This window comes from Bidens hawaiensis, unplaced genomic scaffold (genome assembly GCF_021521415.1).
Source record: "Bidens hawaiensis isolate Kalapana, Puna unplaced genomic scaffold, B.hawaiensis_p1.1 tig00013876_1, whole genome shotgun sequence".
NCBI lineage: Eukaryota > Viridiplantae > Streptophyta > Magnoliopsida > Asterales > Asteraceae > Bidens > Bidens hawaiensis.
The window spans coordinates 64,223-125,170 of NW_027492189.1; the positions used below are offsets into that span (position 1 = coordinate 64,223).

Here is a 60,948-nt window from a genome sequence, read left to right on the forward strand (position 1 = left end):
ACATCGTCTTTCCTTCCGCACCCTTTTGACACCCGTCTCGCTGACACCGCCTACCGCAACCATGCCCGATACAAAACCCCGTCGTGCCTCGTGCTCCCTTAATGCACCCGTTAAACTGGCAACTTTTCACCGTATATAGTAATCGGTAAGGTGAAAAGGCTACCAAAAAAAATAATACTTCAGAGCTAGACTCTCAATGTTATCATTAAAAGGCTACCAAACAACCCTTATATATTCGCTTTCGTTTTAGCGACCCTGGCTCGGAATTAAACGAACCCGAACCACCTTGAGTTATCGGTTTCGGCAATGAGTTTGAACTCAAACCAGCATGAGTTACCGAATTTTGCAATGGGGGCAAAGTAGGTGATTTCCCTTGAGTCGAGTTTGAACTCGAACCACCATGAGTTACCGAGTTTGGCAAAGTAGTCGGTTTCCATCGGGACAACATCGAGTTTGAACTCGAACTGCCACGAGTCACCGAGTTTTGCAATGGGGGGCAATGCAGGTGATTTCCATCAGGGCAACATTGAGTTTGAACTCGAACTACCACGAGTTACCGACTTTGGCAACGGGGGCAATGTAGGCGATTTCCATAGAGACGGCATTGCGTTTGAACTTGAACTGCCAGGAGTTATCGAGTTTGGCAATGGGGGCAAAGTAGTCGATTTTCATAGAGACGATAATGAGTTTGAACTCGAACCCCCAGGAGTTACCGAATTTTGCAATGGGGGCAATGTAGGTGATTCCCATAGGGAAAACATCGGGTTCGAACTCGAACTTCCACGAGTTACCGAATTTGGCATTGTGGTGAAAGTAGGCAATGTCCATCGAGACATCATCGGGTTCGAACTCAACCCGCCATGAGTTACCGAATTATGCAATGGGGGCGTAGTAGGTACTTTACAACGACACAACATTGGGTTCGAACTCAACCAGCCACGAGTTACCGAATTATGCGATGGGGGCAAATTCGGTGACTTACAACGACACGAAGTCGGGTTCGAACTCAAACCGCCACGAGTTACCGAATTACGCAACGGTGACAACGTCGATTTTTTAAATCGACACGCCGTCGGGCTCAAACTCGAACCGCCAAGAGTTACCGAATTGTGCAACGGGGACGAAGTCGATTTTTTAAATCGACTCGACGTCGGGTTCGAACTCGAACCACCATAAGTTACCGAATTATGCGATGGGGGCAAATTCGGTAATTTACATCGACACGTCGTCGGGTTCGAACCAGAATTGCTTTGAGTTCCCGAATTCGGCAATGAGGGCAAACTTGGTTTTTTACATCGACACCATGTTTGGTTCGAACTCGATCCACCACGAGTTACCAAATTCGCCGATGGGGGCGAAATAGGTAATTTACTTCGATACGGTGTCATGTTCGAACTCGATCCACCACGGGTTCCCAAATTCGGAAACGAGGGCAAAATGGGTAATTTACTTCGAGACAACGTCGGGTTCGAACTAGATCCACCACGGGTTTCCGAATTCGGCAACGGGGGCAAAATAGGTAATTCACTTTGAGACGACGTCGGGTTGGAAACCGAACCACCATTAGTTACCGAATTCGGCAATGAGGGCGAAATAGGTAATTTACTTCGATACGACGTCGGGTTCGAACTCGATCCACCATGAGTTACCAAATTCGGCAACGGGGCCAAATTAGGTAATTCACAGCGAGCCAACGAACCCGACCCCACATGAGTTACCGAATTCGCCACTGGGGGCGAATTCGGTAATTTCAGCTGGGACGAATATCCCACCAACGCCATCGGTTTTCGACTAACATTATCGGAGTTACTCGAACCCGGGGCGTATCCGAGGCTTAACTCGAGGTCTACATTGGTTTGGGCTGGGATGCTCAAACTAAGTTCAAGATTGGGTGATGAATGATCAGCATTCTCTTCGATTTCGATATCAGGAAACACGGAGTTAACCGAAGAATTCAACCCGAGAGACAATGACAATGATGATTCATCTATACTCTGTTTTCCTCTGTTTTCATTAACAACTTTTGAAGCTATGTTTGAATGGATGTTACTCATTTTGATTGAATTGCACCAATTCCCTGTTATATCATAAGAACATAATTAGACATATATATATATATATATATAATTATATAGATACAGAGTAACTGAATACCTGAAGAAGCAAAGTTATGAATAAAATGGGAGTGTATGGAAATATTGTTAATAATAATAATAATAATAATAATAATAATAATAATAATAATATTTGTAATGATGTTTTTGAATGAGGTTTATTGTGTTTGGGTTCACACTATTTATAAGGTGTCAATGGTTACCAAGGGGTAAGTATGGGAAGTATTGCAATGTTAAGTGTCTAGGTGTGGCTTGTGGTTAAATATTTATGAATGTGTGACACTAATCTTCGCTAGCTTCGTTACACGTGTGTTTTCGTATTATGATTATGACGTTTTGCGAATAGCTGTTAGACGGTGAGAAGTGTAAGAGGTGTAAAGTCGAGTGAATGCGTGCCGGTGGAAGGTGATGAATTAATTTGAATGAAAGATAGTATCTATTGTATTTTGTTATTATGATTCAGAAAGCAGATATCTGTTAGACGATGATAAGTGTCACAGTTATGAATTTGAGTAAATGCATGCCGGTAGAAAGTAATGAATTAATTTGCATAAAAGATAGTCTATGACTCTATGTTGTGTTTTGTTATTATGACTCGGAGAATAGATATCTGTAAGACGGTGATGAGTGTTAGAGTTATGAATTTGTGTAAATGGATTCCGGTAGAAAATAATGAATTAATTTGCATGAAAGATAGTCTCTATTGTGTTTTGTTATTATGACTCAGCCTTAGCAGAAGATAGCAGTTAGATGGCGATAAATAGAGTTATGAATTCGAGTAAATACAAGCTGGCAGAAAGTAATGAATTAATTTGCATGTAAAAAGTGTCGCGTTGTTTTCTCTCTTGTATGTATACTTTGCATTCGTCATTGTAATTAGTAGCTGATAATCATCATATTATATTGTTTTGTTTGATTGTAATAGTTATATCTTGTGAGAGAGAACAAAGTATTCTTAAGCTAAGAAGGAGCTCATTATCTATGTAATCGAGTTTAGTGTGAAGATTATGTTATTTAAGTGATTGTTATTAAAGAACACTAGCTTAGATCACAAGTTCACAACATAAGGAGGTTGCAATCTCATGCTAAAAAACTTGTGTTTCGTACATGTGATAATTCATTTCCGTTTTTCCTATTTGCGATCTTAAATGTTTATTCACCTAAAAATATACAACACACGTTAATGCAAAGAACTGAAAAAGCATACGTGTTTTATAGCTTAAAAACATAAAACTGACTTTCTAAAATATTAATTTGACGAAAATTCTACTAGGAAACACAATAAGACCTAGGTTTGGAAGTATTGGAATAATAGTTTCTTATTTTGAAACCATCACTTTAATCTTACTCGCATAATCCGATCATAGACAGATTGTGCACATTTTGTAACCTAATTTGTGCGGTCTTAGTAACTCATTTAATGAGATACTTAGCCTAAAACATGATAAATTCATGACGTTAAAGAAATCATGTTTTAGCACGTAAAAATCACTAATACATGTTGACAACAAATACGCTACGAATATGAGTTATCATCAAACCAAGGTCCACCATATATTAAAAAACGTGTCAAAGTTGTTCTCTAAACTCTCACTACGTTCATGGACAACTTCTTATGACGTCATACCGAAGTCCTATTGTAGTTATGGACAAACATCACTTGTTATAAATTTATAATTAGCGGCCACTGTTAGTCTTGAAATTTTTCATTATTAAGTTTCACATGCCTTATGTGCAAACTAACACAATCTTAAAAGTTATGCTATTAACAATTATGACCTTGTCCTTAAGGGATATGATGTGGTGGTAAGGTGTCCGGTGTTCCCGCTCTGTTCTAGGGGTCTAGAGTTTATAGAAGTAAATTAGTTGTCTGAAAACAAAAATAACTATGACCCATCAATTACATCATTGACAGAACGAGCATTATACATAAATCAATTTAAGATTTTTACACTATATAAATATAATATTGGCACACATCAATGAATAGTCCTAAGTTGACTTGCTATGACTATTGGAAATAGATGTTCAAGTAACGACATTTGACTAGCACCGATAGTTAGATATGATCCAAAGATTCACGCCATTAGCAACAAATGTATAGACTGCCTAAGAGTTAAACAAGTCTAAACGAAATGAAAGGAGGTATTGATTATTTTATAAATAATTAACCATTAGATAAGATACAAAGAATTATTTATTTGGGATATAACTATCATTTGAAAAGATTCAAAGAGTTATGGTGGTTTAGCACTAACCAATCATACACTCTGCTACATCATTTTTTCTTCAACTATCTTGGACTATAATGGTGCACCAAAAACTATCCTAAAAAAATTATTTTTTTAAGTTAAAACAACACAAACATTTCAAATTACTTTGTTTTTTCTCTCAATGGACCTCCGTTAATAAACACTTAACAACATTAACTTTTTTTTTCAAATTTCAAACCGATGTTTTAGGGCTTTTGATCGAATGAAATATACGGTCGACTAATGTAAAACTTATCTCTAAACGATAATCTAAACGACGAAACAATGTTTCAATTCGGGTGGTTGAATTTCCAATATAAAAAAATCTAGTCAATTACTTTGTTTCGATATAAGTTTTACATTAGTCGGCTCGTATATTTCTTCTGATCAAAATCCCAAAATATCCGTTTGAAATTCGGAAAAACACTTAATGGCGTTAAATGTTTTTAACGGAGGTCCATTAAGAGAAAAATAGTCGAAAGGTTGAACCATCGACATGGACTTTTAAAAGTGAAATTATTATCGGTCAATGTAAAAAAGTGAAATTCTTTATTTCCCATTTCCCTTTAGGAAATAAATAAAAGTCAAAAGTTAATTATTATTTCTAAAATAATAAAAGTTGAATGTATTAATTGTAAATTACAATTACAATTAATTAATTAAACAAATAAATAAGATTTTAGAAGTCTTATACTAACAAATAACAATCTTATATAAAAATTGGATTTATATATACAAAAATTAAATGCTTTAACTTATTTTTTTTGAAAAAGTTGTTTTAAATTTGAATTTGATTTTAATTCAAAAATTGAATCATTTGACTAATTAAAACCTAGATTAATATGTTAAAAATTATGAGAGAATATATTTATAAAATAAAAAAATCTTGTATTTGATTTGGACTTATATATTTCACTATATATATATGGGTGTTAGGGTTTTCACCCGGCACGCCAATTGTTATAGAACAACTAACCCTAACACCCATATTAAACTGTTGTTGTCTCCACCTTCTTGCATCGTCGCCGACTTGAGCCGATTTTGTTTGCGATCAAGGAGGAGAAAACCAAACAAAGTTTGAGTTCGTCTCGCATGGTGATTTGTGTACTTTCTAGCCATCAAGTTGTTGTATCGCAAGTTTCAATTTGGTACATTCTACAGAATCTGAAAGGTACTGTCACACCCCGGCTTAGGGCCTAGGCGTATGACCAATAGTTGGTACCTGTTTTGTAAATACATCAGAGTTGCGGTTTATTTTAGCGGAAGACTTTGGTTTGAATAGAATATTAATTATTTGAAAACATCTCGGATAATAAATATCCGAGTGTTTTGATTATAAAGTTTGTTGAAATACTGTTTGCAATATTTTAATAATTGAAAACTGAGCCATCATTACCTTGCGAGCGTCTATCATCATGAATGATTATATTCCTTGCTACCTGTGCTAATATGTTTTCCTGAAATGTGGGGAAAAATACGTCAGCTATATGATGGTGAACACGTATGACTCGATAAAATATTTTGACTGACAGTTACAATACAATGATAGTTTTCTTTACACTCAGCAGATGCTCGCTCACATCTGGGATTTGTACCACTCCCCTACACACACACATTTGTTCCCCCGAGCTACATGTGCATAGTCCCTACAAGGAGAACTTCGTTATGACCGTTAGCCCGCGGCCTACCTGGCCATTGATTGATGGACTGAACAGTTATGTTTGGATCCAGACACATGTGTACTCGGTCTGAGTTGCTTTTATTTTCTATATTGTATTATAACGTTTTAGAGATCTCATAATCTCATGTAGACATTGATTGACTCGTTAAGACGAACACCCGTTCGTCTCTATCGAGTATAAATATGTTTTGACTGATTGAAAAGGTTAACGTATTCACCTGTGATTGTCTGTTCTGAATGATTGGTGATCTCGTTCGAAACCTTGACTGGTTGATTGATTGTGAATGTTTTGAATGATGTTAAGCTATGATTGTAAGCTTAACCTTGACTGTGAATGAACGATTGATTGATTGATTGACCTATATACAAATAGGTTCGTATGAATGTTTTGAATGATGGTAAGCTATGATTGTAAGCTTAACCTTGAAATCGTTTATCATTGATTGTGATTGAAAACACTTGGTTTTATGTGACGTTTTATGTAGCGTATCATAACAGAGGTTACCATGTTGGATAAGTTTCTCCAGGAAAGTAACGGGTCCCTCAGTTGGTTGGGATTTATGCGAATACTTCCCTTAGGCAAGAAACAGACTACTAATGGTATTCCCCCGACACGCCCGTCAAAACATTTGTTTGTTTAACATTACTTCATCACGAAGTAATGTTTTATGAAAACATGATTGTGATTGAATGTTTGTAAAATACGATCAAGGTTAAAGGCCACAGCCTCGATTGATAGTCTAAGCTATAATTTAAATAACTTAAACATAACCCCTACCTTAATTCCGGAGCTTAGATAGCTAATAAGAAAAAGGCAGGACTTGATCTACTCGCTTATGTGATTGCTAGCTTGATTCTTACTTCGTTTCTTGCACGAGAATCGAGAAAACAGCACGTCGGCTTGCTATGGCAACGGGGCACGTTTACCGAGGTTATGTGTGTATAAAGAAAGTGTGTTTTGGGATGGAATGAGCTGAACTCGTAGCTGCCCCTTTTATAGGTGATTTTGGATCCCATCGCGATGGGTCCTTGTGTTGCCTATCGCGTAGCGCGATGGGCCACGTCATCACCGCCTTACCAGCGTGTGACACGTGGCCTGTCATTTTGCGCCACGTGTCATCCGCTGCTGACGCGTGTCCAGTGATTCAGCAACCCCATTCGCGATACGCGATGGGTTGCTTTTGTCTTTCTATCGCGTAGCGCGATAGGAGGAAACTTCTAGAAATTGCATAAAGTGCAAAGTGCGCCATCAAAGCGTCACATTGCGCCCATCGCCCAACGCCCTTCGCCCGAGCCCGAGCGCGTGCGCGTCGGGTGCTTCGCACCCTCTGCTAGGACCACTGGGTGCATGCTAGGCATATAAGAATATTATTATGGAAAATCTCTTCCTTATAAAGAGCTTCCATTTCTTCATCACTTTCCATGTGGGATGGGTTTTAATTTCCTTATTTATACCATGTGGAATGCTTCCACTTTCTTACATCTTTCAATGTGGGATGGAATTTCCTTATTCCATATCCTTAACATAAGATGACTTTATTCAAGGAATATTTTATTTCCTTAAAGAATGATCTTATTTTCTTTAAATTTTCCCAACACTTATTTTAGGCAATTTTTATCCTACAACTTTACTTAGTTGTCAATTTGGATCGAAATTTTGGGGATGTTACATGTACGTGATTCTATCTTAACTATGGTTGTATTTGTTTTTATCGTATTCGCATCAAGACTCCTGGAGAGCATTATTGACGTAAGAATGGTTCGTATACAAAGTTTCATAAAACTCGTGCACGAATTCAACAAATGACCATGTGTGAGTTTGTGCAATCAAACAAACACAAAAACATATGTCAAGGGCCAACAATGGGTAAAAAACCCGGTTTTGAATCCGACCCAGAACCGTTTCGTATACGATTTGACCCGCATGTATGAACCGTTTTTCGGTTCCTCAGAAAAATCATACCCGAAATCATACCCTGTAAGAACAAATATATGGATATATATATTTATATATGACCATCATTATCATTTATATAATATTTAGATCAAAATATTAAATTATACATTATAATTATATTAGCTAGGTAATTGTTGATGGACCAAATTAACATTTCTTGCTAATCAAGGTTTCCCCTTGAGTGTATATAAATATAAATATATGGAGAGATTAATTAACATCACACATGACATAATCCTAAAATTGACACAAAATTCGTCACACTCTCTCCCTCTATATTATTCGGTTTCTCAAGAACCCTAATTCTCATCACTAATATACATCCTAAAGGGGAACTCAACCAAGCTGACTATCATGTCGTCTGGATCTTTCTCATCAGCCGTGGTTTCTCTCTCTGCTGTGACATGTATGTTTTGGTTGCAGGTTTATCATAATATTCATGTTTTCTATTATATACATGAAGAACTGATCAACATACCCGACCCGAACCCGCCAGAACCGGTTCCACCTCTACCCGATCAAAACTTGATCAAAACCCGATAAAAACCCGGTCAAATACCTGATCATACCCGAAACCTACTCCTACCTGAATCGGTTCTTGGCTTTTGTTGACTGTACATGCAATTCCAGTTTATGAAAATACTTGATTTGTGAAACTCTATTAAATTTCATACACATTGGTCAATATGCCCAAATTGATTTCTATAACCTATTATGGGTTTATGTAACCAAAACGAACCCGTAAAAACACACCAACCAGTCTCAGTTTCCATAGATTTTTAAAAAAATTGGAACAATTTATGCATGGCTCGGGTTAGACCGAATAATGATGGGGAATTAGATTTAAAAGACTGAATAACCTTTGGTACACTACAAAATATTAAAAGTTAAGGTTACTTTAATCGAACCAACCTTTACTCTAGCTCGAATAGCTTACAAACCAAGTTACCTTTGCTACCCTCGAGCCTAATTCAAACAATTTTTGTTTCTTTGTGAGCTTCGAACTATTAGCTATTAAACGACTCCTAACTATGTATGAGATTCGTATCGCATCAAAAATTCTCAATTACACATAATACAACTGAAACCATATACTGAATACTGTACCGATTAGTACCACCAATACCATTAAAAATACCAAAACAAAAAACATAAAAATCAAACGACAGCGACACCATAAATATAAAAAACCGTGTACCAATACCAAACATTACCCATCTCTAATCCTGACCCAACCCAACCCGATCCAACCCATAATCTAGGTTAAGAAAACACAAACCATAGTTAGATTCAATACCTTCCTACTATAAATACTCTTTATAGGTGAAGAAACACTAATCGACCCCGGGCAGATTACGGATAATCTGGGGGTTAAATAGATGTTTCCCACGAGGGGTTAGATCCGGCGAAGATGGTTCTTCTGATAACCTGCAAAACAGACACCGTGAGCTCGTCACTGAGAAGGGGGGGTACCTCCTTGTGACCACCCTCCGGCGTGAGAATCAGACTAGATTGCTCTTGAATATAAGTGTATATTAAGAGAATGACTAGAGCAGATATCAGGTAATATATCAAGATATGAGATATGAGATAAGATGATACCATTCCAAGGTGTTGGAGTATTTATAGCCGAAGGTAGGTTTCCAAGAAGGTACAGCCGGCTGAATAGTATTCCTGTTCTGCCAACTGTGGGCTACGCACATGCCATGCTGGTGGTTGGTGGGTAGGCAGCGGCTGATAGTGACCAGGCCGGCTGTGTACTATTCCTGTTCCACCCACTGCAGGCTATGCACATCCTCCGACAGGTTGGTGAGTAGGCAGCGGCTGATAGTGACATACAGTACAAGAGCGTGCTGCTCGTCATACTGTTGTCAGTGAGCTGTCGTATCTTTGGTCAGATCTTTTGTCCATACCTCGTCAGGTACAGTACAAAAGATCCTCCAGTATCGTACGGACTGGCTCATTTGGGCGGGAGTTTTCCCGGCTTTGTGCGGGAGTGTTCCGGGCTTGCTCATCTCCTCTTCAGGTGACATTACTGAATTATTTAAGAGTTAAGTGCCTTGTGCGTGTAGCCTTGCTGCGCGGGTAGCCTTCCCTGATGGCTAGTATCAGTTGCTGCGGGAACAGGCGGAGTACGTCGACCATTGGGAGGCTTTTCCTGCGGGAACAGCTTGCGTACTGCGCGTAAGGACGTCACGTCTCTGAGCATGGTGGGTCCTGCGGGTCCAGTTGGTTTCTGCGCAGACGTCTCTCTTCAAGGTGAGTGCGAGTTTAGCCTTTGCGCAGACGTCCCTATTGCAGGTGAGTCTTGCGGGTTCAACTGCGCAGACGTCTCTCTTTGAGGTGAGTCTTGCGGGTCCAACTGGGCTCTGCTGGGACCTACCTCTTCAAGTCCCCCCAGTCCAATGTTCTTCTCATGAATTGCTAATAAGTGAGGTGAACTTTTGGACTTAAGCAAAGGGTTTTGAAAAGGGTTTAGTTTTAAGGTTTTCCATGGGGATTCTTCTCGCGGAAGTCCTAATGTCACGCAGAAATTCCCGACTTTTCTGCCTGATCTTTGGGTATGATGCGGGTAGGTCTATAACCTCCTCGCAAGTCAGGAGCGTTGAGTTCCACTTGTATAGATTCTCCATGAGGTTTTGGTAGTTTTGAACATAGTGATCAATTATGTTAAACAACCAATTCCATCTTGGAGCTTCACACAATCTAGTTCTCGACGTTCCCGCTATGCGGGGATGTTATTCCCGTTTCCGCAAGCATGGCCCAGAAGATCCTTCTTGGTTTCATTTCCCTGCGGAGTGCTAGGTATGTGAAGGGTTTTGCCTTGACACTGTACCCGCACTCGTCTTATAGTTACTTTACTTCCAAGGTATTCCTGGCTTCAATTCCCTGCGGGTGCTAAGTATGTGAAGGGTTTTGCCTTGACACTGTACCCGCACCCGTCTTATAGTTACTTGGTTGCCGAGGTATTCTTGGCTTCAATTCCCTGCAGGTGCTAAGTATGTGAAGGGTTTTGCCTTAACACTGTACTCGCACCTGTCTTATAGTTACTTGGTTGCCAAGGTAAGGGGTATAGTCCCGCTTACTTTTGAATCTTTTTGAAATTTGAAGAGTTGGTGAAAGGATAAGAACAGTCAAAACTGCTGAAACGTCGTCTGATGGTTTCTTCTGACAGTGTCAGGACGTGCAGGAAGTTATGACGACGTGACAGTATATGGTCATTCCAGACGCTTTTTCAGGCGCATGGGCGCGAGTTTTCGGGCGCGTGGCCGCGAAGTTTACGGCACACGTCCTATCAACAGCTGTTGCCAGCTTGCTTTTTCCACGTGTCATAGTTTAATTGCACCAGCGTTTTCCTCTCTCTTCCGCATTAAATTCATCGCATTCATTGCGATGAGTATATAAAGGGAGGAGAGGTTGCATCTCAACTCACAGTTTCACCTCTCTTCTTCTTCTAAACGATTTCCGGCGAATACTCTAACTTTTCTGTCGAGCATTCTCCTGAAATCGTTGCCTTTCGTCCTTCCAGAATGTCTTCTTCCTATGATGTTGAGGCTACTGCCGAGGAGTCTGACGTGTTCGTCGAGAATCCGTCGTCCACTTCTGATAAGGACGATAAGAGTACTGCTGGCGAGTGCCAGTGTGCTCTTCCCGTCGGCCAGTATCAGTATATCGTCAGGAAGTTCATGCTCGAGCCTTTCGAGCCTGAGTTTCCTGAGCCACACCAGACGGTGTATGATGCCCCCAAGGGCAAAATAGGGGTGTATGCTGCATTCTTCATCTATGGGAATCTCAGGTTCCCATTGACGAAGTTTGTATACCGTGTTCTAGAGAGACACGGTGTGCACCTGACGGAGGTACACCCAATGGCGATCGCAAAGATCCGCCATTTTGAATGGGTGTGCCTCATTCTGGGCGTGGAGCCCCATGTCGACCGTCTGATGACCTTCTATTCTTGGAGGTGCATCCAGGGGTGGTATACCTTGGTCAATCGGATCAAGGGTCTGAAGATTTGCGCAACCGAGCGCAGTCTTCGGTCTTGGAAGCGGGAGTTCTTCTATATCTCCGCTCGCGTCGTCCCGATAGCGATGACGTTTAAGAACGAGAGAGCTCTCCCGAATCTTCACGCCTCCAACTATGAGGAGGCGGAATGGTTCGCCAAGATTTCTCGGATCCAGTCTCCGGTTTACCGCTTTGCGGAGTCCGGTATGGTGATGCTCGGGATGAGCCGGGTGTGGAAGAATGTTGGGGCGGAGGCGCCGCAGATTCACATCGTCCTTGAATACGGTTTGAAATCTATCCCTTACGGTATGCTTCACATCTTTTTGCTGATTTAGGGTTTTTCCGCTAAACTGTTTTTTCTTTTTTCAGAGGGAAACGATTTGCAATCGCTTCTGTACCCGCGGGAAGCTGATGGTCCCGCTCGGATGGGTACTCGTGCTCTCGATGAGAACGAGTTGCCCATCCTGGAGCAAACGAGGGATCGGTTTGTGGAGGTTTACCCGCCATGCCACCCGATTCTGAGCGCCACGCGGCCAGGTAAGGCGTTATTTAACCCTCGACCTCTCAATGCTGAAACCTCTGCTGGAATTCCTCTAATTCTATCATCTTCTGATGAGGAATCCGCAGACGGTCCTTTCTTGACGCGGAAGAAGAAGGCTGCTGGCGGAAAGGGCAAGGCGAAGGTTGCCTCCACCGCCTATCAGGGGAACCGGTCAAACTCGGAGACCGAGAGCGAGGAGGCGGCGGGGAACCCAGGTGGTGTTGAGACCACTGCTCCGGAGGCTGAGACGACTGTCACCTCCGAGCAGCCCAGGACAACGACGGTGACCGGTATGAAGAGGCCGGCTCCATCGGGTTCGTCCCCGCCCGTTCGCACCTTCAAGCTCAAAAGGACCCGTAAGTACAAACTTCCTTTACTTTTAACTTCATATCTTTCCGCCATTATACTTATATATCTTCTTTGTGCAGGCGTGGATGCTACCGCATTCCAGGGTGGAGCGGGGAGGAGCACCTCCGGACCCATGACGGTAGGCTTGGTCAACCTACCTGAGGCGATGACCCAGGCGGAGGCGATGACCCAGGCGACTGCGCCTGCTTCAGTTGGTTCAGTTGCTCACCCAGTTGAGCCAACTGTTCCAACTGTGACGACATCTCCGCCGGCTGTCAGTGCCATATTCACTGATTCCTTCACTGGCCGGCGGTGAGTGTTTCTGTGGATTCTTCCGCAGCCGCGGCCACGGTTGTGAGTTCACCTCTGGTGAGTTCACCTCCGTTGGTTTCCACCGCAGCGGCTTCGACCGTGCCTCCCGCGCCGGCAACTATCTCGCCCCCGGCCGGTTCAGCAGGTATGTTTGGGGCTTCAAGCCAATCTGTGCCTCCTTCCCATCTGTCTGACCTCTTGGATGGATATCCGTTAGGTTTAGGTGATGGGTTCAACGGCTACCGGCCTGTTGTCGACCCTACAGGTGCGTAGGGTGAACCACGGGATACGGCCACGATTCACGCCCACACAAATACTACTGGTATTATTATTATTATTATTATTATTATTCTCTCTCTCTCAACACTTTATTATTCTCTCTTAACATTATTATTCTCTGAAACTGATTTACGCTTTACGCTTTCATCATCAACACATATTTAGATATTCACATTATTAAAGGTAACCCACCCTAGATTTATTTATTTATTTATTTTACCTTATTATTATTATTATTATTATTATTCCCGCCATAAATAAAATAAAAAAACCCAAATACTTTTATAGATTCATTTTTATAACTTATTATTTTCTTAATATTCATTTTTCTTTTGTTCTTTTACTGTTGGAAATCGAACCAAAACCGAACCGATCTTAAACCGATTATATAGAAACTGGTTTTAATTTTTTACACCGAAACGACGAAACCGGTTAACCGAACTGAAACCTATCAAAACCCAACCGAAATCGACCATAAACCGATTTTAACTTTTGTTGACCAAATCGATTTGGGTTTTAAATATATATTATTAATATTATTATCTGACATTTGTTAGGGTTTTGTTTTGTTTTCAATCAATGGCAGGATTGTTCAATCAAATCCAACAACTAGGGTTTAACACATTATTATTATTATTATTATTATTATTATTATTATTATTATTATTATTATTATTATTAAAGTTTGATGGATCTGAACTTGGATATAGAGAGGTTGTTAATGGATGTTGATATTATTGGGGAAAACAATAATATTAATAATAATAAAAAAAATTACAACATTTGTGTTGGTGAGAACCATGGTGTTAGTGACTCGTGTATCGGTATCGAAGACGAGAGGCATTTGGTTAGGAAGAGGAAGAAGGAGTGTTGCTTGCCTATGCTGGATTGGTTGAAACGAGTTGCGAGTGATCCGTGTGATCCGGTTATTGGGTCGGTGCCCGAGAGTTGGAAGTGGAAGGGGTATGGAAATGATCATGTTTGGAAACAGGTTTTGTCGGCGAAAGAAGCGGTGCGGGTGAAGGTTAATGGTCATTTGAATGCCAAACAGGTAGTTTTGGATTCGGTTTGAATTTATTGTTTGTGTTAAATGCTAATGTCACGCGTTTTGGTTTGATATTGTTTTTAGATTTATGTGATTTGTATTTATGTATGTCACATTTAGGGGTGCAAATGAGCCGAGTTGCTCGCGAGCTACTCGAGATCGGCTCGTTAAAAAGCTCGATCGAGCCCGAGCCCGAGCTCGAGCCTAAATATAGGCTCGCTTAATTAACGAGCCTGAGCTTTACTTATCGAGCCCGAGCCGGCTCGCGAGCCTAAACGAGCCTGCCATTTATATAATTTTTTTAAATATAATAAATATAGTTTATGAAAAAATAAAGAAAAATTACTAAATAATATATATTCTTTTATACATAAAATTATAATAGAAAAAAATATATAAAATAATTATAATTATACAAAAAAATAATTGATAAATAGTAAACGAGCTGAGCTCGAGCTTCAATATCCATTCACGAGCCGAGCTCGAGCTTTGAAAATAGAGCTCGAAACGAGCCAAGCTCGAGCTCGGGCTTTGTGTAAGTTAAACAAGCCGAGATCGAGCCTAGTCGAGCCTGGGCTCGGCTCTGCTCGTTTGCACCCCTAGACTCACATTGTACTTTGTTCAATTTGCTTAATTGCATTAGTGGTGACTTCTAGCATGAGTTTTTTAAACTTTGAAGTTACAGTTGAATAGTTTTACGGTTTTACTTAGTCGTATTGGTTAGTAGGGTATTGTTAGGATCTCGGTTATGCAAACACACACACATATTTAAGTTGTAGAAAGTAAACGAACACGAGACACTAGGATTTACGTGGTTCGGTTTAAGTTGACCTATGTCTACGGGCTGCAACGTGGAATTTATTATTGCTGTATGTTCTCGACATTCGTGATATGCATAAGGGTTCCTAGCTTAGAAAACTAGAACGGGCTTAAATAAGAGAATAAGGGCCGACCCATAAGCCTCCCTTGTCTTTGACCTCTGTTAACTCGTTAAGTCAATAGTCTTCATTAAACCGAGCTCTAAATTCATAATGGCCTTCACAAACCCAACAAGTATTAGTGGGACCCGCGAGTTTCTAGTGACGGGTTTTCATGGTTATCACGAATTGATTAAATATTTATATAATAATTGATATGGTTTGAGTTTGTTATATTGAAGTTTTCTGTGTATATTTGTATGCGATTTAAATTTCAAATGTTTGTTTATAAATAAATGGTTTCCTGTTTTTGGTTATGCAAATACACACATAATTAAAATGCAGAAAGTGAACGAGCACGAGACAGTGGTTCGGTCTAAGCTGACCTACGTTCACGGACTACAATTTGGAATTTGTTTTTGCTTTATGCTGTCAACACTCGTGATGAGTTATTAAAATTACAATATAGGACTCTAGCTTAGATAACAAGAAAACTAGAACGGGCTTAAATAAAAGAGAATAAGGGCCGACCCATAAGCTTCCTTTGTATTCGATCTCCATAAGTCAATAGTCTTCACTAAACCGACCCCAAAACTCAGAACGGGCCTTCACAGACCAACAGGTATTAGTAGTACCCGTGAGTTTTCTAGTGACGGTTTTCATGATTATTGATAAATGAATAGGAATAATAATAAATATGATTTGAGTTTGTTGTATTCAAATTCTTGTTGTATATTTATATGTGATTTAGCTTTTAAATATTTATAAAGAGAAATGGTTTCCTGTTTTGCAGAAGAAGCAAAAGATGCATCCGGATATGTACAACGACCGAGCCAAGAAATCAAACACGAGAACCAGCCAGAGGCTGGTTTCTGTAGGAGAGAATCTGTCAACAATTCTGTCCAGAAAACCCGAGGTTCTAGAATATACCGAGCTATTATCACCCGGGAGCAATGCAGGAGAAAAAGATTTTTTATGGGCCTGCACTTATAGGAAAAAACGAATCCCACAGGGCCGGGCTTTTCAAGCAGAAGTACCAAAATGGACCGGTGAGACTCAAGAAAGTGAAACCAGATGGCTCGGCGCCCGTGTGTGGCCACTAGAAGCAACAGAAACCCGAGCCAGTTTGATTGAAAGAGAACCAATTGGAAAAGGAAGACGGGACTCGTGTGGGTGCCAGGTCATCGGTTCTGTAGAATGCGTTAGATTCCACGTTGCAGAGAAAAGATCCCGGTTGAAGCTCGAACTGGGGTCCAGTTTTGTTAAATGGAGATTCGATATGATGGGAGAAGACGTATCACATGACTGGACCGAAAAGGAAGAAACGAAGTTTGCGAGTGTGATAAAGTCAAACCCGGGGTCTTCGGGTAGGAGTTTTTGGGATGCGCTTGTAACAAATTTCAAGAACAAAACGACGCGTGAACTTGTGAGCTATTATTTTAACGTCTACCTTTTGGGGCGTAGGGCCCACCAGAATCGGGCTGACCCGAGTAATGTTGATAGTGATGATGATGAGCTTGAGAAAGTAAACAAGTCTGAAGAGTCCATATTATGCTCTCCAAAGGTGCATTTGAAATATACAGATTACTTTTGATGATAATGTGAAAATTGAGGGGCACATTTTTAAGTTTTTATGTTTATGAGGGGTGTAAAGTGGTAAAGAGGCATAGCATAGGTTGTGAGTGCTTGCATGATTTTGGTACATTTGTTGAGATGTAAACACCATTGGTTTGTTGTTTTACAATTTTGGTTATACTATGTGAAATATGAATGATATTAAGATGATTTTGATTTAAGTTTGATAGAATTGTGAATGGTGATAAGTAGGGGTGACGATTCTTGACACGATATGAACCCGTCAAGAAAAAAAGTTTTTGGGTTGACCCATATAGATAAACGGTCGGTCAAGTTTTAATAACTAAGTCAAAACAACTAGGTTATTTGTGTGTGGGTATCAAAGGGTTTGTAGCGTACTGTCAGGTTTGTGGACATGGTGTACCTCTCAACGTGGTTAAGAATATTAGTCTGATTTTGGACGATATGTAGATTTAGAAGTAGATTTAAAGTGTATATTAGTTAGCGAGTGAAATGCGGTTTCGTTCATGTGGTTTATCCAAATATGTGGTTTTAGTTCTATAATTTTAAATTTATGATTTTCGTCCATGTGGTTTTATTTCAGTTGCAATTAAACCCGAATTCATTAACCTCGTTAAGTCTGATCGTTAAACTCATCAGCGTGCGCTTCAAGTGAGGGGCAGTTTTGTTCTTTTCCCCCAAGTACAACCCAGCCCCTCACATGAGGGTGCTTGCGAATTAGAATTGTGGTTTATTTGAGAAAAATGACAAAATCGCCCCTCACGTGAGGGGCACGCTGATGAATTTAACAACCACACTTAATAGGTTTAGTGAATTCAGGTTTAATTGTAAGTGAAATGAAACCACAAGGATGAAAATCGCAAATTTAAAACTATTATACTAAATCGCATATTTAGACAAAACACAAGGACGAAAGGCATAGTTTACTCTTAGTTAGCGGTCCAAAAAACAAACCGGACTTATGTGTTGTTCATTAAACACTAATAATGATCTAATCTTAGCAATTAGCCATTTATCAACACAACATGGGCCCAAATAAAAGCCCAATAACATGGACAACATTACATGTTCATTCATCTCCATAAACCAAAAGCAATTCCCACAGTTTACATTACCAACATCAACACTACTACTTAAGTTAACAACTGATCATACCAAATAACAAGTTACACCCGGCCCGAAACATTTACATATGACTCGGCCGTCTCTTCCCTGCTTCCGTTCGCAACTTTTTAACCGGGTTAGCCCAGCCCATTCCACCTCCACTCCCGCTTCCTTGCTGGGGAGACTGATTATTATTATTGTTATTATTATTAGACCACCCTTGTTGACTTTGACTCAACCGAGTTTGACCCGGGCTTTTGATTTCCCGACCAACACTAGTCCCTGTCCCTGGTTTCACCACTGATTTCTCCCTATCTTTCCGTTTCTTCTTGCAAATTACAAGCTCACCCGGATGGGGGTCATCTTGCGAGTCAGTTGGCTCACGTGCATTGTTACTCCCGAACCGCGTTTCTCTTTGGCTTGTGGGACCCGACCCACGTGGGTGTGATGACCTAGATGGAGGAGTGTCCACCTCGAGTACCTGTTTCTGTCGCTTGGGTTGACCTAAAGATGGGGCCGGTGTGACTCTTGGAGACGAGCCCGATGCTGATGCTGAAGCAGCCACTGAGCTGGTAAAAGTGAGTGCGCTTCTCGCCTCTCGAAAGTCGGTGTCGGGAAACGCTATTTTTAAGATATCGAAAAATAAGTCATGGACTTTTCTAGCTTCAGACCTCACCTGTTAATCGAAATGAATAGTTAAGACTTAAGAGTATTAATAATTATCTTTACATAACCGACATATAGCAGTAATAAAATCTTAACAAAAAAAAGGCGTACCTCGTGTGAGAATCCAAAATACTGCATTCCGCCTTTCAACATAGCCTGCACATCAACAATCAAGTCTGGAACTGTATTGTAGTCGAGTCGGTCAACACGAAGTTCAATTTTATGCAAATCAAGAATATTATTATTTCCATGACTTTCTTTTCTCTTCCATAGATCGGTTAGCAATGGAATAATTTGTTGCCCTTCTTTTTCAATTCTCCTTTGAATCTTGGTTATTACATTCTTGCACTGCAAGCAAGAAACATACAAACATTTACAAAACAACATATTAATTCCACAAACATATAAAAAGACATGCATACCCTTCTTTGGATGGCCTCAGACATCTTGGCCCCACCTTGATCAGGGGTAACTTTTGCAGGGGCAGGTATAGGATTTCCTCTGGTTGGTCTCGTTACAACATCAACATTCGCCTTATTTGAGTTTTTCTTAGGTGGCGGTGTTTTTTTGGTCGTGTGTGAAGAATGCGTTTGATCAATAACCACTTTTTGTTCGGGTTCGGTTTTCACATTTATTTTTTTACGGTCGGGTTGGTATGGTACATGAGAAGGACCACTATGTACGAGATTTGGTTTTTCTGGTTTTGGTCTAAGACGAATGCTTCGTTTGCGTTTTATTTTCGGTTGTAAAACCTGCTCGTCTTCAACTTCATCGTGATCATGGGTCCCACTACTCGATTGCTTGATTTCCTGATGCGAATTTCCAGAAAATGCAATCTCCCCATCTTCTAGCTCATCATGCTAGTTTAATATGTTACAAAACAAGAAATTAGATTTTACAAGTAACATTATTCATAAAAGTTTATACAAGTAAATTACATAAGTGGTCCCTATGGTTTGGGGCAAAATATGGATTTGGTTCCTATAGACAACATTGTTTGGTTTTGGTCCCTGGGTCAGGTAAGATTACAATTTTGCCCTTTCAAAATAACTACTTAATTCCTTGACTACTATAACTTTTTTTTTAAAATTACAACTCTAACCCCTGTTTATTATTATAATAATTATTATTATTGTTGTTGACATTATTATTACTATTATTAAATACAAAAATCTTTCTTTATTTAAGTAATCAATAAATATTGAAGTCTATTATTCCATGTCGTTGTGCTTACAGTAGTAGCTCGATTAAAACACTTAACCTACTGTTTGTTTAAACCATCACAATCATTTTATCAACTTAATTAAATGCATAACACACAATAATATAATACAATTAGCAAATTACATCATAAATACAAATTCATAATACAATTTGAATAACTCTAGTATTCAAATATTACCGATATTTATATCATTTTTATCATTAACACAAAATATAATTATATAAATATAGCATGCTCTTCAATATTTCAATAACCTATTTTACACTATAGTTTTTTATATAAGATCATTGATTTTTAGTAGTGGTGACTCAGAAATTCAATCCATTTACCTAAAAACGGGTTGATTCATGTTATTATAATTTGAGCGAAAAAAGAACACATACCCGCCTTCTTGAACGAGAACCAGGTCTAGACTCGAGTGCAGAAAGTGACCCGAATTTCTGAGAAGAAATAGAGGGGGTTGCAACCGGCATCAATTTTCGACTACCTGATGACGAACCCGAAGAACCCTCTTCTTTAAGGTTTATAGCACCAGGCCCACGAGTGTATTCATACCGATTATTAGAAACCGGAATCTCGTCTTCTGATTGGGCCTTATCGGTTCCCGGTGTTTCATTAGCATCACCCGTTTCATCTTCTTCAGCTGCTTCAGCTTCTTCAGATGTAGCTTCAGAAAATTCCTCAATATCATCATCCAGCTCAGCATAATTTGGAAACTTCTTGTCTTTAGAACGCCCCCTTCTTCTGTCAGTAACAAGGTTGTCGATGGTTTCGTTAAATATCATATGTTTCGGCGGTTTTTTGGATAAACGGGCCACGGTTGCGTTTACTTCACGAGTACCGGCCCGAAGCCACTTGGGAACTTGATCGTATCGAGTCATTTCGTCGGCCCAGTCAAACTCTTCATCCATTTGGTCAAAGAGCTCGACTTCTTCTTCACTTCTAGCTATCATTCGGTTAACCTCTTGTAATGATGGCACATCGTGAACGGTTTCTTGGTACCTAATTCAAACATAAATAATTAAAATATAGGACATAATAATATCAATTTTACCTAATTTAATCATTATTTTAATATAGTACCTTTCTTCATCACGTAACAATGACTCCAAAGTTGAACGCCTTTCTTCATGTGTTGTTCTTTGATCAAACCTCCCAGCATTAATAACCTCATCCGCCATATCAATTTTATATTGTTGAATATTATTCCTAATTAAGCTCTCAATAGATCCAATATAACGGTCTTTTCCCGCCATATCATCATCAGAATCAACCCGACCACCATTCTTAAAATTATCCTCTTTTTCATGGCTTGAAATTTTATCAACCACTGCTTCCATGTATATGACTTTGACTTCTCGTGTTTGACCAATTCGGTGAGCCCGAGCCACCGCTTGCTCTTCATTTTTCGGGTTGGGGTCAGGGTCATAAATGATAACTGTGTCGGCTGTTTGAAGATTCAGACCCCGTCCTGCAGCCCGAATGCTAAGCAAGAAGATAAAGCAATCGGTGTCGGGACTGTTAAAGTCAACTATAGCTGATTCACGGTCTTCTAAACTTGTTGTACCGTCAATTCTTCTGTAAACAAGTCTTCGCCACTGTAGATATTCTTCTAAAATATCCAAAAGTTTTGTCATTGTACTGAAAAGAAGGACCCGATGACCAGTGCATTGAAGTTTGACCAAAATTCTATCAAGAATCCATAACTTTCCACATGACCGAACAAGAAAGTCTTTAGAAATATCATTGAAATATGGGTAATTAAGCAATGGATGATTGCACGTTTTTCTAAGTTCCATACATTTGTTATTTAGCGGTTTATATGTTTTAATTTGGTGCATCGGGTTCTTCTCAGCCTTACGCTTCTCATCTTCAGGGTCAACCCGAATAGTACCCGTGGATTTGATCCAATCGTATACAGCACCCTGAAATGCTGACATTTTACAACGCAAAATGATGGAAATCTGCAATAATGAAGATTAAGTATCAGATCACAGACATTGAGTTAGATGAAACACTTGAAAGAAACTATTCAGAAAGTCAAATACTTCGATCATCTTTTTAACAATTTTGACCATTTTCTTTTTTTCTTATTATTGTCTTCCTGGATTTGATAATTATATAAAAATATAAAAGATGATGTGACTTTTTTGACAAATATAATTTAGAATGTCATCCTTTGCGAGGCACTTCAACCATTTTACCCTTTATTAATCTTTCTTTTATTTCATCTGATCCGTTTTGACCCATTTCTTTTTTCTTATTGTCTTCTTTTTTTTTTCCTGAATTTGATAACTAATTAAAAAAACCCACTTTTTGACCTGGTCTTTTTTTATAATTGTCTTTTTTCCTGAATTTGATAATCAACCAAATATATAAAAAGTGACTTTTTTCGGAAAAAGAAAGTTGTATACCTTGAGTGACACTTAAAAGTGTTGGCATGTTTCTTTTTATCTATTTTTTTTAACTGAACCATTTTTAACCCGTTTCTTTTTCATCAATAAATAACCATAATTCCCTTTTTTAATCTCAAAGCATACCTTTGGAGGAAGTGAACCTTCAACATCTTCCACACGACGTCTGAGCATAAAAGGTTCCAAAATTTGATGAAGTCGGTGTATGATAATAACTTTTTTCTCAGTTTCTAACCAATCATCTTCACCACTTTGGGCCACTTCTTTTGCAAATGGTTTTGAGAACCAATCATGAAAAGCTTTTCGATTATCAAATACTTCAGGAAGTAGTAAGTTTAACAACGACCAAAGTTCCTTCAGATCATTCTGCACAACACAAACATAGCTAAGATAATAGTTTTATATATCATATTTGGTAATTAAATATAATATTTATTTACAAAGCTTAAACCTGCAAGGGGGTCCCAGTAAGGAGCAGGCGTCTTTGACAACGGTATCTGTCAAGAGCACGAGCTAAAACCGATTCCCGGTCCTTCATTCTTTGTGCTTCATCAATAACAATGTATTTCCAATCGATTCTTGAAAGCTTTGAACGGTCATACATAATAAATTCATAGGTTGTGACAAGAACATTGAATTTCATGTGACAGACCTCCTAAATTAACAAAATAATAAGCAAAGTCATCAACATGTCACACCAATAAAACTTGGAAAAAGAAAAAATAAAGAAAAGGCCAAAACTTTACTTGAGAGAACAACTTGGTCCGTTGATCCTTGTTACCGACATAGTAAATACATGATACATTCGGCAACCAATTATGTAACTCACTCTGTTTAAACAAAGTTGGACGGTTAAAATTAAAAGAATAATAACATATAAAAGCTCATCAAAACACAATGAAATGCAACCAATAACAAACCTTCCAATTCACCAAAACGGCATTTGGAACAATGATAAGATGTGGACCGTAATTGCTTTTAAACTCCATCAAATAAGCAATCAATGCCATAACCTGTAAGAAAACAAACCAGAAACATGTTGATCGATTAATGTAAAAAAATGGACGTTTTGTGACTAGTAGAGGTTTTTATTAGTTAGCACAAAATCATAAACTACATGATTTTCACAACTTTTACATGAAATAATTTTAATTTATCCAAAAAAACAAAACATTTACCTGCACGGTTTTCCCAAGACCCATTTCATCAGCTAATATTCCATTTAATTTATTATTGTACAATGAAAGCATCCATTGTAAGCCAACCTGAAAGATTGAATCAAATGATTATGATACAATATCCCAATATGTTATGTAATAAAATTTTACAAGGACATAAGCCACGTGGAATCTATGTGTTTAATATATATGACCCAAAATTCATTAATGCATAATGAGATAAAAAATCTTACAAGTTGATAATCTCGTAAAGTTCCACATCTTAACATTGAGGGTTGCCTTATGACCCTTTCATTCACAGCATGTGCAAGAGTATAATACCTGTTGATAACCATGAAGAACAAAAGAAGTAAGAAAACATCATCAGGTGATAGATTAAAGATTTTCAAATTTGGGAGTGTTTTGATACGTGTTTTTGAAGTGATTATTGCAATTTCAGAAAGAAGAAACAGATAATCAGTTTACTTAAACCAAGGTAAATGTAGGTGACTTTACTTAATAAATTGATCTTGTTTCAACATTTTCCAAACGCCTAACATTGGACATCCCAAAAGGTTATTACAAACTTTAAACTTTCCTATTCTTGTTAATTCCTATAAAAATTAAAAAAAGATATCATGTATTTACTTGCTAACAGATGAGCTGTCTTGAGGCGCATTCATTTCAGAGAAACGATTTCTTATCATAACTTCTTCTCTCGCACAAGAAGCTGCAGCTCTCACTTCTTCTTCGGATAGACCCTTTACAAAATACAAACACATACAAAATATTAAACAAAAGATCATAATACATTTATGCTGATAAATGCATATATGTGTGTGTGTATTCAGCGGAACAGACTATCATAAAGAAAGAGTACCTGAGCGCGTGCAGCAGCAGCTGCAGCATTAGCAGCCTCTTCAACTTCCTGTTGGTTCTTTGCAGCAGTTATTTTACCTCCAAGTTTTTGAAGATACTCTTCCGTTTGTGATAAAAATGAAGAAAGAACCTCATATCTTTCAGCAGCTTCAGCTGGCATACTAGTTTGTTGTTCTAACAGTATCTCTCTATATCTTTCCACATCATTATTCTTCAAAGCTTCCATTCTTTTACTCCTATCATCATCTTTCCTCTTTGAAAATTCCCTCAACATCTTTTCATGATATTTAGCAACACCTCTATTCCTTTGAGTCCTTGCATCCCTAATGGCCCAATGACATTCTAGAAGCTTCTTACGCCACTGAAATATCTGTTTCAGTTGTTTATCACGAACCGCCCTTTGAGCAGCTTGTACTTGCCTGTTGAGATCCATCCTTTGGCGTTCACATAACCGAATAAACTTCCTATACGGCCTATCAGGCATTGCCATTATATCTTGTTGTTGTTGATCAACTTCATCTCTGACTCGTTTTTGTAAATCATGAAGTTTTAATTTTTTTTCTTCAATTTGTAATCTTAGAACAAGATCAGGTCTTATTCTTCTTCTTTCAAGATTTACAGCTAGTAAAGTGTTGATCTTTTCGATGTTTTCCTTTCGTTTTTTGTTAATTACTTCCACGCCCTCATCGGCGATTAGATCTTTCAAGTCATATGCGAGTGCAAGATTGTTGTTGTTATTGATCATCATGCTTGACCCGAAAGCATCATGCTTTCGGGTAAAGAATGGGAAGTCAAACAACGGGCCATGGTACTTTTTCGGGCCGGGATCTTTCGTCTGAGGTGGATTTCCACCTTGTAAAGGTCTTTTAGACTGAACATTTTGAACATTTTCGGGGACAGTAACAGATTCTGAAACGACCGATTTGCCCTTGTCAGTTGGACGGTCGTTAACATTAGAAGTTTTTTGAACCCCAAGTTCGACTTCTTGTTCTTGTTTAGCAGGAAGAACAGGTGGGGTTTCCTTCTGTGTTGATGTTGTACCTTGTGCATTAACTGTTGCTGCCGTCTCCTCGGGCCCTTCTCTTTTTATACTGTTCATTCCACTTGTAAAGGCTGCAGCTTGAAGATCTTTATCATTGGACTCCAATCGTCTCATTTGGTCATCAGGTTGACTTTGACTTTTCACATTAACAGGTCCAGCATTAGCAGTTGACGGTTGAATTTGTGCGTCAAGTGGCGGCGGGGCAATAGCTTGGATTAGTTCATTCGGTAGTGTTTTTTCCCCTTTCTGCCATCAAAGTATATCAACAAATTCGCACAAAACAAACAAATAGATACCCTATAATAGTGATTTTACTTTTCAAACAAAGTTCTTGCCTTTTTTTAGTAAACCCATCGTTCTTGTGAAAAGACAAAAATACCCTTGTAGCATGCACTACCTTAACAACTTTCTTTTGAACAAAGGTGTAAAATACTATTTTTAAAATGTTTTTATATTTTTGCATTTACATTTCCATAATGATGGTTTATAAAAGAGGTCAAGTCACTAGAATATACACACACAAGTATACAATTAACAGATACCTTTATACGTCTAAAAGCTAAAATTTGTGCTTTAAGAACATGCAGTTGTTGTTTTGTAAAAGCCGAAGGTAACTTTTGTTGTGAAGAAGGTCGATTCATCTGCTGCATGGAACCCTGACTCGTGTTCATTGATGGCTGTGGTTGATGCATTGATGGCACCCCACTGCTGACTGGAGCAGGCTGCCTAGGTGGAAGCTGTTGACCATGATCCGGACCCTGAACCTGACTTTGACCAACTTGACCAGGACCAGAACTATTGACTAACAATGGGCTTGAAGTTGAACCAAGATGGCCTGGGGGGATATTTGGACGTGGTTTGATGGACCCCGCATCAGTTGATGAGTTCCCCCTTGGAGAATTATCATTTGTCATCTTGGTTTCGTTTGCCTTCTGCATTCTCGCTTGCATAAGCGGGATTAATTGTGCAACCAAATGAGAATTTTGCGGAAGTCTTAAATCGATGTTGCGTTCAAGAGCCAAAGCTTGCATGGCCTGCAGTTGAGCTGCCATTGTCATGTTTTGAGGAGCTTGTGGGGCCGACATAGGCCGTATGTTATTATTACCCTGCATTAATTGACCAAGTGATGTCGGCGTGACAAACTGTTTCTGGTTTTGACCTTGACTTTGACCTTGACCTTGATCAGAATCTTGCATTTTTGGATCTTTTGAAGAAGGAACCACTGTTCCCATTCTTACTTGTTGAGGCTGCATTCCTAGGCCCGATTTCTGTTGGTCTTGGAAAGCATATTGAGAGTAAGCCTGATGAACGGGGTTCGCCATGTTTTGATCAAAACCCGGATTCCGGTTTTGCCCCTGCATTTGGGCAATATTACCTCCCATGACTCCTTGCATATTTCCAGATTGATAAGCTAACATGGCTTCTCTTGCTTCAGGGTTTCTAAGTAATTGCTGTTGTAAAGTCTGTATATCATCACACATTTCAGACTTTAAACCCAATTCATGTAATCATATCCCAAATAATACACACACACGCACACTAAATAATATAAAAGATTAATTTTTTGCCACGACACTCTCTAGTGTCACACATAACAAACTTTAAACCCGATTCATGTAATCATATCCCAAATAAAAAAAGTATATCCTACATAATAAATGAGTAAATTTTTTTGCCACGTGTCACTATGTGATTCATCCTCTCTCTTTTTTTCCGTCTCTCTCTCCTACTAATTTTACATATTTCTTTAATTTTTTTTATATTTTTTTTGTTTTCCTTCCCTCTCTCCTATTAAATTATAATGATTTCTATAATTATTTTTACAAAACATTTTTTACTTTAAAAAAAAAGTTAAGTATGTTCATAAAACATATTTATAAACTGAACATTTTCATTATTTAACCTGTTTAATATGAATTACTTCAGGGGTGTTTGGGATTCCTTATTTTAACTTCTTATTCTTATAAGACCAGACGTAGTGGGCGCTATACCCACCCAAAAAGCCCTCATAGCGCCCGCCGCTTGGGCACACCGCCCCCGAGGCGCTTTGGGCTGGCTTTGGGTTGGGAGCGTTTCCTACAAAGCGCCTCCTCCAATATTCATCCAACCAATCAGGATTTTTCCCACAAACTCCAACCAATCAAATCTTTTATTTTTATTAAAAATAGAAAAAAAAACATTAATTGGGTAATGACTGAAGGGGCTCCTCCATACACTACATCATTTTGTTGTAAAAAGCCCCTATGTTGACGTGGCGCCACATGGTGCAAAAACCCCCCGTATGGCTCCATCCACTACAGATGGTCTAACTTTTTCCCAAAAGTTAATAACTCACAATATTGTGACTTATTAACTTATCACCTCACAATAAGTCGCAATACCAAACGCCTTTTAATTAAAAGCATGTTCGGGTTTGGGTTTGAGTTTGAAAACACCTTATTGGCTTTCAAAAAGCCAATAAGTTAAAAGGCGTTTGTCCATTACAAAAGTTCTTTTTATTTTTGCTTTTTGAAAGGGTCAAAAAAATGTATTCTAAAAGCCCCAAATCCTAGCTTTTCAAAATGGCTTTTTGAAAAAGCCAATAAGCTGTTTTCAAACTCAATCCCAAACATGCTCTAAATTTTCCAAAAGTTAATAAATTATCACTTATAAGTACCCCAAAATAAGGCAATAAGCAATCCCAAAACCCCCTTCATTTTCATGATAAGCATTTACATATTTATAAATCATATCGTTTTTATTATCCAGCCGATGCAAAAATAATAATAATAATAATAATAATAATAATAATAATTCAGAACTATCCTACACTAAACCAATAAATTTCGTCACAATTAACTCTAAATTCCAAAAAGTCTATACCTTTGTGACCAACTGAATAATGACACTATATTACAGATAACAAAATCAGTCAAAATCAAACAGCTAAAACATAAACCATATGACAACAAGTCAACAATACACACAATAAATACAAATTCAGCTCAAAATTCACAAAATTCAAAACAAAACCCTAACCTGTCTCTGCTGCATTGGATCAAACCCCAAATTGGGAGCCGAAACAGCCGACGACGAAGACGAAGGCGATGCGGATGCGGACGGCGGTCCCGGACCGATACTCCGCCCATGGCCGCCACCGGACTGCATCCGGACAACCTCTAATTGAGTCTACAACAATTTACAGCAAATTTCCTAAATTAAACCCTAATTCATTTGATTCAACTCAACGATCTTCAATTGCAACTGATTTTTGCCCAAATTCAGCAGTAATTTGGTGGAATTGAGAAATTAGGGTTTCAATTGGCTTCTAAATCAACACTGTGTGAGTGACTCTGTTTCTCTCTCACCTATAACTGTGTGTGTGTGTGTGATTGAAGTGAACACAACAGTGTAGTTGTAGTTGAAGTTGATCATAATAATAATAATAATAATAATAATATGTAACAACACTTGAAAGTGAGTAAGTACTTGAAGTGATATTTGTAAGGTGTTTTGGTTGAAGGAAATGGGTTCGGGTTGACCTGATTGGGAAAACGTTGAGGTTAAAGTTGAATAAAAGTTAGCGTGAACTTAACGCTGGAGATATGGTTGGTGTAACGTGGCAGATATGACGTGGTAAGACGTGATTGGTTGTGACGGTGGGTGTTTACGTGGCGCGGCAGGATAGCTGATTGTGTTGTTTTATTTATTTTTCTGGACGTGAACTTGTTTAGGAACGGGTTAAATATTACGTTATGTATTGAAATAAAAATTTACAAATGTTGATGAAAGTGTTAATTAATGCATGAATGATTCTTTACATGTTTGGAATAATAATCCATAGAAGTCTTTATTAATGCATAACATAAACATAGTTATAACTTGTTAGGAAACAAATTTAAACATGTCTTAACTAGGTTAACATGTTTAAGACAAATTTAAACATATTAAACTCAAACTCAAACATTTTAATATCTATGTCATGTTGTGTTAACAAACCCGGATCATAAATTGTTGATTGTAGTGGAGACAAAAGTCATAAAATATCATTTTAAGCAACTCAAATTATTCATTTTTCATTTCTCATATCAATATTTTCAAGCATGAGGGAGATCGGGACCCACAATCTAAAAGTATGTTAAAAATTACTGATTTATCTCAATGTAAATTTAATATTGGAAAAATGCAACAATAAGATGCTTATATAGTGTATCAATGTTTTGTAATCATGTAGTAAATTATATTCAACTTCCATGACTTTATGCAGTATTTTATATGGTATATCAAAGTTTTGTAATAATGACACAAATTTTATATTTATCAAATTTTGTACCTTTTAAGTAGTTAATAATTGATAGTTAGTATACATTTAATATAATATAAACAAAATAAGAAGGTAGATGATATCCATTATCCGCCATTTTAATGCTATCACTATACAGAGTTAGTTTTGAACAGATTTTAGAGAATAGATTATATGATCATAAACCGAAAGAATATAGATATTTCACAAAGTGTTGTTAGTGGAATCGTACATAAATCTCCATTGAGAAACTCAAGCTTTATACCACTACATCACTTTGAAAATGAGTAATATACTACAAAATAAGATGAATTTATTAAATTTATAAAAACATGTAAGTTTCATCGTATAAAAATGTAGAAATTTTATTTTACACTAATTTAAATTAACTTAATAAGATAGCTTTATTATTATTTTTTCTTTAATCAATCAAGGTTTTGACGAGAATTACAAATATCTCTAAGCATAATCGAATACAATCAAGAAAAAGTATATGAATATAAAAATTTAAAAGCATATAATTTGTATCAAGTTTTACTATTTATTTCACACATTTATTATAATATAATTCCTAAAATAAAAGTTAACATCATATCAAAAGATTGTATATAATACTATTACCTTAGAAAGAAAACCCTTTTTTCACATAATAAACACAACAATAGAAAATACATTTTCACTTTTTTTTTTTGCTAGAGTTGATGAAAATTAAATTTTTTTTGGTCATCTGGTTTGTATTTTCGCTTAATTGGGTTGGGAATAATCTAATCTCATACTGTTAAAATTTTTAAAACTAATCTCATGCTCGAATACTCATTGTGTTACCCTTTACTGAATGTTTCGGTTTTGCTTACCAGGTTCACGTTTGATTGTCATCTTTAACCATGACTTGTAATCTCGGTACTTCCGTCGATATCTGAAACTCCTATAACCATTTGTAATTTAATGCCATACAATAAAAATTAGATGTGGATCTACATACAATACATAGGCGTGGGAAAAAGGCGAGGACACGATGATGTTGAGCTGAGAGCAGTTTAGGCTAAACAGATAGCGATGCAAGTCCGACAATTTATGGAAACTTGTTTTTATTATATGTACACTTTAATTTTATTTACAGAATACCAACAACTTTTTTTTATAATTCATTAAACTTTAGAATGGTAATTACTGATAGAAAATGTCATCAATAATATATGAATAAAACCTGCCTGGGATTCATCACTAAATTTACCCGTGTTGGTCCCTATGTGAAACTACTATGGTTAACGTCACTAGCACCCTTAAGAAATCTTAAGTTACAACTTTTCGTTGTTGATCCTTCGGTAAATTTCGTCAGTGTTTCGTCGGACAACACTACCCATGTCCTTTTTAATAACATGATAGCAACGAAGGATTACCAACGATCATGGACGAAGCTAGGTATATGGCCCGAACACCCACCCTTGTTTTTTATCATTAGTGTAAATTCACTTGTTTCTGTCTGAAATTTTGAGCCTGCCCCCTCATTTACGAATTTTTTTATGCATATTGAGTATGCGTTTTAGTCCAAGATTCGTCACTGCCAACTATTCCCACTATCACCAATTGAATATCCGGGAATTTGTAGCATTATATAGAATTATAGAGGTGAAAGTTGTTTGTTTTGTAGTGTATGTGAAATTGATTGTAGGTTTGATAGATACTCTTTAAACTATAAAAGTTTTAGGAAACCGAAATTCATAAATATAATGTAGAGTTTGAAAATTCAACAAGTACATGTAAACATAACAACATAACTTGATGTTCCCTTTTACTTTAATAATGTATATATACTAATTAATCAACTGAAACCGGTTGCATCTCCTCGGCCTCTTTCCTCAGTTTCTCGAACAAGACAGATGACAGATACCTCTCTCCAAAACTTGCATGAACAGTCTATAAAAATAACAAATGAAAACATTAGTAATTACTTGTTTCTTAAATTCTAATTTAGGCTAAACCATCAGGTTTCTCAACGGTTTAACCATCCAACTTATTCATTCATTTAACTCCATATCATGACCTATTCCATTTATAATCCATAGAAAATCCTTTGTGGAAAAGTGAGCACTATCAGTGATACTTTATCAAAAATATATGTGTAAAATATATATATATATATATAATATGTGTAAAAAAGTTACTAAGAGATCACTGCAGACGACATGCATCACTGACATACTATCGACTAGTATGTCATTGGCATGTTTATTTTGAATCCAACCAAGTTTAATAATTTCATTTTATATATAAAACAAGCATAGATGAAAAACTCATTGAACTCCACATTTAACACATTTTCTAACAACTTTAAAACAAAATAAAGAAATCAAAACCTCTGAAAAGGTTTAGTGTGACTGGTTTAAGGTAGGAAAGACAAAATTGGTGTGTCATTACATTGTTACTTTTTGGTAGATTTTAGCTTTTTTATTATCAATAATTAATATATTAAATATCATTATATTATACTAAAAATAAATATAATTTTCTAGCAGGTTAAGTATTTAAATAGTAGATTATTTAATTGTGTGCAGGGGGGCTCGGAGAGTGTGTGAGTCGCACCATCGGCCGGGGCACATAAGTTTCGGGGGCACAGACTTTTTTTATACATTTTACATATATATGTTTTTGATGTTAAAATAAGGTTATTTGCAATGGTTTATGAGATAATTACATGCTCAGAATGATTTCTGCGTATAATAAATCGGTCAATAAAAGTTTATTAGCGAATAAAAAATATTCGTTAAGGCCCAAAGGCCTTTTCATTTTGGCTCGGCCGATGTATTTAAATTATGGGAGACGGCCCTGCTTGTGTGTTACAACTTGGACAAACTAAAAAATAAATTAAAATTGATTATGAAATAACAGGTGATTATTATGCTAATTAATTTTTTTTTATAAAAAACTCCACTTTATATAGAAAAATGTAGAAAATAAATTAGTTACCACTTACCACTATAAGTTTGCCTTTGTTTTCTGGCCTTTTAGCAAGTCTTAATGCAGCAACAGTATTGGCTCCTGATGATATTCCAACCTACAAAAGTACAAAAGAAAAAGCCTAAAATGACCAAATCAATTTTTATAATCTAAAAAATAAATTCAAGTAAATAATTAAAGTGTTAGGACTAGTTGCTCAAAAACAAATACATTATATTAGTCAAAGTCATAATACTAACTTGACAAACAATAAAGACATTGAAATTAATTCAAAATGTATATATTTATTTAGAGAAAAAACACATATTTTAAGTTAGATTTCGAGTTAGCCGTACTAATCAACTTGTTATAGTTAGTGTCAGTGCCGGCCTGGAGGAGGGACGTAATGGGCTATTATTCAAGGCCTCATGGGCCATAACTGATAAATCTAACTTTTTGGGGTCAGAGAAAATGGCTCCGACCCCATAACTTTTTGGGGTTATCGAAAACAGCCCTTGTCAGCGCTGAATGATAATTCTGTTTCTTACCATAAGTCCTTCTTTCACGGCCAATTCTCTAGCCATGTTCACGGCATCTTCACTAGACACCTGTAATGAATCGTTTCAAAGGTTAACATGTAGCTCGACTTCTAAAAAATATATATATTATATAATATATGAAATTAGAATAATTTTTGCTAAAATTACCATAAGAACCTCCTCCATTATGTCCATGTCCAAGATGTCGGGTTTAAACCCGACCCCATTTCCGGTTATTTGATGAGGCCCTGTGCAATTTTAAGTTTCATATGATCAAAGGGTAAAAAAGGAATACATTTAATGTTACATAACATATATAGTAACATACCTGGTTTGCCACCATTTAGTATGTTGCTTTCCTCAGGCTCAAGCCCATAAATCTATAAGATAAAAAATAATTTTTTGTTCAAATTTTAATAATATATATATATATATGTGTGTGTGTGTTAAAATATTTTTTAAGATTTTAGAACTTGTTTTACCTTAACATCAGGATTCTTTGATTTAAGATATTGTCCAACACCAGACACAGTACCTCCGCTACCGATCCCCATCACAAAGATATCAACTTTACCATTCGTGTCGTCCCAAATCTCTGGGCCCGTCGTCTCAAAATGCACCTATTTTTCATCATCAAGTTATTAATAAACACGGTTTCTTTGTAAGCAAAAAATAAGATGAAAGTTACCTTGGTGTTTGCAGGGTTAGAGAATTGTTGAAGCATGAACGCGTCGGGTGTATTCTCCAAAAGATCATACGCTTTCTTAACGGTCCCACCCATCCCTTTAGTCGGGTCGGTTAATATCAAATCGGCTCCAAATGCTCGCATGGTTACTCGTCTTTCTAAGCTTGTGTATGAAGGCATTGTTAACACCATTTTGTACCCTTTTAAAGCAGCCATAAATGCCATACTGATCCCCATGTTACCCGAAGTAGGCTCGATCAACACCGTCTGGTACAACCGTCAATGCATAAAGTACACATGTTAAGTTGTTAACTAACCATATGTTGTTATTTTTATCAACACAAGTTTTAGTTCATGAGATTTTTTACCTTTCCAGGTGTTATCAGTTTTTTCTCTTCGGCATCGTTTATCATAGAAAGCGCGGGCCTGACGATAAATATGCAACAAAGTCAACCATTGACTTTAAAGAATCAAACTTACAAAACCTCGAATTCGATTTAGACAATTGTTTAAAATAAAATTTGTGATATTTGTATATGGTTAAACCATGATTAAAAAAGCAGGGGTGTGTAAGAAACTGAGAAAACCGATCCAAAACTAAAAAAAATGAAAAATGCAAACCGAAAAACTGAATCAAAACAAAAACTGACGGTGTGGTTTTATGTTTTTGTAAAAAAAAACAAACTAACGGTTCGGTTTTGGTTTCGCATGTATTAAGCCAAAAAAATGAACCAAATTTCTAGATTTTTATTTTTTATTTTAAATAATTTATAAGAATTTAACAAATATGTAACTCAAATACTTTTGGTCAGATATATATAATAGTCTATTAGTTAACAATTAACACCGTAAAAACTTTCTTTTATGCTTAAAATTTTCAAGCTTAAATCGCAAAAACCGAAAAAACCGAACTAGAACCAAAAGAAAACCGAAAAACCAAAACCAAACAGTTTCAAAAATCCAAAAACCGAAGTTTTGGTTTTCGGTTTGATTTTAGTCCAAACATAAATAAATAACTTTTGTCAAGATTGAAGTTGAAAAACCATTGACAGTCAAAATTGTAAACTTTGACCTTTTTATATGCATATGAAACATGAAATGTAACTGTCTAACTGACCTGTCTTTGATGCTAGAAGTTGGTTGAAACATTTCTTGCTTGACTGCTACATAGGCCCCACAACCTTCTGTGACTTTGTTGAGATACACAAGGGGTGTTTTTCCAATAATCTGATAATTCAAGGGTCAGATTGTAAACAGTGAAAAACTAATTATTCAACTAAATGTTTTTTTACTGTTGCAAATAAAAAAGAACTGCTACTGTTTCAGACAGAAAAGAACACTTGGCAATTGGCACACCATCTCCATTGGTTAGATTCAATGTCTTAGCTTTAGAAACATTAATTAAAATATTATTTTTCATTATTTTATTTATCTTGTAAAATAATTTAATTTGTGCAATTATTTTACTAACAGAGTATTTGTTTCTTATATATTTATTTTTTATATAACTTGATTTAGCATAAAAATAAATAAATATAACATGTAAAAGTTAAAATTGATTAAAAAATAAATAAATTGTGGTCGTTTGTAACACCATGTCAATATATTGTCACTTTAGTGTCATGTAGACAAAAGCACATTCACTAACTAACAATCAAACGTGTGTAATGTTTTAACTAATGGCGTAAATAAACAAAAAGTAAAAAACAAAAGCATGCATGTGATTGGTGAACTGATGGTGGCCCATGCTCACGCCACTCGATTAGCGCCTCCCCTTAATAACGTCCCTTAGCCGTAATAATAGCGGGTTAACGCCTACTACATATGTTATAAATAATCTTGATGTTTTATGTTGGCAATGACCAGCATAAATTATACATGGAAAAAAAAAGGTATTTTAACATTTTTGTGGTTTATGATTGACAACATAAAAATACAAAATTATATAAACCATGCACACTAGTGGATCACATGGTTATTTTTCTTTTATTTTATCTAATAACAGATTTAGGAAAAAGAGAGTTATGACGTCACGGATGGCCCTTTCACCCATGTCGTTATACTATTAAATAGATAAGTTTAAGTTTAAGTTTAAGTTTAATTTAAAACAAATATTCTAGCATTAAAAAAATAAATATAAAATATTATTGTCGCAGCTTGTTACTTGATTTTAAGTATCATTATTATTACCACCACACAATGTTTGTACATTATCAAATTCTTTGGGATTCTTCACCTGAATCTTTAAATAAGCTATATCTTATACCGATTACAAGGTGTAGACAAGCCAAAATCTCGGGATCAACTCGTTAAAAGCCTGAACATTAAAAGCTTGAACTGAACCAAATTTAAATCAGCTCAAGCGTAAATTAAGTTTGTTTAATAAACGAGCTAGAGAGTTGGTTCACGAGCATAAATGAGCGTATTATTTACACAAATTTATTATTTATTTTTTTAAACGGCGAATTTCTGTGTATCAATTATATAGATATATCTACATAATAATATATGTTATATACAAAATTGTAATAAAATTTTCAAAATATAATATATTATGTTGTATATGAAAACTATAATTAGAAAAATATATAGAAATAACTAAAAGTGCTTATAAATTAATTAACAAATAATAAATAATCCAATCCTGAGTCAAGCTCCAGCTTAAGAAAACATGTCAAGTTTTAGAAAAAGAGCTCAAAACGAGAGAAAAGTTACATACAACATGCACGATACGATCGGATGCATAATTAATTACCTGAGATGCATCTCTTTTGATGTTAGTTCCAGGGAGGTCTTTAGTTAGATCTCTGAGTCTTTGAGCAAACGACGATTCGGGCAATGGTTGAGACGTATATAGCCTTGCTCCGATCAAATTGAGCAAGCTAGTTCTTCTCTTGGATACAAGCTTAGCTAATGCAGCCATTAATGGTTGTAGTGAGAGAATATATAAGCTGTAGATATTGAGAGTGAGATTGAGAGGTGGAGTGTTGTTTTAAGACGAAATGGATGGTTTATATAGAGGTGTAATATTATTATTTGTATATGCATCCCTTGTAGTTATGTTTTTTTTACAAATATAGAATGTACTTTGTTAAGGTCTGAACTGATTGACGGTTGATGACCCTTTGTAGCGTTTTTAGTTTTGATAATATTTTTGTAGTGGGAGTCTGGTAGAAGGGTGCCCACCTGATGTGGCGTACGATACGATACACTAACATGAACAATGAGTCAGTGATGAACTTAGAACCCGTGTATAAATATGAAAGTACAGTAAAAGTGCATCAAATAAAGTAGATATGAAATCATATAAAATAATAATGATTGTGAAAAAATATGGTTAAACATCAAATTGATTGTTTACATAATAAGATTTGTAAAGAAATTTCGGTATTAATAACATAAAGTTTAAGTTTTTTAATTCTTTTCCATATTTAATCACATCAATACATGTTTGGTAAAACACAATTAAAACAATAATCATATCGAGTAAAATCCTATCAATAACACATATTAGCAGTGTGTGTAAAATATGATTAAGCTAGTAAAATTTATTAAAAACAATTTTACCTGTTAAATGTTAAAATTTAATGTAAAAAGACAATACCATCCTTTTAAATTTTCTATAATATATTTTAGAATTATAGATGCATTGAAAAGGGGTGAATAGATTTTTGAAAACTTAAATAATGTTATAAACATGTTACCCAAGTATATAATAAATATATCTAAAAGGACTATCAAGTTAACCGTATTATAATAATAATTTTAGACCGAATTCGATAGAAGTAATTGAGATTTTTATACTATTCTTTACTATTTTTATAGATAGAATCGCTAATCACGAACATGAGTGGCTCAATAAAAAATGAAACAAACCGGTAATTTTAGGCCCTCATTTCTATAGGTTTCTTAAATTTTTAGAAAGTAACAAATTGTATATAAGTAATTTTGGCTTTAAGATTATTTAACGATAAGATTTGTGATCTATAGTTACACATGTACATATAGATAACATGAGACATGAGAGTCATTTATGATTAAAGACAATTTTTATTACTAAAAAACACAATTTTGTTATGCATTTTATCAGCGTTTGGAATTACCCAAAATACATGAGTGGGTCATCTTTAGATGAAATGTCAACCGTCAATACTGATTATGACATTTTCAAGCCTGACTCACCCATAAACAACTTCAACAAGGAAACCTACTTTACTATAGGAAAAACCCTTTAGGTTTCGAAATGATATTTTGTGATCCTGTTATGAAAATTATTTTAAAAAATCAAAAAAATTAAAAAAAATGTTAATAATGGGTCTTGAACTCATGACCTATAAATCAGCAATGCACAAATTCACCAACAAACCAATAGATATATTTGTTTCTAACCCGCTAATTAAATATATATCTACATATAACGTTTTTTTCTTAATTTGAAGACCTAAGTATGGCCTAAAGACTTATCTTTATTTCGCTGGCCCACGTACCAAAAGATCCTAAACATTAACCTTTATTCCCGTGTCATTGACCAGAAGATCAGAAGGGTCAATGACCACCAAGAAGAATACTAATATGAATTTTATACTTCGATTGAAAAAAGTTAGAGCCGATCAAACAAGAAAGAAGTTAGTTAAAGATTTTGATTCCCAATAACATAAAAAGTACAAGAGAAAGGCCGCCACATGCCCACCTTCACATGCAAATGCAATGTATCTTATTCATTAGTCACTATTTAGTTAATAAAAAAACAAAAGAATTGAGCTAATTCGTAAAATGTTAAACCTTTTGTATATTAATTAGATAAAACTTAAACTAAATGGATCCATCTAAAAGCAATGTATGATTATATGTATATCATATGTCTAAAACAAATTTCTCAATCTTTGATGGGTGATAAGCGATAAACGATAAGTGTTTAAGTCACTGTATTAGATATTTTGTGTTTGATTCTGAATTTGTATAAAAGTTATATTGTTATCGGACTATTTTGAGTATACATAATTACTTGCAGATCGTATGGGGAACAATGATAAATATTGATACAAGTTAGCAGGTATGAAGTATACATTTGATTAATATTATTATGGCTTCGGTACCGTAGATGGTTCCAAAGGGTGCCATCCCTCGGTGGATCTAGAGTAGCACACTATCATGGTAAGGGGCTGGCCCCTTGTGGGGTCTAAAGGGCAACGTCTCTTGCTAGGGTTGTGTATCCAGTCGGCGTAAAAATTTATGAATTTACTTTACATGCGCTTTATCGAAATAAGATCGGATCAATGTGGATGGCAAAGGTTGCATGGAAATGATACCCAAAAGTTATTGGAATCAAGTATCAAGTTGCCAATGATCGGTAGCAACTTGGTTACTAAAAACCGGTAGCCGCTTTGAAGTTCGGTAGCAACCTAAATAAAAGTCGATGACTCGATGGCATCTTTTGAATTGTTGTAGCAACTTAGTTTAGTGTTAGCTATTTTATCTATGAGTAACAAATGAAGTCATGTAGCAACTACTCATAAAATAACTTAAAAATGGTTCCATCACTAGAACTTTGCTATTGTCTTTGTTCATGATTCCATTTCTTTCATTTATATTTTTTAGAATCTTTAAAGTTTTGTTTTTCCTTTTTGTATTTTGTAATCTTAACCTCCAAGTGTTTATGTTTTTTTTTAAATCGATGGAGATTTGTGAAAAGGATTTCTCATTTTAAAATTCAAATAGGAGATTTGAGGAGAAGACTAGAAGTGCACAAAAATCTGAACCCGGACTAGAAATAAACCCGGAACCGTTTTTTTATATCCGGGTTTTTAATACTCAAACCCGTACCCGACCCTACTCGTAGGATACGGATAAGGTATGCATTTCAGTATTAAAACCAGTACCCGAACCGGACCTGATTTGTACCCGGTAATACACGAAAACTCGAACCGGTTCCATACCCGAAACCGGGTTTTTCAAATACTCGATCTATACCCGTAAAATACCTGAAAAATATTCGAAAAATACCCCTAAAAAGTGCAACCTCTTAAAAAATCCAAGCTATACACAAATAATACCCGGAAAAAATCACACAAAAAAACCCTAAGATAAGGTTTTTTCAATACCCGAAAATAGGGTATTCATATACCCGTTTTAGAATACCCGGTCATATACCCGACCCGAACCCGATACCTAGGGTATGGTTTTTAGAGACAATACCCGGACCTGGCCCGGGTATGCCAATACCTGATTTTCTAATACCCGATCATGCCCGAAACCGGGTATTTGATAAAAGTGATTTGTGCACCTCTAGAGAAGACAATTGATTAATAAAAAAAACCACAACCGATCTAACAAACAACAAAAGCTGCTTAAATCCAAGCCCACTTCATTTGCTTCAGACAAGCCCAATAAGCCTTATTGCAGCTGTTAAGGCCTGACAAGTAACACTCAACATCAAAATAAGCAAGCAACCCAAATACCCAATCGCATGAATGCATGATAGTTTAAAGTTTAAACACAAGCAATTAGAAAAGTTTATTATGTGCGTGAATTATATGTGTTGAACTATATGTATATTTCAACACATATTATTATAAAATTTATACACGAACATATACCATTTAATAAAAAAAAAGATCTCATGTCATGTGTCGTCTTCATAACTATTCTCACCATTTTCTCTAGTAATTCTTTCTTATTAACTATCTCTCTCTCTTATAATGCTATACGTAATTTTTTTAATAAAAAAAATGCTAATTGTACTAATATAACACATTTATTTTAAAATTATGTTATTTTAAAATCATCGTTATTTAAAAAAAGCTTAGAAATTTAATTATGAAACTTTGTTTTCAATAAAATATTAAAAGCAAGTCAAACTAAATTAAATAACAATTAATGTAAATTCAAAACCCAATTATATATTTACTTTGTTAAAAAAATTAAATCATTAGTATATATAACATATTTTGCACATATAATGTATAAAAATTTCTCATCCCGTTTAATACACGAGTTCTAAGTTATTTAATTTATATATAATCCAAAGCAAAACCATTATTTATGTTTATTTTAAACATGAAAATAAAAAATAAAAATAACTCCAATAGAGGTAACATGCACCACTAATACGTTACTACAATATATACATATGCATGTTACACGTAACATTCATCACACAAAACCTAACATGATCAATGCCTAATCTCCGACTAATCTTCTTCATTCTTCTCCTAATTATCTCCGGTAACGGTGTCGTAGGCGGAACAAAGAAGCGAGTTCACGTCCCCGACGACTTACATGACGTGGAAGACAACGAGGAGGATGATGCATGGATATCATGGGGGCGGAAGAAGAGTATGACGAAAGAAGAATTCGATCCGCCGCCAGAGAACTTTTCGGATTTGGATATTAATCAGATGCAGGAGGAGATTATGAAACGCCAGGTCGGATTGGCGTTTGGCTTTGTTAAGCTTCGGTTAACCGATAATCGTACTCCGGTAATGTTTTTGTGCGGTTTCGCAATGTGAATTATGTTTTTCTAAAGCTCGGCTCAGACTCAGACTCAGGCTCGATTTGTTTATTATCTATTAGTTATTATACAGTTTTTGCTTACTTCTGTATATATTTTAATTATAATTTTATACATGTTATTTACTTATTTTTATCATGTTTTTATATATAATATTAATATTATAAAACTACATATTTTATTTTACATATAATATATTAAATAAAATTATATAAATAGGCTCGTGATCCGGATTGATCTCGACAAGTGAAGCTCGGGTTGGGGCTCGTTTATTAAACATGACTATTTCTAAGCTCGAGCTCTAGTTCGAACTCGTTTAACCTCGGCTCGATTCGCGTTTTTAGCGAGCTGATCTCGAGTAGTTCACGAGCAGCTTGGCTCGCGAGCCGGCTTGATCTCGACAAGTGAAGCTCGGGTTGGGGGCCGTTTATTAAACAAGCCTATTTTAAGCTCGAGCACGGGTTCGAACTCGTTTAACTTAACCTCGGCTCGATTCGAGTTTTTAGCGAGCTGATCTCGAGTAGTTCACGAGCAGCTTGGCTCGCGAGCCGGCTTGATCTCGACAAGTGAAGCTCGGGTTGGGGGCCGTTTATTAAACAAGTCTATTTTTAAGCTTGAGCACGGGTTCGAACTCGTTTAACTTAACCTCGGCTCGATTCGAGTTTTTAGCGAGCTGATCTCGAGTAGTTCACGAGCAGTTTGTCTCGTTTAGGCTCGCGATCCGGCTTGATCTCGACAAGTGAAGCTCAGGTTGGGGATCCTTTTTAAACAAGTCTAGTTTTAAACCTCGAGCCCGGGTTCAAACTCATTTAACTTCGGATCGATTCGAGTATTTAGCGAGCTGATCTCGAGTAGTTCGCGAGCCGGCTTGATCTCGACAAGTGAAGCTCGGGTTGGGGATCCTTTTAAAACAAGTCTATTTTTAACCTCGAGCTCGGGTTCGAACGCGTTTAACCTCGGCTCGATTTGAGTTCATAGCGAGCTGATCTCGTGTAATTCACGAGCAGTTTGTCTCGTTTAGGCTGGCGATCCGGGTTGATCTCGACAAGTGAAGCTCGGGTTGGGGCTTGTTTATTAAACAAGTCTATTTTTAAGCTCGAGCTTGGGTTCGAACTCGTTTAACCTCGGCTCGATTCAAGTTTTTAGTGAGCTGATCTCGAGTAGTTCACGAGCAGCTTGGCTCGCGAGCCGGCTTGATCTCGACAAGTGAAGCTCGGGTTGTGGATCCTTTTAAAACAAGTCTATTTTTAACCTCGGGCTCGGGTTCGAACTCGTTTAAGCTCAGCTCGATTCAAGTTTTTAGCGAGCCGATCTCGAGTAGTTCACGAGCAGCTTGGCTCGCGAGCCGGCTTGATCTCGACAAGTGAAGCTCGGGCTGGGGATCTTTTTTAAACAAGTCTAGTTTTAAGCTCGAGCTCGGGTTCAAGCTCGTTTAACCTCGCCTCAATTCGAGCTTTTAGCGAGCCGATCTCGAATAGTTAACTAGCAGCCTGGCTCGTTTGCACCCCTTACGATATTATTGCCATCTAAAGATCATGAACCAAATGTTTACTGTTATATTTGCAGGATATGGTATCAGATCTTGCACTAAAATGGACCAATCTTGCAAGAACTGGAGCAATTGAAGTAACCTTCATGGGGTTTGATATTACCACTGTAATGTTCCAGTTACAAAATGCCCAAAACACTTATGAGGTTAGTTCCCATTAATTCATAGCAACCATGAACTTGTTTTAAAACACATAATATTGTTGATGACTGAATACCTGTTTGTGTTCAGGTTAAAGAGTTTGTACTGAGTCAGCCAGAATCATACGAAGTTAAGATGGGCGATCGGTTTTTCAGAAGACCGGGAGATCCTCCGTATGATGATCTTCTAAAGGAACTCCACAAAAGCAAGAAGAAACGATCTTTGTCAAATGATACTGACCTCAAAACCGAGTTGTAATTTGAAATCAAGCAATAATTCGTTTCGTTTCGTTTTCTGCTAATTGTTATCATTTATCTTTGGAAAATTTTTGCAGTTTAATTAGTAGTATTACTTTGGAATTGTTTCTACTTAATAGTTTCACCTATTCTATGGTTTCTACTTTCTATATATGCATAGTCTGAAATTAGGGGTGTGTACGGTTCGGTTCGGTTAATTTCGGTTAATAACCAATATCAAACTTGGGCTAAAACTTTGCTTAAAAATACATGAAATGAATGTTTAAAACTTTAAATACATGAAATTAATGCATAACTACATGAAATGAAGGTATAAATATATGAAATTGAGATATTATTACATAAAATGGAGATATAAATACATGAAAATGATAGTATTAAACTATTAAAACATATAATACATGAAATAGAGGAAAAAAAGCTTGAAAATATTAAAAAATGAAGAGTTCAGTTGGATTCGGTTATATCGGTTCGGTTTCGTCGGTTTTCGGTTCGGTTTTGGTTAACGATTCGGTTATTGCTCACCCCTATCTGAAATAGATGAACTGTCAATAAACAAAAAATAAAACTTAGGATTTACTGAAGAGAAAACATAACTTTATTAATATGAATTAAATGCATACAACAATTTATTGGTTCTGTTTGCTGATACATGATTACATGATACAAGAAATGAAAGTGAAGCCAAGAATGTTTGTATTTTAGAAAATAAAAAAAAACCTTCATTTTAACTTTTTGGTAAAATCCGAGAGCTGAATCACTTGAATTCGGGAGTAAGTTGCAGCTTCCTCTCTCTCTTTTTGAGTGTTAAAACCCCAATCAACTACGTAAATGAAACCAACGAACACCAAACAGTTAGAATCGATCAATAATCATACACACGACTGTATAATTATAAAATCATTTAATCAAAATGATGATACCTAGATACAAGTTCCAGCCATTTAGCTCGGGTTCTTTGATGACGTTTTTCAATGTTGCTAGTCGGTCTTCCACGAAACTAGTTAAATTAAAGAGAAATTAAAATAAAGTTTTACATTAACTTGAAACACAAAATTAGAAGTTGAATTTAGAAGCTTACTGTAGGGCGAGTCCTTGGTTTTCGGGTTGCTTTTGAAGCATCTTCAACACTTCTACTTTAGGACTAATTTTGCGAATTAAAAAAACAAAATTTGGTTAAAAAACTCGAACATGATTTTATGAGAAAAAAAAATCCTCTGGTAAAAAAAACACAGTTACCCAGATCCAAGAGCAAACATTCTCTCGGGTGGTATGGCAACTCCAGCAAGTTCTCGCAGTAACGCATCAGCAAAACGACCCTAACACAAACATTCGAAACCAAAATTACTAAAATACCCTTCAAGAACGACAAAACAGAGTTAAATGTATTGAACTGTTTTATATGAGAAAAAGGGATTACTTGTTTTGTGGTAACTATATAAAGTTGCGAACTTGCAAACCTTAAAGCATCAGGAACACCTGGATAAAACCTGTTAAAACGATACGCGAGTTATACACTTATACCATCAAACAGTTCAAACGGTTAACGGGTCATAACTTATCCAAAGATACTTTTACAACATAACCATTAAACAATATGATTAATTATAAGTTTTTTTTTACAAAAGTGTTTTGGGTTGACCCGACAGACCCGCTCCGGCCCAATAGTAGAAAAAAACATAAACCACCTATTTGCTCCAATCCATGTAGCTAAATCCTTTTCCATCCATTCATCTCTAACCTTTCCAAATAAATCGACAAGTTCCTCTCGGTTTTCACTCCATTCTTTCATTATTACCGGTTTTATATCCGACCACCTCTCTAATAGTCCCTCAATTGTGAGCCCGTTTGCCACCTTACACATTAATAAATAATAGCAGTTAACAATAAATTAACCATTAAGTAACAACTTTATAATCATTTCATTCTCTATGTAGTACACATACCGATGACTTCTGCAATGAAGGAATCTTAATCTCCAGAAGCAGTCTCACAAGCAGCAGGTTCTCATATCCAGTTTCCACAACCGGTCGTACCTATCACAATTTGAGAATTACAGTTTCCTCAGATACTGCGTGCATGGTATGTTTTGGATCATTTTTGGGCTAAAACCGAACAAAACCGAAACTTTTTTTAATTTTTGGAAACTATTTGGTTTCGGTTTTTCGGTTTCCATTTGGGTTCGGTTCGATTTTGGTTTTGCCATTTAAGCTTTTTAAATTTTGAGTCAAAAATTCTTTTTGCCCCAAAATAATGAATTTGGGCCTAAATCATCACCATGGTTGTAATAACCACACCTAGGCGCCGATTAATCTCTAGTCTGTACCGCACCGACTATTCGCCGATTATTTGCTAGTCAAAATTGAAAATTTATATGTAGAATTTGCCAATTTGGTTATTTAAAAAATATTACATATAAAATTCCAATATGATTAATCCTGATTAATCTCGAATAGGGGAAGGTTAATGTACAAATGAAATTAAGGTGCTAAACGTGAGAATCAAGTAGAGTAATTATATATACAAGTATAGTAATTATGTAATTACTCTATGATGTTATTACATAATTACTCTACCTATATATATAATTACTCTACTCGATTCTCACGTTTAGCACGTTCATTTCATTTGTATTTAATATCGCTAGTCGGTCCCTTACCGTCTGACTAGCGCGTAGTGAGTTCTACAACAATGCTCATAAGTAATTGATAATTATACATTTGGGCTAAAATATTTTAGTTACTATTTATTAAAACAATTATGCATTACTTAAAAGTTTAAATAAATAATAAGAAATGAAAATCTATAAAACATAAAACCAAACCATCGGCTTCCTGGTTTTGGTTCGGTTTTTCCGGTTTCATGCACACTCCAACAATAAATGAATTTTTAAAAAAAAAACCCTAATTTTGAGCAAAAAAGAGGAAAACAGAGCTTACTGTATGCATCTGATCAACAATGGAATCTTCAATAGATGAATCCACGTCAGCAAACAATTGAGGCCATTTCACTTTGGCTGCCTGTATCAATTAATTGATAACCAATTAAGTAATTATCATACGTATATATATATATATATAAAATGAAGTAGTAAGTGTGTGTGAATTTGGAATTGAAATAATAATAATAATAATAATAATAATAATAATAATAATAATAATAATAATAATAATAATACCTTAACAGCAGAGATGGAACTCTCACCACAACTGTCACATAGAACTCCATCAAAGTCCAACGCATACACATCCCCCATGCTTTCTTTCTGATCAAACTCTTTCTTGTTGTGATGAATCCTCAGATATTTGTCTCACTAATTTGACTGGTCAATAGACATAAAAATATCCATTTAACCAACCAAAAATGATTTTTTTTGTGATAAGTTTTTTAGGTAAAAAAGTTTTTTTTTTATAAGTTGAAAAAATCTTATGAGTTTCTAATAAGAAGTTTTCAAAAAATTGTTTGGATTAATATAAGAAAATAAGCTGTTTTTATAAAAAAATGTTTGGTTTAACTTATTGATTTAAATGATCAAAAAAGACATAAGTTAGCAATGGGTATTCTAATCCTTTAAGGAGATAAGTTAGCAACTTAGCAAACTCCAACTTAGTGAAAACCCTTATTTTGGCTTTGTTGACACGAATGAATGGAAAATGCCTTATGTGTTCCAAACATTTTGTTAACGCAAAAAGAACTTATTCAACCTCATAAGTCATAAGGAGAGGAAAATAAGAAATCCCAAATACACCCTAAAAATGCTTGACCCTATCTAATCAACATTTGCCACTTGTCCAAAAAGTATTGGCAGAAGCCGAAGTAAATATGGTCGGAGGCCAATGAGCTTGTGGTGAAGTAATAAAAACTAAGGAATAAACTTGGTGTTTCATGTGACCCATGCTCGATTCCAGCCCCTGACTTTTAGTTTCCACGGCACCAGGTTGATAATAGGAGACTAACGAGTAGGTGGTGTTCGCTAGCTGGATCCTTGAATTGAACGAGTTATATATCACTGCATTGTCATGCATTTGGTCGAGTGTTCACGGGCGTTGGCCTTAGGTGAGAGTTTTTCCCTGATTGAAAAGCGAATGTACCCCGATGTGGTGAAGCAGACTAGCAATGGCCAATTTGAAGGATTCATAGTTGTTCAAAACAAATATATATATAGTCGGAGGCCAAATAATCTCGGTGGACGCCTAAAAATCTTGTCGGTTCCGACAATTTTTTTTATTTAAATAAAACTAGTGACCCGACGGTTTTATGGCGTGTGGCATTGATAGGAATCATGTTCTAGTTTCTAATCTAAATGTCATTTGTCTATTTTTAGGAGGGGTCAAGTGCAACTTATATTTTTATAAATAAGTATTACTAGCTAATAGGGAGAGGGGAGGATGTTTATGTTGAATATGGCATTGCCATGGCTCCTGCTTATGCAGTGAGATAGGGCTAGGCCCGGAACTTGTAACCTTTACGTTTTCGTTAATACAATCGATCTTACATCTTATCCCTACTATCCGATCTTCACTCTATCTATTATATCAAACCCTATCATTGGTCCGACCTGCCATCGACCTGCCTCACCTCTACTCTCCATTTAATTTCAAAATTTCATATCTGTGTTTAGATCTCAGATCTCAGATCCGATTACCTCACCAAATCTCTTCATCTATTTTATACCGTCAATAGATCTGTGTTTTTATTCAGATCTCAGATCTGCCATTTTCACTCATGGAAACCCTAGCTCAGAAATTCCGATTAGATGCTCACGAACAACATATTTAACAATTACAATATGATGTTTCTGAGATTAAAGCTACACTAAAAGCATTGGAGGTTGATCGTGATGAATCCAACGAATTTCGAAACGTGGTGTTGAATTGGATGAAACGAAAAGAGCAGAGGACTATTGCTGGGTCGCTTGGTTCAGGAGGCAATTTCAGTGAGTTATTTCCCTATTCTCGTCCCAAATTTGTGTCTGATAGGGATTTGGGTCCCAAATCTGCTTTCGATGGAGATTTGCCGGATGGTCTTCTATCTGTAATAGCTCAATTGGAGGCGCTTGTTTCCAGATCTGAAGAGCGTTTGCGTTTTGGTGGCCTCGAAATTCACAATTCAAAAGGTCAATTGAATGAGGATATAAGTTCCTCAAACCTTGATTTGTTTGAAATTAAGGAGGGATTGGTTTCATGTTATGATTCGGGTGTGGATATTCCAAATCTAGGGTTTGCAACTGCTAATCCTATGAATTCTGGTAATTCTCCATCAAATGTGTTCGAGCCTTCACTGAACCCTAATTCTTCGTTAGCTTCCTTTAACGATTCAGATGAAAATCCAATTGGTGACCTTCCAACGGTGCTTCTTTTTGCTCCAAAGGTGATATTAGCACTTCATTCGGAATCCCCTGTTTTGTAAGGCCCCGTTACCGGTAGCCTTACTTTAACGTCGGATTTACTCATAAACACAGTTCTTACAAATCAGAGTTAATTAAAACTTTCGCGGAATATAAAACTTTAACCGTTAATTACCAAACATTTATTCTTTTCTTTAAAACCTACTCAAAACATCATATTTAGAACATCCTTTCGTTCATCTTCAGATGCCAACCGTTCAATCCCTGCCATGTGTCATCCTCATGCTTTCTTGATAAACATATATACCTGCGTGCATACTAAAAGTCAGTTACGCTGAGTGAGTTCTAGTTAATCACGTAACATACAATTCATTCTCATATATTCTTCCCGTATACGAAGACACGTATTGCTACCTTAACCTTGTATAAATATCCATAGAAGGATCATCCCGTAATATCTATTAAAAGAACCATTACTATTACCATACTATATATACTCTCCATAGAAGGAACACTCTGTATACTTTCCATAGAAGGAACACTCTGTATACTTTCCATAGAAGGAACACTTTACTATCCATAGAAGGAACGCTATACTTTCCATAGAAGGAACACCACACTATCCATAGAAGGAACATTATACTATCCATAGAAGGAGCACTATGCTATCCATAGAAGGAACTTTATATTATCCATAGAAGGAACTCTATATATTATCCATAGAAGAACACTGTATATAATCTGTATATAGGCTATTATCTAATATCCATGTAAGGAACTAATCTCTTCCCTAGGCAATACGTGCAATATCCGAAGATCATTCACGTACTGACAAGCATTTCATTCTCATTCAAGTCATATATAAATAACATCTAAATCATACATGGCATACACTTACCATTTAAGGTAAGTGTATTAACTAACACATCGAGTATGCACACAGCCCCGAAAAACATAACAAGGAAATGGGGCTAGAAACTCACCTGGATTCGGTTGCGCTCGCCGTTAATCGTAATTCCTTTCCTTAACTGGGCACGGCTAACTGTTAAATATATATTTTTGTTAATTAACTGTCTAACTAATTAATGTGGCTTCCTAATTTGGGCTCGTTATTTATTTTAAATTGCACATGGGCCACTAACAACATTGGATTCGTAAATCATAATTTCTGGGCCCAACTGGTCAGGCCCAAATGTCAACAGAGAACCCATTTGGCCGAGATCAATCTTTGGCCGAGAACCTTGGCCGAGATCAATCTGGACCGAGAACCTAGGCCTGGCCGAAAACTCCCTTAGCCGAGAACCAAGGATCTTGGCCGAGATCCTTCTTGGCCGAACACCATGGCCGAGAACCAAGGGTCTTGGCCGAGAATCCCACTTGGCCGAAAACCCTATGCCCAGACTCACTTATTTGCCCAACATCATCATATCTTACTTTTATGATTTCTATCCAACTTAGATTTAGATTTAAGGTTCGAATCATGATTTTTAGCCTCCTAACACCATTATTTATAATCGTTTTACACCCAATACTAACACGGCTTCAAGATCTATCCCGTTTTAAGCATAAAGCTGGGACCTTTACACATTCAAAACGTTCTAGGCTAGATCTAGGGTTCATATATGAGCCGTTCACTATTATAAGCATATTATGTCCGTTTTAACCATCAAGTTCGAAACTTTATGATTTGTCTAGACCCGATCTAGCCTAGGATCAAGTTTTATGGTAAAACGTTCATAAAAACATAACCTTTAAGGTTTAAATCTCATACCTCTAGGCGTATTTAGGCTTCGGTTTGACTTGGATACGAACTAGGATCTTGTATTTATCTTGTATATGAAAATCTATTGATAAAAAGGTTGGATCTTGATCTTGTTTCTCTTGGGATTGGGGGCGGCCGAAAAGGGTAGAAATGGGTTGGATGTTTGGGTGTTTAGAGAGAATTATATGGAAAAATATGGATGGAAATGGAAAGGATTAGGGTTTAAGGGGTATTTATACTCCCTTATGTCCATGGACCTAAGGCTCATATTTTCTTTTTGATCCATAATTAATTACATCTAATTAGTTTACTTGAACCATCTTTGTTATTTTATTATTTCTTTATTAGTCCAAGTAACTATTGTTCCATAAATAAATTATATATTTAAATATTATTCTTTGAAAATTCGGATGTTATATGTTCTATCCTCCCAATTGTTATCAACGGGACACCCGCATACACATATCAGTGAAGTTGGTGATTTCAAGCTTAACTCTTCCACTTCAATGAATTTTGCTCAGGTCTTGCACAGGCCTACACATACTGTACTTAAGGTTCATCCAAGTCAATACGAAATTGGTAGTGAATTGCTTGCTGTTCAAACCTTTGAATGGAAACCGGGTTGGGACTTTGGTTCGACCGAACATGCAACGTCCAGCCCTCTTGCTTTTGCCCCACCATACTAAACCACCTACTACACCACAATCAATTGATGATTCCTCAATTGAATGCTTTACTTCATTTATCAGAAATTAAGGATTTCGATTCAACGCATATCACTATCAATGGGGCTGCCTCTTTTCACAACTCCATAGAACCTATACAAGATCAACTCAAAACTCAGATTCAGATCTTTGGTTTCGATCCTGGTCCGAGTTTTATTAACATGCTTTATTTTAGTCGCATTATTCGCATCTGTCAGCTTGTTTGTGCGGTTTTGTTGGAGTTTGGTCTTTCGGTTTTGGGCCATAAACTTGGTTTTACTCAGAATGTGTTCCATGTTTACACTGTGCGCCCTCGATCTGTTTTACAAATTGCTCATGGAGAAGTTCGAGTGGAGTCGGTGGTTCGTGAACTTCAGGATAGTGATGAAGATGAAGCTCTGCAACATCTTGAGGTTCATTTATCCAGCATTCAAAGTTCTATGAATATGCATGTTGACAAGAAATGTCGGGATGTGCAACTGTCGGTTAAAGAGCAGGTTTGGCTTTATGTGACGCTTAAACCGTATCGTCAACTCTCTATTGCAAGTCGTCTTCATCAAAAGTTGGCTGCTACCTTTTTTGTCAAGAGTTAAGTGACACTTTAGTACCTGTGGTTTGGCCAACTACGCAACTTTAGTACCTAAACTTTATTTTGTGCAACTAGCTACCCCAGCTTCAAAAAACTTGCCATTTTAGTACTTTTTGCTAACCCCGTTAATTTTTTCTCGTTAAGTAAGGGGTAAACTTGTAATTTCAATAGAGTATATGAACACGTCAGTCACTTGTCCTACTGGCTAGTGCATCCCTTGTTAAAACTTCGTAAAAATCATAGGTTCGCGTTCGAGTCCAAGTAACCATATTACAAGTTTATCCTTGACTTAACGAGAAAAAATTAACGGGGTTAGCCAAAAGTACTAAGATGGCAAGTTTTTTGAAACTGAGGTAGCCAGTTGCACAAAATAAAGTTTTGGTACTAAAGTTGCGTAGTTGGCTAAACTAAAGGTACTAAAATAGCACTTAACTCTTTTGTCAAATTCAGATTGTCGAGAAATTTAGACCGCTAGCCTCTGTTGATATTTTCTTTCCTACAAACCTATCGGGTATTCATTGGGGGTACAAAACTACAAGTCCTATTATTGAGTTAATTGTTGGATCATATAATTTGTGGCTGGTGCATGGGCAGGGTCGACCGCTAGACGACGCAGCCGATCCCAGTCTTGAGGACAAGACTGTTTTCAAGGGCGGAGTAATGATAGGAATCATGTTCTAGTTTCTAATCTAAATGTCATTTGTCTATTTTTAGGAGGGGTCAAGTGCAACTTATATTTTTATAAATAAGTATTACTAGCTAATAGGGAGAGGGGAGGATGTTTATGTTGAATATGGCATTGCCATGGCTCCTGCTTATGCAGTGAGATAGGGCTAGGCCCGGAACTTGTAACCTTTACGTTTTCGTCAATACAATCGTTCTTACATCTTATCCCTATTATCCGATCTTCACTCTATCTATTATATCAAACCCTATCAGGCATAATCTATTTGGTTAAAAATCTCGACGGGTAATGATTAAAATGTGATCGGGTCTACGAGTTTTAGAGTGAACATTTTGGGAATTGATTGGTCAAATGAACATTCATGGTCCGGTTTATTTGAACGCGTCTTTGAATAAATTTAGAAAGAGGTTTTATGCATGGTCTGGTTCCAACTCTATAAAGAAAATCTATTCATTTGGATGGTCTGATCAAAGGCATTATTGGTAAATGGTAATGGAAAGACTATTCTGTTTTTGTTGGATGTGGGAAGCTAACCGGCAATGATGAATTTTCGACCAGTTTGTTACGGACCCATTTGCAAACGTACAATGGGCCGACGACTTGACACGAGTGGAACAGTTCCTATAAAATTTAAATTTCTTCGGCTGGAGACTGTCCTTGAATCGCTTACCGAATCATAAGTATAAACTTCTTTTCTATTTTCCGCATTTGTTGGTTTAAGTGTGTAATCTTTTTAAATAGCTTAGTTATATGCAGACAGCAGCATATTTCATAAATATATATGTTCAATACATAAGATATTCATTAACACAAACAGTTAAAATGTAGTTTTACATGATATCTTTTTAAAGTATATCAAACAACATTAAAATACAGTTTTACATTACATCAAACTTTTGAAGTCAACTGTCTTCTGCACATCAATCCACTTCTTTCAACAGCACTGCTATTTCACAATCGCGGGTTGTCGTGGATAGAGAAAATGTGACGGTGAACCAACACGTCAAAGACATGTACAATAAGAAAAGTTTATGTTTATTACATTTGCATCAAAATGAAACAATAAATGAAAGTAAAAATAATATTTTTCGGATTTATGAAAATACCTTCATTTTAATTTTTTGGTAAAATCAGAGAGCTGAATCACTTGAATTCGGGAATAAGTTGCGGCTTCCTCCCGCTCTTTTTGAGTGTTGAAGCCCCAGTCAACTATTCACAACAAACAAGTAAATGTCAGACATTTACAGTTGATCAAAATATTAATCATACGTGCGATTGTATATGTATAAATTCAAAATGTTGATACCTAGATACAAGTTCCAGCCATTTAGCTCGGGTTCTTTGATGACATTTTTAAGTGTTGCTAGCCGGTCTTCCACGAAGCTAGTAAAAAAAATAACAAATTGAACTCAAGTCTCAAATCATTTTAATACAAATCCGGAAGTTAAATTTTAAAAGACTTACTGTAGTTTGCGGCCTTGGTTTTCTGGTCGCTTTTGAAGCATCTTCAGCGTTTCAACTTTGGGACTTCATGTTAAAATTTATAAAAAATAAACAAAATATTGTTAAAGATATCATAAGATGAATTTATACAAAAATATGAAATATCATGTTGTGAAAACCAGGTACCCGGATCCAAGAGCGTATATTCTTTCGGGTGGTATGGTAACTCCAGCAAGTTCTCGCAGTAACAAATCAGCAAAACGACCCTAACGCAAACATACACAACTAAAATTACTAAAATACCCTTCACGAATGACCAAAAAGAATATATACTAATTTTCTTGGAAACGAGAAGTTACTTGTTTTGTGGTAACTATATAGAGTTCTGAACTCGCAAACTTCAACGCATCAGGAACACCGGGATAAAACCTTTAAAAAAGGAAACGTATCAAACAGGTCAAACGGGTCAAAAATCATAGTTTTAACGCATACAACCGTCTAAATAACTTATTTAAAAAGAATACAACTTTTGTACACAACTCAGTTAAAAATTATTTTACTAAAGTGTTTTGGTTTACCCGACCCGACTTAACCCGTAAGAAAACGCAGATCACCTGTGTGCAGCCATCCATGTAGTCAAATCATTTTCCAGCCGGTCAAACGGGTCAAAAATCATAATTTTAATGCATACAACCTTCTAAATAACTTATTTAAAAAGAATACAACTTTGTACACAACTCAGTTTTTTTTACTAAAATGTTTTGGTTGACCCGACCCGACCCGACTTAACCCGTAAGAAAACGTGGATCACCTGTTTGCAGCCATCCAAGTAGTCAAATCATTTTCGAGCCAATCATCTCGAACCTTTCCAAAGAGATCAATAAGTTCATCTCTCTTTTCACCCCATTCGTCCATTATTACTGGTTTAATATTCAACCAGTTGTCCAATATACCCTCAACTGTGAGTCCTTTTGACACCTTACACATTTAACAATATAACAATGAACAACAATGTTTCAAATATTTAAACATGTTAAAAAGTTTATGATATGCATATGGAGTTATGTACCGATGACGTTCGCCGTGAAGGGATCTTGATCTCCAGAAGCAGTCTCACAAGCAGAAGACACTCGTATCCAGTTTCCACAACGGGCCGTATCTGTCATGGTTTCAGAATTTGAATAATAATAACGGTACGAGTTAATAGAGTGAACTGCGTTTTCGTCCTTGTGGTTTGTCCAAATCTGCGGTTTTAGTCCAATAGTTTAAATCTGCGATTTTCGTTCCTATGGTTTCATTTCAGTTGCAATTGAACCCGAATTCACTAATCCTGTTAAGTCTGGTCGTTAAACCCATCAGTGTGCCCTTCACGTGAGGGGCAATTTTGTCTTTTTCCCCCCCAAGAGGGGGCTTGCGAATTAGGATTGGGGTTTATTTGGGGAGAAAATGACAAAACTGCCCCTCACGTGAGGGGTACGCTGATGCGTTTAACGACCAGACTTAACGGGGTTAATGAATCCGGGTTTAGTTGCAAGTGAAATGAAACCACATGGACGAAAATCGTCAATTTGAATCTATGTCCAAAAACCGCAGTTTTGAGCAAACCACGGGGACAGAAAACGCAGTTTACTCGAGTTAATATGAGCGAGAATGCGAAAACAAAGCTTACTATTTGCATCTGATCAACCATCCAATCTTCCAGTGATGAGTCCACACTAGCAAACATTTCAGGCCATCTCAGTTTAGCTGCCTGTGTATTGTTGTTCAACCAATGAGCATTCATAGTTTCGTACACAATGTAAACGATCCAAGCCGAGCGAGAGCTCGACTAGGCTCGAGCTTGGCTTGTTAGTCGTTTTACAAGCTCGAGCTTGACTCAGGCTCGGCTTGTTAATTATTTATTAATTTTTAATTTGTTTATATACATTTTAATTAATTTTAGATATTTTTAGAAAAAACTTAAACGAGCCTAAGACCCCGCTTGAGCTCATTTGCAATACCTTAAACGAGCCAAAGTTCAGCTTGAGATTGCTCGTTTTGACATACAAGAGCTCAAGCACTATCTCGGCTCGTTTCGAGCTTTTTATTATAAGCTCGAGCTTGGCTTGTTAGTCATTTTCTCAAGCTCGAGCTCAACTATGGCCCAGCTCTTTATTGTTATATCAATTCATTTAAATACATTTTTAATATGTTTATATATTTTGAGAAAACCCTTAAACGAGCCTAAGGCGCCCCACTTGAGCTCATTTGCAATACCTTAAACGAGCCAAAGCTCCGCTTGAGCTCGTTTTCAATACCTTAAACGAGTCAAAGCTCCGATTGAGCTTGTTTGCAATACCTTAAATGAGCCAAATCTCGGCTTGAGCTTGCTCGTTTTGACATACAAGAACTCAAGCACGATCTCGGCTCATTTCCAGCTCTTTTTCATAAGGTCGAGTTCGGCGAGCTAATCCTATTTACAAGCTCGAGTTTGACTCAGCCTCAGCTTGGCTCGTTTATTATTTACTAATTTATTTATATACATTTTCAATTATTTTTATATATTTTTATTAAAACATTAAATGAACCTAAGCTAGGCTCAAACCGTCAAACTCGTATGAGATACCTTAAACGAGCTAAACCTTGACTGCGCAGTGTGAAATTAATACATAAAAGTAAAATAAAAAAAAGTTACGACTTAAAAATACACTAGCCTAGTTAAGGCTCAACGAGCCTAAACTTACAAGGTTTAAGCACGGGCTTGATAATTAAATTGAAAGTGATACCTTAACAGCAGAGATGGCAGTCTCACCACAGCTATCACAAAGAACACCATCAAAGTCCAATGCATATAGATCCTCCATTTCTTATCTCACTCATTTCATGTTACATTTTTTTCTCTATATATATATATGCTTTGTAACAAAACAAAAAAACTTTATAGATTTTTTTAATGAATGGCACAAATACAATATGTTGTTATCCGGATGGATGTGTTTTTATTATTTCTTTGGTGTGTATGGTTTTGTTTTGGCACATGTTGGTTTAATAAATTTTTAAATGCTAATGGTAAGGTTATATACTTATATTGAAAACCGACAATAGTGGGTCAATTATGATTAACGAGCTTTCATTACCCGCTTAAACTGAACCAAACTTACTATATGCATTTTTTAATATTATTTTTTTCATGGTGTTTTAAAATTACATATTGTATGTGTTTTTTGACGCTATAATACTTTATTTCATGGTCAAAAAATTCAAACCCATACTTTCAGACATAAAAAATGTCCCGTTATATATTGTTTTGAGCTATTTTTAGCTAGACCTAAATTTATGGTTAACCGACCATAATTTACCTGTCATGACCTTCAAAATCAATTAACCTTTTGATTACCCATTAACCGACATCTTGTTATCGTTATGGTTTTTGGCCATAACTGACACACATGCACCCATTACTGTATTGTCTATAACATGGATTAAAACGCCATAAACAAGCTTGTAACCGGCTTCAAAATTTCATAATTGAGCTTGAAAGATAATAACCAGACCATTTTCAACTGAAACAAAAGAAAGAAAATATACATTAAACGGTTTGACCAGACTTAAATGAAACTAACCCATATTGCTAAGTGTATAAATTAAGAGTATGACTCAATTATATAGGGGTTAATAATAAACTGGATCTTTTTAACCCACTACATGTCTGAACATAACATAGACCTGTCTCTGAATTTATAAATTATTAAACAAAAACATGCAAACGTGGGCATATCCACATCATAATATTCATGCTATTCTTTTACAACGTTCCCTAGTCTCGACTCCCACGGGTCATGGCTTCGACATTTTATATTTTTTTTAATTCTAATTATTTACCTAATATTGTTTATGTTGGTGACAAGAACTAAGCAAATAAAAATAATAATGGCTACCAAAGCATTCACCGAACTGAATGTACACACCCTCTCACATAGGGGTTTTTAGAAGATCCGAATCGAAACCGAAACTTGAATTATCTGATCCGAATTCTTATTTATTGATTTACAAAAAAAACGAATAGTTTGGATTATTCGGGTATATGAATAATCCGAATAAATAACATGTTTTTTAGAGTATATAACCAAACCCTTTAACATTTACAATGAGCTTATAAATTTATAACTATAACTTCATTATTCGTCCAATCAACATAATACTCTAGTTCCGTATATATGGGGGGGGGGGGGTAGAAAACCGAAATAAGCATTAATCGACGGTTAATTTTGTTCTTTTTAATTGAATTTTCAGTTTCGATTCGGTTATCCATTTTTTAAAAAACCGAACCAAACCGTTGATGATGATAAAGATTATCAAGATGATGAGGCATGGACTAAACTTTGAAGATAAATAAGATATGAATGAAGATTAAGATTAAACATCGTACTCAGTATATCCCACCAATAGCCAAGCTATGGTAGGGTCTGAGGAGGGTAAGATGTAGACAGCCTTACCCCTACCCCATAGGGATAGAGAGGCTGCTTCCGATGAGACCCCCGGCTCGATAGTAGTTTTGCATCAAGCCTTGGACATAAGGCACATAGCACTCAATCATCGGGACACCGGCTGATTGGTGCATGTACCATTGTCTTTCGGCTATCAACGCCACCACATGATGCCTGATTAACCTTCTGCCACTTTTAACGTTATTTTCACGAGATTAGTAAAATAACGTTAAAATTAGTGCAATTTTACTTTTGCCCACCCGAGGGTTCACACATATATACATTATATGCGCGCACCGCAAGCAGGGCGAATTAAGAACTTTGTTGAATTTTAATTTTATTTAATAACTTTATATTCGTATAGTTCCACGTAGCACGTGCCTGTTTTTGTTTTTTAAATTCAATATATACGTGGTACTCTAATACGTTCTCATACAAACTTAAAATATGCATTCATCTATTTTTATTTGCAATGTCTACACATAATTGAAAAAACCCCGAAAATAACCTAACCGAAACCGAAACTAACTAGAAAACCGAAACCGATTAACCGGAAAACCGAAAATAAAAAACCGAATGGTTTGTATATTCATAATAACCGATTACTTCGGTTTCGGTTTGGGTTTCGCCTAATAACCGAACTGAACCTTGCTCAGCCCTAGTTCCGTATGTTTATTTAATAAGACTTTTGCTTGTATGTTTGTTATACGAATTATTCATATTATTTCATATTACTCGAATCCTATCCAAATTGAATTGGAATGGATTCGTATCAATATTCTTAATTCGGATCGAATCAGATTTCAGATAAAGTCCTAAAACTTTCACATCCAAATAATCTAAATGAAATAACCCGTTATCCGATCCAATAAATGCCCCGGACTCTCGTAACAGGCAAGATCCACGCCTCGCATCTCACACTTGTACTATAAATAAAACCAAAAAGTCAAAAAGTAAGGCGCCAATACCGCGACTGGATAAAGATAAAATCATAAAATGATAAATACACACTCATTCATTCATTCATTACACACAAACAAAACAGTTACATAATACAACCCCAACCTCCTATCACCGGTCACCTCTACTCCAACCTCTCCACACTCACCGGTTACACCCAGTCACACCTCCACCCCTATAAATACTCTCCCCATCGTCAATCCAGTTTCCACTTATCAGTTATCACAAATCACTTCACCGGAGTCGTTACGTCACCGTCTCCGGCATCAATTATCTTCACTGTAAGTGAATCTGTTACACGATTAACATATAATATATTTGAGAATTTGATTAATTAATTATTTATAATTAACTAGTAGTTATTGATTAGTATTAATATTATAAGCGTATGTTCTAATTAGTTAGGGCTTACGTGTTGATTTTGTTTAATTTTTGTGGTTGAATTGGTTGATGATGTATGTGATCGATCTGATTATATGTGTGATTTTGATCGGCAGAAACGGTTGCGTGTGGATTAGAATTTGTGTTTATTTATTTATTATTTGTTTATTGATGTTTTAATTAAACTGTAGTGCTTTGAATATATGATGATTGCTTTTGGTTGATGATTATTTGATTAACTGTTGATTTGAGATAAGTGTTTATTGATGACGTGTGTACCTTTTGCTAACATGCGCCTTGTACTACACTCAATCATATCTTATAACACTGTCCCACAACAGGATGATTGTTGCTTTTACTGACCTGGTAATAGTTGTGTGTGAAATCTAGTTCTTATAATTGGAATGATAATATGACTTGCAAATGAGTAGCGGTGCCCGAGGCTCGAACTCTGCTCGTTTTGACATGCGAGAGCTTGAGTTCAGCTCGTTTCAAGTTATTTTTTTAAAAGCTTGGCACGGGTTTGAGTCGTTTTTCTCAAGCTCGAACTCGGCTCGTTTTGACATACGAGAGCTCAAGCTCGGTTCGTTTCGTGTTGTTTTTCTAAAAGCTTTGCATGGCTTGTGAGTCGTTCTTTTCAAGCTTGAGCTCTGCTCGTTTATTATTGGTAATTTTTAATATATTTTCAGAATACGTTATTGAGCCTAAGCTCGTGTAGTACCTTAAACGGTTGCATGTGATTTAGAATTTGTCGGTTTGGTGTGTATTTGTTCTTTGATATTTTAATTTAACTTTGAATATATGCTTTTGTTTTGATGATTTGATTCTAGCTTTATTGCTGTCATTTGGGATAATTGTTTTACTGATGTGTACTATTTGCTAACTTGTACCACGTACACTTAATCATACCTTACCCTGTCCCATAACAGGATGTGTGTGTGTTTGGGGGTGGGGGGTTTTGTTTGGTGGTTTATGTTTGTTGTTGTTGATCGAATAATTGTTGGGTTTATTGTTGACCTAATAATAGTTGTGTGACATCTTTTGGAGTTTTTTACTTTTCTTAATTGGAATGACAATATGATCCGTGTATGACAACTAGGGCTGTAAACGAGCTGAGATCAACTAGGTTCGTTTTGACATATGAGAGCTTGGGAACTGCTCATTTTGAGCTCCTTTCAAA

At 36.3% G+C, this 60,948-nt stretch overlaps 6 protein-coding genes across 6 annotated transcripts; 2 read left to right on the forward strand and 4 right to left on the reverse strand.

Annotated features, from left to right (window-relative positions):
• The first annotated feature begins 14,174 nt into the window (after positions 1–14,174).
• Positions 14,175–17,390, forward strand: LOC143545233 (AT-rich interactive domain-containing protein 1-like). The gene is made up of 2 exons (XM_077037151.1): positions 14,175–14,537; positions 16,242–17,390. The coding sequence occupies exons 1-2, from the start codon at positions 14,175–14,177 to the stop codon at positions 17,040–17,042; spliced, it is 1,164 nt and encodes a 387-aa protein (XP_076893266.1). The 3' UTR covers positions 17,043–17,390.
• A 683-nt stretch (positions 17,391–18,073) lies between these two features.
• On the reverse strand, positions 18,074–28,958 carry LOC143545275 (ATP-dependent helicase BRM-like). The gene is made up of 15 exons (XM_077037192.1): positions 28,550–28,958; positions 26,074–26,994; positions 24,491–25,777; positions 24,259–24,371; positions 23,865–23,952; positions 23,632–23,718; positions 23,374–23,466; positions 23,200–23,283; positions 22,905–23,108; positions 22,580–22,819; positions 21,123–22,003; positions 20,423–21,041; positions 19,237–19,674; positions 18,926–19,162; positions 18,074–18,824 (listed from the first exon to the last, which is right to left on the reverse strand). The coding sequence occupies exons 1-15, from the start codon at positions 28,676–28,678 to the stop codon at positions 18,231–18,233; spliced, it is 6,015 nt and encodes a 2,004-aa protein (XP_076893307.1). The 5' UTR covers positions 28,679–28,958; the 3' UTR covers positions 18,074–18,230.
• Positions 28,959–31,526: 2,568 nt separating this feature from the next.
• Positions 31,527–36,976, reverse strand: LOC143545276 (bifunctional L-3-cyanoalanine synthase/cysteine synthase 1, mitochondrial-like). The gene is made up of 10 exons (XM_077037193.1): positions 36,730–36,976; positions 35,092–35,201; positions 34,343–34,400; positions 33,978–34,241; positions 33,772–33,909; positions 33,618–33,669; positions 33,458–33,537; positions 33,299–33,358; positions 32,788–32,868; positions 31,527–31,730 (listed from the first exon to the last, which is right to left on the reverse strand). The coding sequence occupies exons 1-10, from the start codon at positions 36,895–36,897 to the stop codon at positions 31,632–31,634; spliced, it is 1,110 nt and encodes a 369-aa protein (XP_076893308.1). The 5' UTR covers positions 36,898–36,976; the 3' UTR covers positions 31,527–31,631.
• A 4,142-nt stretch (positions 36,977–41,118) lies between these two features.
• On the forward strand, positions 41,119–43,432 carry LOC143545234 (uncharacterized). Its single transcript, XM_077037152.1, has 3 exons — positions 41,119–41,452; positions 43,051–43,179; positions 43,265–43,432. The coding sequence occupies exons 1-3, from the start codon at positions 41,150–41,152 to the stop codon at positions 43,430–43,432; spliced, it is 600 nt and encodes a 199-aa protein (XP_076893267.1). The 5' UTR covers positions 41,119–41,149.
• A 658-nt stretch (positions 43,433–44,090) lies between these two features.
• LOC143545247 (uncharacterized) lies at positions 44,091–46,710 on the reverse strand. Its single transcript, XM_077037162.1, has 9 exons — positions 46,610–46,710; positions 46,371–46,451; positions 45,378–45,467; positions 45,120–45,286; positions 44,852–44,921; positions 44,671–44,750; positions 44,513–44,575; positions 44,355–44,431; positions 44,091–44,254 (listed from the first exon to the last, which is right to left on the reverse strand). Exons 1-9 carry the CDS (start codon positions 46,685–46,687, stop codon positions 44,154–44,156), a joined length of 807 nt encoding a protein of 268 aa, XP_076893277.1. The 5' UTR covers positions 46,688–46,710; the 3' UTR covers positions 44,091–44,153.
• A 6,662-nt stretch (positions 46,711–53,372) lies between these two features.
• Positions 53,373–56,892, reverse strand: LOC143545246 (uncharacterized). Its single transcript, XM_077037161.1, has 10 exons — positions 56,727–56,892; positions 55,631–55,711; positions 55,031–55,120; positions 54,773–54,939; positions 54,321–54,390; positions 54,148–54,227; positions 53,983–54,045; positions 53,825–53,901; positions 53,625–53,727; positions 53,373–53,461 (listed from the first exon to the last, which is right to left on the reverse strand). Exons 1-9 carry the CDS (start codon positions 56,802–56,804, stop codon positions 53,627–53,629), a joined length of 807 nt encoding a protein of 268 aa, XP_076893276.1. The 5' UTR covers positions 56,805–56,892; the 3' UTR covers positions 53,373–53,461; positions 53,625–53,626.
• Between the last annotated feature and the right edge of the window lie 4,056 nt (positions 56,893–60,948).

Bases quoted from the DNA above. Each gene is read 5' to 3' on its own strand.
- LOC143545276 (XM_077037193.1), bottom strand. From the start codon at position 36,897: ATGGCTGCATTAGCTAAGCTTGTATCCAAGAGAAGAACTAGCTTGCTC. The intron at 34,242-34,342 runs GTAAAAAATCTC...CGGTTGTACCAG, and splicing joins AACTGATAACACCTGGAAAG to ACGGTGTTGATCGAGCCTAC. The intron at 33,359-33,457 runs GTAATTTTAGCA...GATTCATTACAG, and splicing joins TAATGGAGGAGGTTCTTATG to GTGTCTAGTGAAGATGCCGT.
- LOC143545234 (XM_077037152.1), top strand. From the start codon at position 41,150: ATGCCTAATCTCCGACTAATCTTCTTCATTCTTCTCCTAATTATCTCC. The intron at 41,453-43,050 runs GTAATGTTTTTG...TTATATTTGCAG, and splicing joins TAACCGATAATCGTACTCCG to GATATGGTATCAGATCTTGC. The intron at 43,180-43,264 runs GTTAGTTCCCAT...GTTTGTGTTCAG, and splicing joins ATGCCCAAAACACTTATGAG to GTTAAAGAGTTTGTACTGAG.
- LOC143545275 (XM_077037192.1), bottom strand. From the start codon at position 28,678: ATGCAGTCCGGTGGCGGCCATGGGCGGAGTATCGGTCCGGGACCGCCG. The intron at 26,995-28,549 runs GTTAGGGTTTTG...GATGATATACAG, and splicing joins ATCCAATGCAGCAGAGACAG to ACTTTACAACAGCAATTACT. The intron at 22,820-22,904 runs GTTTAAGCTTTG...TGTGTTGTGCAG, and splicing joins TTACTGGGACCCCCTTGCAG to AATGATCTGAAGGAACTTTG.
- LOC143545247 (XM_077037162.1), bottom strand. From the start codon at position 46,687: ATGGGGGATGTGTATGCGTTGGACTTTGATGGAGTTCTATGTGACAGT. The intron at 46,452-46,609 runs GTATTATTATTA...TAATTGATACAG, and splicing joins GTTCCATCTCTGCTGTTAAG to GCAGCCAAAGTGAAATGGCC. The intron at 44,922-45,119 runs GTGGTTTATGTT...TCGTTTTAACAG, and splicing joins ACATGGATTGGAGCAAATAG to GTTTTATCCAGGTGTTCCTG.
- LOC143545233 (XM_077037151.1), top strand. From the start codon at position 14,175: ATGGATCTGAACTTGGATATAGAGAGGTTGTTAATGGATGTTGATATT. The intron at 14,538-16,241 runs GTAGTTTTGGAT...CCTGTTTTGCAG, and splicing joins GTCATTTGAATGCCAAACAG to AAGAAGCAAAAGATGCATCC.
- LOC143545246 (XM_077037161.1), bottom strand. From the start codon at position 56,804: ATGGAGGATCTATATGCATTGGACTTTGATGGTGTTCTTTGTGATAGC. The intron at 54,391-54,772 runs GTGATCCACGTT...CCTTTTTTAAAG, and splicing joins ACTTGGATGGCTGCAAACAG to GTTTTATCCCGGTGTTCCTG. The intron at 53,728-53,824 runs GTATCAACATTT...TGTTGTGAATAG, and splicing joins TGGCTGGAACTTGTATCTAG to TTGACTGGGGCTTCAACACT.